Below are 70,836 nucleotides of genomic sequence, written 5' to 3' on the forward strand. Positions count from 1 at the left end.
CTTGTGGCTCCTCTCCTTGGTGAAGCATGAATCGACCGAGCTCCCCCTCGATCGTTTCCCTCTTGGTGATCTTGGTCACCTCGTCTCCTTCGTGCGTGGTCTTTAGCATGTCCCAAATCTCTTTGGCACTCTTCAACCCTTGCACCTTATTATACTCCTCACGACTTAGAGAGGCGAGGAGTATAGTAGTGGCTTGGGAGTTGAAGTGCCGGATTTGGGCTACCTCGTCTGAGTCATAGCCTTCATCCCCCACGGATGGTTCCTACGCACCAAATTCAACAATGTCCCAAATACTAGCGTGGAGTGAGGTTAGATGGTGCCTCATTTTATCACTCCACATACTATAATCTTTACCGTAAAAAACCGGTGGTTTGCCTAGTGGGACGGAAAGTAAAGGAGTGTGTTTGGAAATGCGAGGATAGCGTAAGGGGATCTTACTAAACTTCTTGCGCTCATGGCACTTAGAAGTGACGGACGGCGTGTCGGAGCTGGAGGTGGATGGCGACGAAGAATCGGTCTCGTAGTAGACCACTTTCTTCATTTTCTTCTTCTTATCGCCACTCCGGTGCGACTTGACGCGGGGAGGTGATTCCTCCCTTTTCCTGTTGTCGGACTCTCCCGATGGAGCTTTCCCGTGGCTTGTGGCGGGCTTCTCGCCGGTCACCATCTCCTTCTTGGCGTGAGCTCCCGACATAACTTCGAGCGGTTAGGCTCTAATGAAGTACCGGGCTCCGATACCAATTGAAAGTCGCCTAGAGGGGGGTGAATAGGCAAATCTAAAATTTATAAAGTTTAAGCACAACTACAAGCCGGGGTTAGCGTTAGAAATATAATTGAGTCCGAAAGAGAAGGCGAAAACAAATCACAAGCAAATAAGAGCGGATGACACGGTGATTTGTTTTACCGAGGTTCGGTTCTTGCAAACCTACTCCCCGTTGAGGTGGTCACAAAGACCGGGTCTCTTTCAACACTTTCCCTCTCTCAAACGGTCACCTAGACCGAGTGAGCTTCTCTTCTCAATCAATTGGGACACTAAGTCCCCACAAGGACCACCACACAATTGGTGTCTCTTGCTTTGATTACAAAGAACTTGGGAACAAGAATAGAGGAAGAAAAACAATCCAAGCGCAAGAGCTCAAAAGAACACGGCAAAACTCTCTCTTCTAGTCACTATTGCTTTGAGTGGAATTGGGACTTGGAGAGATTTTGATTCACTCTATTTGTGTCTTGTATTGAATGCACTAGTTCTTGTATTGAATGTGTTGGCTGAAAAACTTGGATTCCTTGAAGTGTTGGTGGTTGGGGGTATTTATAGCCCCAACCACCAAAGTGGTCGTTAGGGAAGGCTGCTGTCGTATGGCGCACCGGACAGTCCGGTGCGCCACCGGACACTGTCCGATGCGCCAGCCACGTCACCCAACCATTAGGGTTCGACCGTTGGAGCTCTGACATGTGGGGCCACCGGACAGTCCGGTGGTGCACCGGACAGGTCCTGTTCACTGTCTGGTGCGCCATCTGGTGCCTGCTCTGACTCTGCGCGCGTAGTCCGCACTGTTCACTATTCACTGTTCACTTTTGCAGTCGACCGTTGGCACTGTAGCTGTTACTCCGCTTGGCACACCGAACGGTCCGGTGAATTATAGCGGAGTGGCAATTCTAGAAACCCGAAGGTGGCAAGTTCGGAGTTGATTTCCCTGGTGCACCGGACACTGTCCGGTGGCACACCGGACAGTCCGGTGCGCCAGACCAGTGTTGCCTTTGGTTGTCTTTTGCTCTTTTTATTTGAACCCTTTCTTGGACTTTTTATTGGTTTGTGTTGAACCTTTGGCACCTGTAGAACCTATAATTTAGAGCAAACTAGTTAGTCCAATTATTTGTGTTGGGCAATTCAACCACCAAAATTATTTAGGAAAAGGTTTGACCCTATTTCCCTTTCAGAATGGGTGTCGGGCGCCTGATCATAGGCGTCTACGTGGATGATCTGATCATCACTAGGGGCGACACAGGAGCCATGAGCAGGTTCAAGGCCGAGATGATGATCACTTTTCGCATGAGCAATCTCAGGCTTCTCTCCTACTACCTCGGCCTAGAGCTGACACAAGGAGCAGCCTGGATCATGCTTTGTCATGCTGCGTACGCCGCCAAGATTCTCGAAAAGGCAGGACTGGCAGGATGCAATGCCAGTGCCATGCCCATGGAGCCGAAGCTGAAGCTACTCAAGGATGGGATGACGCCGAGCGTGGATGCCATAAAATACCGCAGTCTCATTGGAAGCCTCAGGTACCTGTGTAACTCCAGACCGGACTTGGCGTATTCGGTGGGATATCTTAGCCAGTTCATGGAGGCGCCTCGTCAAGAGCACCTTGCTGCAGTCAAGTGTGTTCTTCGGTATGTGGCAGGCACAATGCATTGGGGCCTGCACTACCATCCAGCCAAGAGGAATGGAGGCGCTCCAAAACTATTGGGCTATTCTGATAGTGTCGGCGTTTCGAGACCGGGGGGTCCCTCAGGCCGACGAGTGAGTGCCGCGTGCCCTAGCCCAGATGGGTCGAGCGCGTGGGCGAGCGCGAAGGGGGGAAAAGAGCGAGGCGGCCGGAGACCGGCGTGAGAGAGGTGGGAATCCCGCGGCCTTCGTGTTCGTCCCGCGCCCAGGTCGGGTGCGCTTGCAGTAGGGGGTTACAAGCGTCCACGCGGGTGAGGGAAGCGAGCGGCCCTAAGAGAGCGCCTGTCCCGTCCTCGTCCCGCGCGGCCAACCTTCTCTAAGAAGGCCCTGGTCCTTCCTTTTATAGTCGCAAGGAGAGGATCCAGGTGTACAATGGGGGTGTAGCAGAGTGCTACGTGTCTAGCGAGGGAGAGCTAGTGCCCTGAGTACATGCCAATGTGGCAGCCGGAGAGATCCTGGAACCCAACTAGTGTGATGTCGTGGCCGTCAGAGGAGTGGCGGAGCCTGGCAGAGGGACAGCTGTCGGAGCGGTTGTGTCCTTGCTGACGTCCTCCTGCTTCCGTAAGAGAGCTGAGAGCCGCCGTCATCACAGGGCATGCGGGGCGCCATCATTGCCTATCTGGTGGAGACAGCCAGATGGGACACCGGTCTTGTTCTCTGCGGCCCGAGTCAGCTCGGGGTAGGGTGATGATGGCGATTCCTGTTGACGTGGCTGGCCTGCGCCCTAGGTTGGGCGACGTGGAGGCTCCTCCGAAGCCGAGGTCGAGTCTGTCTTCCATGGCCGAGGCCGAGTCCGAGCCCCTGGGTCGGGCGAGGCGGAGGTCGTCGGCAGAGGCCAGGACGGTGTCCGAGCCCTGGGGTCGGGCGAAGCGGAGTTCGTCGTCTTCTGGGGCTGAGCCCGAGTCCGAGCCCTGGGTCGGGCGGAGCAGAGTTCGCCGTCTTCCGGGTCTTAGCCCGAGTCCGAGCCCTGGGTCGGGCGGAGCGGAGTTCGCCGTCTTCCGGGGCTGAGCCCGAGTCCGAGCCCTGGGTCGGGCGGAGCGGAGTTCACCGTCTTCCGGGGCTGAGCCCGAGCCCTGGGTCGGGCGGAGCGGAGTTCGCCGTCTTCCGGGTCTTAGCCCGAGTCCGAGGCCTGGGTCGGGCGGAGCGGAGTTCGCCGTCTTCCGGGGCTGAGCCCGAGTCCGAGCCCTGGGTCGGGCGGAGCGGAGTTCGCCGTCTTCCGGGGCTGAGCCTGAGTCCGAGCCCTGGGTCGGGCGGAACTTCCTATGGTGCCTTTGGCAGGGCCTTTGCGTTAAATGCTCCTGCGACTTGGTCGGTCGGTGCGGCGATTTAGTCAGGGTTGCTTCTTAGCGAAGGCAAGGCCTCGGGCGAGCCGAAGATGTGTCCGTCGTTGGAGGGGGGCCTCGGGCGAGACGGAAATCCTCCAGGGTCGGCTGCCCTTGTCCGAGGCTAGGCTTGGGCGAGGCGTGATCGAGTCGCTCGAATGGACTGATCCCTGACTTAATCGCACCCTTCAGGCCTTTGCAGCTTTATGCTGATGGGGGTTACCAGCTGAGAATTAGGAGTCTTGAGGGTACCCCTAATTATGGTCCCCGACAGTAGCCCCCGAGCCTCGAAGGGAGTGTTAGCACTCGCTTGGAGGCTTTCGTCGCACTTTTTTGCAAGGGGACCAGCCTTTCTCGGTTGCATTTTGTTCCGGTGGGTGCGCGCGAGCGCACCCGCCGGGTGTAGCCCCCGAGGCCTCGGAGGAGTGGTTTCACTCCTTCGAGGTCTTATTGCCTTGCGTAATGCTTCGGCTGGTCTGGTTGTTCCCTCATGCGAGCTGGCCGTAGCCCGGGTGTACGGTCGGGGCCCAAGTTCTCGGGCTGGTATGTTGACGCTGTCAACGGTTTGGCCGGAGCCGGGTTTGCGAGAGCAGCCCCCGAGCCTTTGCACAGGGCAAGAGGGCGATCAGGGACAGACTCGGCTTTTTTACATACGCCCCTGCGTCGCCTTTCCGCAAGGAGGAGGGGGGAGAGCGCCATGTTACCCTCGATGGGCGCCGAACATGGTGTCTCCGGTGAGCTGCAAGCGGGTAATCCGAGTGGACGTCCGTGCCCCGTTCGTTAGGGGTCGGCTAGGGGCCCAGAGGCACGCCCAAAAGTACCTGCGGGTGATCTGCCGGACCCGGTCCCCTGGCGACGGGGTCCGAGGGCTCGATGCCTCCCTCCGATGGGATTCCGTTACAAGATCGCTCCCGCTGGTCTCAGAAATGTCCTAGGGTACCTCGGGAGCGCAGCCCGAGCCTTGGTTATGTATCGAACGTACCCCTGGTCATCCCTCGCTCGGCGTCTGAGGCGGCTATGAACCCTTCGGGGGCTAGCCTTCGAACCCCTGATCAGTAATGGGCGCGGGGCCCGAGTAGCCTGAGGCGGCCGTGGAACCCTTCGGGGGGCCGGCCTTCGAACCTCTGACCAGTAGTGGGTATAGGGCCCACGCGATCTGAGGCGGCTGTTGAACCCTTCGGGGGGCCAGCCTTCGAACCTCTGATCAGTAGAGAGGCTCGGAGCCTGGTTCCTTCACGGGGAAGGATCCCTTTCGGGGTATCCCCCTTTCCCGGTCCCTGTCGCAAGAGATAGAGAAAGAGGAAAAAAGGGAAAAGGATACGAAACCGAACGACGCGGCGTACCTTTTTTGGCGCGGTTGTTTCGGCGAAGGCGAAGCGTTGCCCGCTGCTCCTGCCAGAAGCGCCGCCTGTCCAGCCGCGGAGTTAATGCGACGGGGCGAGTAGTTGGCGGGGCCAACGTCGGATTTGATCAGCCGAGGCCTCAGGTCGGGCTGGCGCCCTTGGGAGATGGTCGGCCGAGGCCCCAGGGGCAACCGGCCGAGCCGCCTGCTCGGGCCGGATTCCCGGAGAAGTCCCTGGCAGCGATTGCCCGGGCGTGGTGATGACGTCGTCCTTCGGAGCGGAGATCCTCGGACCGCGTCGCCGTCCGAGGCTAGGTCGGGCCTCGCCGAAGGTGTCGTCGATGCCGAGGGTGTTGCTGCCCCCTTCCAGCGTCAAGACCCGAGCCTGCAGGGTCAGAGTGTCTTGTAGCGTGTGCCTTCTGCAGCCGCCGAGGCCAGAATACACGCCCTCGCTGTGTTGTAAAGCTGCGTCTCCTTTCCTCTTGTTTCGAGTATCTGGACTTTTTTGTCGGTAACAGGGAAGTTTGTGTGAGTGGGAGTTGCTTCTTGCGGAAGGTGATGAGTGAGGTATCCGTATCCCGGAGGCGTGGGAGTCCCTCGGCTCGGTCGGCCTTGCCGCTTACGTGTACTTTCACCCGTCCATGAGGCCCTGCCACCGACTCAGTCGAGAAGGCTCGAAGGATCGCTTCGGCAGAAGAACTTCCGAACATGAAGACTTGTTCGATCCGCGGAATCACTTTATCCGAACGCGAGTTACTTATCGCAGAAGGTGATGAGTGAGGTATCCGTATCCCGGAGGCGTAGGAGTCCCTCAGCTCGGTCAGCCTTGGCTGCTTACGTGTACTCCGTCGTTTTCAGGATCCACTTTTCGAAGTAGTCAAAAAGCACGAAAGATATTCTGGCAGAAGAGATCTTTTTTCGAGGAAAATTTCGACGCAGAGGGGGTTCCCCCCCTTTTAGCCCCCGAGGGAGGGTCGGGCTTTGCCGAGGCGAGGCCGACCCTTCCTTGATGACTAAACTTTGTGTGGGTGCGAGGTATATGAACGACTTGAAAACATCTTAAGGGTATAAGCGACGTAGCTGTTGGATGTTCCAAGCGTTGTCGTAGACCTCGCCTTGACTGTTGGTCAGCTTGTATGTTCCGGGCTTCAGAACTTTGGCGATGATGAATGGCCCCTCCCAGGGGGGCGTGAGCTTGTGCCTCCCTTGGGCGTCTTGCCGCAGCCGAAGCACTAGGTCGCCCACCTGGAGGTCTCGGTGTCGGACCCCTCGGGCGTGGTAGCGCCGCAGGGACTGCTGATACCGCGCCGAGTGTAGTAAGGCCTTGTCCCGAGCCTCTTCCAGCTGGTCCAGTGAGTCTTCTCGGCTAGCTTGGTTGCTTTGATCGTCGTAGGCCCTCGTTCTCGGGGAGCCGTATTCCAGGTCAGTGGGCAAGACGGCATCGGCCCCGTAGACCAGGAAGAACGGCGTGAAACCCGTGGCCCGGCTTGGCGTCGTCCTCAGGCTCCAGACCACCGAGGGGAGTTCCTTCATCCATCGCTTGCCGAACTTGTTGAGGTCGTTGTAAATCCGAGGCTTGAGCCCTTGTAGAATCATGCCGTTGGCACGCTCTACTTGCCCATTCGACATGGGATGAGCTACGGCGGCCCAGTCCACCCGGATGTGGTGATCCTCGCAGAAGTTCAAGAATTTTCTGCCGGTGAACTGGGTGCCGTTGTCGGTGATGATGGAGTTCGGGACCCCGAAGCGATGGATGATGTTGGTGAAGAATGTCACCGCCTGCTCGGACCTGATGCTGTTCAGAGGTCGGACCTCGACCCACTTGGAGAATTTGTCGATGGTGACCAGCAGGTGCGTGTAGCCCCGGGCGCCTTCTGCAAGGGGCCGACGAGGTCCAGACCCCACACAGCGAAGGGCCAGGTGATGGGTATTGTCTGCAGAGCCTGAGCGGGCAGGTGGGTCTGCTTCGCATAGAATTGACACCCTTCGCAGGTGCGGACAATTCTAGTGGCGTCAGCCACAGCCGTTGGCCAGTAGAAGCCTTGCCGGAAAGCATTCCCGACGAGGGCTCGAGGCGCTGCGTGATGGCCGCAAGCCCCCGAGTGTATCTCTTGCAGGAGTTCCTGACCTTCGGCGATGGAGATGCATCGCTGGAGGATGCCCGAGGGACTGCGGTGGTAGAGTTCCTTCTCATCGCCCAGCAAGACGAACGACTTGGCGCGTCGCGCTATCCGCCGAGCCTCGGCTCGGTCGAGGGGTAGCTCTCCTTGGCGGAGATATTGCAGGTACGGGGTCTGCCAATTTCGTTCAGGCGTGGCCCCGCTTCGCTCCTCCTCGATGCGCAATGCCTCGCCCTCGGAGACCGAGGGTACCTCGGGTTGATCTGAGGGTGCCTCGGGCCGTGCCGAGGGTACCTCGGGCTGGACCGAGGGCGCCTCGGGCTCGGGAGGGTCATCGATCTTGACGGAGGGCTGATGCAGATCCCGGGAGAAGACGTCCGGGGGAACCGTTGTTCGCCCCGAGGCTATTTTTGCCAGCTCGTCCGCAGTCTCGTTGTAGCGCCGAGCGATGTGGTTAAGCTCGAGCCCGTAGAACTTGTCTTCCAGGCGCCGAACCTCATCGCAGTAGGCCTCCATCTTCGAGTCGCGGCAGTGGGAGTTCTTCATGACTTGGTCGATGACGAGCTGCGAGTCGCCGCGAGCGTCGAGGCGTCGAACCCCTAGCTCGATGGCGATTCGCAATCCGTTGATCAGAGCTTCGTACTCAGCCACATTGTTGGACGCCGGGAAATGGAGGCGTAGCACATAGCGTAGGTGTTTCCCGAGGGGTGAGACGAAGAGTAGGCCCGCGCCGGCTCCCATATTCATCAACGACCCGTCGAAAAACATGGTCCAGAGCTCCGGTTGAATCGGAGCCATCGGTAGCTGGGTGTCGACTCATTCGGCTACGAAGTCCGCCAAGACCTGGGACTTGATGGCCTTCCGAGGCACGAACGAGATGGTCTCGCCCATGATTTCCACTGCCCACTTCGCAATCCTGCCCGAGGCCTCTCGGCACTGGATGATCTCCCCCAGGGGGAAGGATGACACCACAGTTACCGGGTGAGACTCGAAGTAGTGTCGCAACTTCCGCCTCGTCAGGATCACTGCATACAGCAGCTTCTGAACTTGTGGGTAGCGGATCTTGGTTTCGGACAGTACCTCGCTGACGAAGTAAACTGGCCTCTGAACGGGCAATGCATGCCCCTCTTCTTGCCTCTCGACCACAATCGCGGCGCTAACCACCTGAGTGGTCGCGCGACGTAGACCAAGAGGGCTTCTCCATCAGCTGGGGGCACCAAGATAGGCGCCTTGCTGAGGAGCGCCTTTAGGTCCCCGAGAGCTTCTTCGGCCTCAGGGGTCCAAGTGAAGCACTCGGCCTTCCTTAAGAGGCGGAATAGAGGCAGGCCTCTTTCGCCGAGGCGTGAGATGAAGCGGCTCAGGGCCGCGAGACATCCCATGACCCTCTGTACACCTTTTAAGTCCTTGATGGGCCCCATGTTGGTAATGGCTGCGATCTTCTCCGGGTTGGCTTCGATGCCCCGCTCGGAGACGATGAACCCCAAGAGCATGCCCCGGGGTACCCCGAAGACACACTTCTCGGGATTGAGCTTGACGCCTTTTGCCTTGAGACACCGGAATGTCACTTCAAGGTCGGAGAGGAGGTCGGAAGCTTTCCTTGTCTTGACTACGATGTCATCGACGTAGGCCTCGACCGTGCGACCGATGTGTTCGCCGAACACATGGTTCATGCACCGCTGGTACGTCGCACCCGCATTCCTCAAACCGAACGGCATGGTGACATAGCAGTACATGCCAAAGGGCGTGATGAAAGAAGTCGCGAGCTGGTCGGACTCTTTCATCCTGATTTGATGATACCCCGAGTAGGCATTGAGGAAAGACAGGGTTTCGCACCCAGCGGTGGAATCCACGATTTGATCGATGCGAGGCAGAGGGTAGGGAACCTTCGGACATGCTTTGTTGAGACCAGTGTAGTCTACACACATCCGCCATTTCCCCCCTTTCTTTCTCACAAGCACAGGGTTGGCGAGCCATTCGGGATGGAATACCTCTTTGATGAACCCGGCTGCCATTAGCTTGTGGATCTCCTCGCCTATCGCTCTGCGCTTCTCCTCGTCGAATCGGCGCAGAGGCTGCTTGACCGGTCGGGCTCCGGCCCGAATATCCAGCGAGTGCTCGGCGACATCCCTCGGTATGCCGGGCATGTCCGAGGGACTCCACGCGAAGACGTCGGCGTTCGCGCGGAGAAAGTCGACGAGCACTACTTCCTATTTAGGCTCGAGCCCGGAACCGATCCGGATCTGCTTGGAGGCGTCGCCACTGGGGTCGAGGGGGACGGTCTTAGCCGTCTCCACTGGCTCAAAGTTGCCGGCATGACGCTTCACGTCTGGCACCTCTTTGGAGAGGCTCTCCAGGTCGGCGATGAGGGCCTCGGACTCGGCGAGGGCCTCGGCGTACTCCACGCACTCCACGTCGCACTCGAACGCGTGTTTGTACGTGGGGCCGACGGTGATGACCCCGTTGGGGTCCGGCATCTTGAGCTTCAGGTAGGTGTAGTTGGGGACGGCCATGAACTTCGCGTAGCATGGCCTCCCCAGCACCGCGTGGTAGGTTCCTCGGAACCCGACCACCTCGAACGTCAGAGTCTCCCTTCGGAAGTTGGAGGGTGTTCCGAAACAGACAGGGAGGTCGAGTCGTCCGAGGGGCTGGACGCGCTTCCCGGGAATGATCTCGTGGAAGGGCGCAGCGCCTGCTCGGACGGAGGACAGATCGACGCGCAGGAGCCCGAGGGTCTCGGCGTAGATGATGTTGAGGCTGCTGCCCCCGTCCATAAGGACCTTGGTGAGCCTGACGTCACCGATGACAGGGTCGACGACGAGCGGGTATTTCCCCGGGCTCGGCACGTGGTCGGGGTGATCAGCTTGGTCGAAGGTGATGGGCTTGTCGGACCAGCCTAGGTAGGCTGGCGCCACCACCTTCACCGAGCAGACCTCCCGACGCTCTTGCTTGCGATGCCGAGCCGAGGCATTCGCCGCGTGCCCGCCGTAGATCATGAAGCAGTCGCGGACCTCGGGGAACTCTCCTGCTTGGTGATCTTCCTTCTTGTCGTCGTCGCGGGCCTTGCCACCCTCCGCGGGTGGCCCGGCCCTGTGGAAGTGGCGCCGAAGCATGACGCACTCCTCAAGGGTGTGCTTGACGGGCCCCTGATGATAGGGGCATGGCTCCTTGAGCATCTTGTCAAAGAGGTTGGCACCTCCGGGGGGCTTCCGAGGGTTCTTGTACTCGGCGGCGGCGACGAGGTCCGCGTCGGCGGCGTCGCGTTTCGCTTGCGACTTCTTCTTGCCTTTCTTCTTGGCGCCGCACGGAGTAGACGCCTCGGGAGCATCTTCCGACGGGCGGCCCTGGGGCTGCTTGTCCTTTCGGAAGATAGCCTCGACCGCCTCCTGGCCAGAGGCGAACTTGGTGGCGATGTCCATCAGCTCGCTCGCCCTGGTGGGGGTCTTGTGACCCAACTTGCTCACCAGGTCGTGGCAGGTGGTGCCGGTAAGGAACGCGCCGATGACATCTGAGTCGGTGATGTTGGGCAGCTCGGTGCGCTGCTTCGAGAATCGCCGGATGTAGTCTCGAAGAGACTCTCCCGGCTGCTGTCGGCAGCCTCGGAGGTCCTAGGAATTCCCAGGGCGCACATACGTGCCCTGGAAATTTCTGGCGAAGGCTTGGACTAGGTCATCCCAGTTGGAGATCTGCCCCGGAGGCAGGTACTCCAACCAGGCGCGAGCGGTGTCGGAGAGGAACATGGGGAGGTTGCGGATGATGAGGTTGTCGTCGTCTGTTCCACCCAGTTGGCAGGCCAGGCGGTAGTCCGCGAGCCACAATTCCGGCCTCGTTTCCCCCGAGTACTTTGTGATAGTAGTCGGGGGTCGGAACCGGGTCGGGAACGGTGCCCGCCGGATGGCCCGGCTGAAGGCCTGCGGACCGGGTGGTTCGGGCGAGGGACTCCGATCCTCCCCGCTGTCGTAGCGTCCCCCACGCCTGGGGTGATAGCCTCGGCGCACCCTCTCGTCGAGGTGGGCTCGACGGTCGCGGTGATGGCGCTCGTTGCCGAGGTGGCCCGGGGCCGCAGGCGCGGTGTTGCGCGTGTGCCCGGTGTAGACCGAGGCCTCCCGCATGAATCGGGAGGTCGCGGCATGAGGTTCCGAGGGGTATCCTTGCCTTCGGGAGGCAGTGCTCTCGGCCCGTCGGACCGCGGCGCCTTCTAGGAGATTTTTGAGTTCTCCCTGGATTCGCCGACCCTCGGTGGTGGATGGCTCCGGCATCGCGCGGAGGAGCATCGCTGCTGTGGCCAGGTTCTGACCGACCCCACTGGATGCAGGTGGTGGCCTGACCCTGACGACATCGGCGACGCGGTGCTGGAGACCCTGGGGCAGGTGACGTATTTCTCCGGCCGGGGGTTGGCCCGCCCATGCCTGCCCGACGTCCCGGCGGATCGGCTCAAGCGCTCCTGCTCCCTTGTCGATCCTGGCCTGCGCCCCGCGGACTTGCTCAAGCTGTGGGTCGTAACCCCCCGCCGGAACGGGGACCACAGCTAGCTCCCGCGGGATGTCAGCGCGAGGCACCGGCCCAGGGGGAGCACCGTCCTCCGGCATGCCGAGATGGTTGCCTTCGGAGGGACCCCCTAGATCGACGTGGAAACATTCGCGGCTTGGGCCGCAGTCCTCGTCGTCGAGGCTGCGGCTACCGTCGGAACAGTCGGAGAGGCAGTAGTCACATGCGGTCATGAAGCTCCGCATGGCACTGGGGTTGCCAAATCCGGAGAAATCCCAACAGATGTTGGGGTCGTCATCTTCCTCGGACCCAGAGGGCCCGTAGGTCGAGACGTCCGTCAGCCGGTCCCAAGGCGACCGCAAGCGAAACCCCAGAGGGTTTGTACTCGCCTTTACAAGGGCGCCCGCCAAAGCGAGATTGCTAGGCGGGCTGAGGCAGAGTACAAATGACGCAGGATGGGAATCGGTTGGTACCTTTTGGTCGTCGAGCGGCGATGGAGTCACGTCGAGGACTGACTGCATCGTCGCCTCCGGTACGAGGGCGACGTCCTGCAAGCTTTTCGCAAGCGCGCTGGCGTCGTCCACTTGCTCGGGATTGGCGTGTCGCGGGGAGACGGTGCTCGCCTTCGTCTCAAACGCGAGGTCGGCGCCCAACGCGCCCCCCGTTGGGGTGCCAGGGACGTCGACTCGCTCGACAGCCGACGAGGCGCGACCTCCTACTTGGCCTTGGTTGCCCCGCCTCCTCCTCCGTCGGTGGGGGAGAGGACGGGGCGAGCTCGAATGTTGTTCTTCCGCCACGCGGGGAAGACGTCGTCGATTCCGCCGCCGGCGGGCGGGCTGTCGGCCACCATTGTCGTTGTCGCGTGGCGGTGGAAGGAGTATCATGTCGTAGCTGCCGTCGAGGGACATGAACTCAAGACTCCCGAAACGGAGCACCGTCCCGGGTTGGAGAGGTTGTTGGAGACTGCCCATCTGGAGCTTGACGGGAAGCTGTTCGTCAACACGCAGCAGGCCCCTACCTGGCGCGCCAACTGTCGGCGTTTCGAGACTGGGGGGTCCCTCAGGCCGACGAGTGAGTGCCGCGTGCCCCAGCCCAGATGGGTCGAGCGCGTGGGCGAGCGCGAAGGGGGGAAAAGAGCGAGGCGGCCGGAGACCGGCGCGAGAGAGGTGGGAATCCCGCGGCCTTCGTGTTCGTCCCGCGCCCAGGTCGGGTGCGCTTGCAGTAGGGGGTTACAAGCGTCCACGCGGGTGAGGGAAGCGAGCGGCCCCAAGAGAGCGTCTGTCCCGTCCTCGTCCCGCGCGGCCAACCTTCTCTAAGAAGGCCCTGGTCCTTCCTTTTATAGTCGCAAGGAGAGGATCCAGGTGTACAATGGGGGTGTAGCAGAGTGCTACGTGTCTAGCGAGGGAGAGCTAGTGCCCTGAGTACATGCCAATGTGACAGCCGGAGAGATCCTGGAACCCAACTAGTGTGATGTCGTGGCCGTCGGAGGAGTGGCGGAGCCTGGCAGAGGGACAGCTGTCGGAGCGGTTGTGTCCTTGCTGACGTCCTCCTGCTTCCGTAAGAGAGCTGAGAGCCGCCATCGTCACAGGGCATGCGGGGCGCCATCATTGCCTATCTGGTGGAGACAGCCAGATGGGACACCGGTCTTGTTCTCTGTGGCCCGAGTCAGCTCGGGGTAGGGTGATGATGGCGCTTCCTGTTGACGTGGCTGGCCTGCGCCCTAGGTTGGGCGACGTGGAGGCTCCTCCGAAGCCGAGGTCGAGTCTGTCTTCCATGGCCGAGGCCGAGCCCCTGGGTCGGGCGAGGCGGAGGTCGTCGGCAGAGGCCAGGACGGTGTCCAAGCCCTGGGGTCGGGCGAAGCGGAGTTCGTCGTCTTCTGGGGCTGAGCCCGAGTCCGAGCCCTGGGTCGGGCGGAGCGGAGTTCGCCGTCTTCCGGGTCTTAGCCCGAGTCCGAGCCCTGGGTCGGGCGGAGCGGAGTTCGCCGTCTTCCGGGGCTGAGCCCGAGTCCGAGCCCTGGGTCGGGCGGAGCGGAGTTCGCCGTCTTCCGGGGCTGAGCCCGAGCCCGAGCCCTGGGTCGGGCGGAGCGGAGTTCGCCGTCTTCCGGGTCTTAGCCCGAGTCCGAGCCCTAGGTCGGGCGGAGCGGAGTTCGCCGTCTTCCGGGGCTGAGCCCGAGTCCGAGCCCTGGGTCGGGCGGAGCAGAGTTCGCCGTCTTCCGGGGCTGAGCCCGAGTCCGAGCCCTGGGTCGGGCGGAACTTCGTATGGTGCCTTTGGCAGGGCCTTTGCGTTAAATGCTCCTGCGACTTGGTCGGTCGGTGCGGCGATTTACTCAGGGTTGCTTCTTAGCGAAGGCAGGGCCTCGGGCGAGCCGAAGATGTGTCCGCCGTTGGAGGGGGGCCTCGGGCGAGACGGAAATCCTCCGGGGTCGGCTGCCCTTGTCCGAGGCTAGGCTCGGGCGAGGCGTGATCGAGTCGCTCGAATGGACTGATCCCTGACTTAATCGCACCCATCAGGCCTTTGCAGCTTTATGCTGATGGGGGTTACCAGCTGAGAATTAGGAGTCTTGAGGGTACCCCTAATTATGGTCCCCGACAGATAGCGACTTTGCCAGAGATGTCAATGACCGGAAGAGCACTAGCGACCTCATCTTCTTCCTGGCAGGAGGGCTGGTTGCTTGGCAATCGGCAAAACAGAAAGTGGTTGCTTTGTCTTCATGCGAGGCAGAATACATCGCAGTCGCTGCGTCCGCGTGCGAGGTAGTCTAGCTGGCATGACTGTTGGCTGAGCTCATCGATGGAGCAGTCGTTGCACCCAGGCTCAAGGTGGACAACAAGTCTGCCATTGCACTGATGAAGAATCATGTGCATCATGACCGGAGCAAGCACATAGATGTGAAATTCCACTTCATCTGGGAATGCTGCGACAGGAAGCTGATCAACGTCGAGTGCGCCGGGACCGAGTTGCAGCTGGGCGACATTCTTACGAAGGCACTCGGTCAAAGTCAGCTCCAAGAACTCCGTGGTGGGATCGGCATGAAAAATCTTGTGTAAACTGGGCTTAGGAGGATAATGTTATAGTAAGCCCAGATTAGCTTCTTTTTTATTCTTAGGAAGTAGATCAGTGCGCGATCACCGTTCCTGGCTGGCCGCGCACACCGCGACTGCGTGCGCTCTTCACGGCACGGCCCAGGGCACTGGGATGGCAATGGCTGATCACGAGCGTGTCGTGATTATCTGATTCCCTAGTAGCCATATATACATGCATGTATTTCCTTTATATACATAGAGCAATCAACAGAGAAAAGCAGCCATTCGGTGGCACCAAAACATCTTTGTGTCCACTGCGTGTGAGTTATCTCCCTCGGATCGGAGTTCTAACATAATCCTGTCCCCAGTCCCAAGCTTGATTTGCCCTTGTTCTTCGCGTGCCAACCCTTGTCCAGTGACCAAGCGAGTCAATTTTCTCACCTCATCGTGGCCAGGTTATCTTGAGAAGTTCCTCGCCCGTGTAACACCCCAGGTGTTTATATTCCGCTCGACAACGAGTATGGATTTAAGCACGTAATATCGGTGGATAAAACGGACGTTAAATTTTAAACATCTTTCGTCTATCGCGATTTTAATATCGCATTTGTTTCGGCTGTCGCGTGTGCGGCGTCGTTTTTATTTTTATCTGTCCGGGCTCTTCCTAAATTTTCGTGATGTTCGGAACATAGTTGTTCCGAAAATCTGTGTGTTCGGTGATTATTCATCGCTCGCGCGAATACGAATTCGGAAGCCGAACCACTTGGATGATTTTTATCCCGAATAAATTAATTGGAACTCGTAAAAATGGTTTCCAGTCCGAAACAAACTAGACCAACGTAACTAGAACTGAAAGTGAATAATTAGTAAATGATTTGGTTCGCTAGATTCGTAGAATAAAATATGTATCTGTATAACGTGTCGATCCAGTTTACATCGCTAAAAATCGTGATCCAAAATATCAACGATTCTCTGTTAAAAAATAGAAAATAAGAAAAATCATATTTTTGCTTCCTCCGTTCAGTCCTCCCATCCTTATCTTCCATGTGTTGCGAAAGGGCCTCTAGCGTAATGGTTAAGGCTTCCGAGTAGCACCTCCAGGTCCTGGGTTCGATCCCCCTCGGGGGCGAATTTCTGGCTTGGTTAAAAAAAATCCCCTCGTTGTGCCCCACCCGCTCCCGGGTTACGTCCTGCGCGCCACCCTCCGGCTGGGCCGTTGCAGAGTGGGCGGTGACGGCCCGCTAGTGATGGGGGGCCAGGGTTCGGGGATTTTCTCGGCCGGGACCATGTTTCGGTCTCTTCTTAATATAATATCGGAAGGGCGGTCTTTCCCTTCCCGACCGAGTTTTTTTTATCTTCCATGTGTTGTTCTCATCTAGTAGTTATTTGTTACCTGGAATACTTTCTTAGGTGTCTCCTATCCAAAGCCAACAGCTCCCTAGGAGTTCTCCACGTACTCTTTTCCCTGGAAGCTCCCATACGTCTCGTTCCTTATCCCTTGCCATCGTTCTAATCTTGGAATCCAGCTCTCCTACGTTCCTTTTCCTTCAGCGACGTCGACTCCGTGGGATATTTTGCTGCGCGCTCATCTCACTCAGTTCGCTCGACGCCTTGCTTCTTCTACCAGCACGTGACCTCGCCTCCTCACCGTGGCGTCTCCCTTCCCAGCCAGGTCGAATCTCCAGGCCCGTTGTTCCTCTCCCTATCTTGGAGCTCGCCCCTGATCTCTTCCATATGGAGCTTGCCCCTGATCTCTATTTCCTTGACATGGGCTCGACCTCCACTTCGCCGTGAAGGCTCGTCGCTTCACCCACCGGAGTTCGTCGGCCATGGCTTTTGAGCTTGCTAGTAGTCGCCCTTCCGCCGTCCCTGGCTCGGCCCTGCTCGCCGCGTCCAGCGGAGCTCGGTCCTTGGCGCGCGTTGCTCCAGCTCCCGCGCGCGCCCACCTCCCTGCTCATCCGGCGAGTCGTGCCCGGGCCGCGTCGAGCTCCCTGACTCCAGCTCGTCCCTGTGCGCGTCTCTCTGATGCCCAGCGACGGCCACCGCTTTTTCCGTCGAACACCCTCCAGCTCCTCCCTCTGCTAGCACGGCCGACTGCCCCAAGTTCCATGGCGCGCATCTCGCGCCCAAGCTCCTCTTTGCCGAGCAGTTCGCCCGGCCTCTGGCCTTCTTCCTTGCGCACGGCCTGCCCCAGCTCGCGGAGTTCCCTCGCGGCGTTCATCTCCCTGCGCGTCCTCTCTGGCGCTGCGGTGCCCCAGCTTGGCCTTTGCCCATTCCTCAGCCGCGCCCTGCTCCAGTCGCTCACCCATCGGACGCTACACGCTCGCATCTGCTTGTTCCGTGGGTGCGCACTGCCTTCTCTGTCCATGGTGCGCCCTCACCTCTACTTCTCTGCTGGCCGGCGTTTTTCCAGCCGTGGATCTCCTTGTGTGCCGCGTCCGGCTCCCTGACGTGCCGCGGTGCCCGTCGCCCTGCGCACGCTCTGTTTCCTCGCGCAGCTTTGTGCTCGCCTGGCCGCGCCCTACTTCCATGTCCGCCGTCGAAGCTTCCCTGTCGCGCCCCTCAGCTCGCCGCTGCTCAGCTTCTCCGGTGCTTTCTCCGACCGTGGGCGCTATCGCGCCGTTGACCCCGTCGAGACTCGCCAGCCGCGGCGCTGCTCCTAGCTCTCTGCTCGCTAGACCGCGCCCTGGGTCGCCGTTGGGGACTCAACCTCGCCTGGCCGTTGTCTCGGATGCGCAGGAGTAGTGTAGGTACTTGCAGTCGGTGGATCCTCGATATCGAGCTGGGAATAGAGAAGACAGTACTGTTCCGTGCGTCGCTTATCCGATGCTCGACGGAATGCCCAACTGGGAGGTGATAGCTTCGTGTGTCGGTGAGCCGTCGTTTTTCTCGTTCAGTGTTTGTTCGGCCTTGTCCGAACCGCGCTGCCATCTCCCGACCGTTGGCCCTTGCCCCTGCACGGGCTTGTCGCGTTAGTCAACCCCGCCTCGATCCTCGTCGTCGATATTGCGCTTGCTGGTGGCCAAAGCTCGCGCTAACCTACTCGATCACACCTCGTCAGCTCGTTCCATACTCAATCTCGTCGTCGCGTTATGTGTGCATCACTCGCCAGACATGTGTGATCAAAGACGTCAACCGGAAACCGTCGGCGTGCTTGCGACTATCGCGTCGAATTAGTCAGGATAAGTAAATTTGTTATTTGTGTTAGTGGATTGATGGATGGTCTGACTAGGTATAAAATTTATTAGATTGCCTGAGTCGTTTTGGTAATTTGGTCAATGTCGTAGGATGAAAGAGGTCTCATTTGGTCTCAGTGTTTGCGGGACTGTAGATGTTAAAAATAGAAAGTTTTACTAGTATATATGATACACAGGTTAACCGGTGAATTGGTTTAGAAAGTTAATAAAAGTTCTTCTATCAAAATTTATAAGTATTAGGTGTCCAAGAATTGTGTAGTTAAGATTATAAGTCGTTTAGTGTGCTCTCTAAACTAGGTATAATATTCTATGTGTGTTAGTCACTTTCATAATTGAAACTACCTCGACTATTTAGCTCGACTATTTAGCTAGGTTGAAAGAGCATCATTGTCGTAAGTAACAATATATCGATAATTAGTGTCCGCAATGTCTCGTCATTAAGTAGGTTATTTCTCTTTTGCGTAGCATCATAATATCTGGTGTTATTGTTTCTTATATGCATTCATGTGCATAATGCATTTCAATTATGTACGATAATTAATCACGTGATGCGGAAGACGAGCCAAGTCGATCCCAAACGTGGGCTACTCCGCATGGTGATGCTGATGGACGAACCTGCATGATCAAGTGCTAGGACAAGACTGATCGCCAGATGGACGTTATCTAACAACACTAACCTAGTGTTACCTAGGCAAGCCCTGATGCATTTGCCCCTTCCTTGTGTTTTAAATGCTTTTTCACCTTATCTGATGCATTAGGTGATAGGAGTTGTGTGATAAACAATTGATGCATTACCATTCCTTGGAAACTCCTTAATCCCGATTTTATAAAAAGAACTGATAATGCTTAGCCCTACTTAGAAACTGAAAAATCATTTGTTTTCAAAAAGAATGATTGTGGAACATTGGTTATGGGCCTTTCATTTCAAAAATCAAAGCAAACTTATGGTGATGATTCCACTTCGGCGGGAGTGGGTTCATCATTCGGAAAAGAGTACCCCTGTCGGGTACCAAAAATGGGAAAATGGTTTGAATACATCTAGACCAGACGCTGAGCGGACAAGGTCGCCCGTCTGTGTCGATTAAGGATCGTTCGATGTAGGCCTGTTGTGGTGGAGACTTTGCAACTATCCACATGCTCCGGTAAGCCTGAACCCGGCTATTCCATACGTGAAAAGACAACCGCGCACTGGGCGTGGGAGATGGTGGGAGTAGCGTGTACCCTCCTGGCTAGAGGCTGGATGGAGGAGTACTGTGCTCCCGGGTAGCGCGGACCGGTTCACGTTGTGGAGGATCTATGGGAACGGTTGACATATGCAAGGGTTAAGTGCTACATATGTCGTGTGGTTAGGGATCCCCAGCTGGGTATAATCGGTTCGAATCGTCGTTGCTCCTCGGTCATGGAGACTCTACCCTCCGACCACTCATCGTAGTTGACAAGTGAAATATGAATTGGCTAAAAGAAAGCTAGACCAGGACAAGTGGATGCTCTAGATTAGGCAAATTTAGATTCAGGAAAGGTACTTAACTTGTGAAGTAAAATTTTGGCATAAGGATTCACTACTAGTAAGCTCTTCTGCAAAATGAGTCTTTGAAATTTGGTAAGCCTTACCTTGATTCCTAATCAGCCAGCATATCTTTAAGAGTCTTTTCTTTAGTCGGGTAAGTCTTGCTGAGTAATTCCGTACTCATGGTTTTATTCCCTGTTGTTTTTCAGGTTATAGTTTTGTGCTGCTGTTGATGGTGTTAAGTGCCGGTGGGCTCGGCCTTCTTATAAGTCTAAGTAACTCTTCTATATTTCTTATTGAGGATAGTCACTTGAGCTAGCATATATTTCAAAACTATAAATAATTTATAACAGTTCAAAGTTATTTCTTTGAATCACTTTTGTAATCACTCTGATCATGTACATTGTAAAACTTAATGTAACTTATAAAAATTGGTAATAAGATTTCCGCTGCAAAATGTTGGTGTGTGATTTGTGTTTACTTAATCTTGCGATCCTGGTTGTAAGTGGTTTATCCGGGGTCCTTGGGACACTCGGACGGATCCTGTTAAGTTATCTGGTGCACATGCATAGTTGTCTGAGGTCTTTGAGACAAGGACAGGTGCATGTGGGCCCAATAACTTGGGAGGTTCTGCCACAGCTAGTATCGGAGCAGGATTAAGTATAATACGGTCACATACGTATTTTAAAAACAAAGTTTTGGCTTTAGGAAACTTATTTTCAACTAAACACATTGTTTGGTTTTGAAAAACAGCTTTGAAAAACTACAATGCTAGCGACATCCTCTGTTAAGCCCTAAAGTAAGGACTATCAGGTGGCTTATTTAAAACCACTAAGCCACAACTGGGGGTATTGCATACATGTGTATTGTTATTTTTTTGGCCATTCAGTTTTGAATGGATCGACGCTCAAGGTAAGGTGAGATGTGAGAGCATGACCGAACAAACATCGGTCTAGGGAAGTGCTTAATTGAAGCGCTTGAATATATACATGTTCTACATATGTATATATGAAGGCTGCGATGTGGAGTAATTACTTTTCCGGGAATTCAGTACCCCATGGATGTGTATGGGTATACGGACATGGGAATACTGAGAAGTGTAATGTACTTGTAACGACGCACCTACGCTCAGGTAAGAAGGTGAGTTACCATAATGAGTTGCCCTATGGTTAAAGTGTGGCAACAGCGCCTATGCGTGGCTCGACGCTTAATGATGAGCTGGCCTCCATATAGCAATATATGGAGTATACACTATGATAAAACTGTCATATGTGAATTGCATCATTGGGAAATTGGGCTGTGATGGATTTTTCTGCAGGTACACTAACCTCGAAAACGTATGTGTAGCTGACGACTAGCAAAATACCGTGAGAGTCGTAAGTATGCCACCGATATAGAACGTTATTGCCACAGTAAGTTGGCAAACTCGTGAGGACGTATAAGACGAGCATGCATCCTGATTGTTGCATCTTGTTTGTCACCTATACATCCAAAATGCTTTTCTTATCTTTATTCCAGTAACCAGTGATTGTAGATAATGTAGTGTAATGTTGAATTATGAACTTAGATGAAATAGTTGTCCTCCATTCTTTAGGTAATATGTTTAGGTGTTATATGTGCTTGCTCTGGTACTCGATGTGCCGATAGAAGGTTGGTGATTTGTTTGCTTAAACCCAAAACTAGGCCATGTTCTCAATTAGTGAACCATGACCCAAATTTGAATTTTTCATTATCACTCCATGCCCCTGTTCGATTGGCGCAAGCTGATGTCTCCATTCCAGTTTACCTGTTCTTGAAGATCGCAATGTTGTTTTATCAACCCAACCTAGGAAAGTTATGCCTGATGGTTTTCCTTAGTTTGATGCCTTTGGTTTCCTCATACCTATCAAAGGCATACCAACTTAATCTTATGATTATTTTTCCTCCGTATCTAATCACATACTAATCCTTGACCTTGTGATCCCTGCGATGGACATAGAAATATGCTTGGGCTGAAGTAACAGTCTCCCATCGTACTCCTTCCATCAAATTTAGTTTATGGCCATGCCTTGTTTATTTCATCGGGCCATGATCTATTTGGTTCTCTACTTGTAATCGTTTTGACAGGTAGAGTCTCTTTGTATATTGTCACCCTTGTCCAATCCCTTGGTGTCGTGCGAGATTTCTTATTGGTTATGTCTGGTAATGGTGTTATGACTAAAATCGGTGGCACCGCGCTGAAACTGAGGGCCTCTTGTGGGTGCACACACATGGTTGTGCTACCTGGCACGCACTAGTATCACAGTTAGTAGTCATAATCCATTATAAGACTATATCGATGTGTTGTCTCTGCACAAATTGTTCTTACCACGTGAGATTCATTATTGGTGCCAGTTCGATAATGGTGTCTCGATTAATGACTTATGGTACCGCCGCGAAACTGAGAGCCCCTTGTGAATGTACACACAAGGTTATGCTGCTTGGCGCATGCTGGTATCAAGGTCTCTAGTCATGATCCTTTATGGAATTACACTGATATGTTATCTTTCGTGGACCTTCCCTTGAAACAATTTCTATGTTGTTTGTCAAGTGATCAAGCAACATCTATCATCTCTGTTGGATCAAACGGGCATACCACTTCCATGTGTCGTCTCTTATCTCTTGACTTTGGTGGTGGCTACTCATACAAGTTCCCTTTGCATCCTTTGTTGTAAAGGTGAAGTCTTGGAGCTTTTTAGTGTTGGAAAACAACTGATTAGCTCTCAAAATGGAGATTTACTTTCCCTGCTGCTGAGATGCAAGAGTTTGTTCATTCGCTCTCTTATTTAAACCATGTATTCCCTAACCAAGTTTGTTCATCGCGCATGAAGAAACGGATGAACATGACCAAATGGATTTCTACCCAAATGCATGACCTTTTGCTAGCAAATGTAAACTCTCAACCCTTGGCTTACCGATGGTACTGAGAGGACATGCCCAATGTCAAAAGTAGTTCAACAAGTTGGTTTTACTAACTTGTAAGTGCCCAATGGACGAAGATTGAGTTTAGAGGTCGTTTTATCGAGTTGTCTGAACTCACTTTGGTTCAACCCATCCTAAGAAAGTACTTATAAGAATCGAGATTAAGTCGGCCAATAACCACCTAATTATCGCTCTAGTCACGCCTCGATCGCATCACGTGTGCTTTTCCAGCATGTGTAATCAAGTCGAGCCGTGCTAAGTATTTGATGAAATGGGTTGGTCGTAAAGTCAACATCAACAGATCTCTTCATTGATATTTTCTCGAGTCTCTATCATTTTTCATGGACTTGGATTCTCTGGCTAACATGAGTTAACTGTGATGTTATTCGACATTCACACCCGTCTCGTGTGCTATGAACTTACCGTGACCACTTGTTGGTAAACCCCTTTCTGTGTATTTTACCCAAGAGGTTGCAACTGATTCTGCTTGGGTAAAGTCGCATATCTACCGCTCGCCCAACAGACTCAGATAGTACAGTGTCATCAGAAAAAAACAAACTGCCCACATAGAACCTTATGTGTTCTGCTGGCAGACATCGTCTCTATGGGTGGACATATCTAAATTAGCCTAAGGCGATACATGATATGTCCACTGGAGAAACCACATCCTGAGGCACTCGCCTTCGCTACGGACCGTCTTAGGATTATCGCTGATATGAACTTGGTTACACACTTCTCTACCCTTAGAAGTCTTTCGCTCCGAATCTCGGGACGAGATTCTTTTAAGGGGGGAGGGCTGTAACACCCCAGGTGTTTATATTCCGCTCGACAACGAGTATGGATTTAAGCACGTAATATCGGTGGATAAAACAGACGTTAAATTTTAAACATCTTTCGTCTATCGCGATTTTAATATCGCATTTGTTTCGGCTGTCGCGTGTGCGACGTCGTTTTTATTTTTATCTGTCCAGGCTCTTCCTAAATTTTCGTGATGTTCGGAACATAGTTGTTCCGAAAATCTGTGTGTTCGGTGATTATTCATCGCTCGCGCGAATACGAATTCGGAAGCCGAACCACTTGGATGATTTTTATCCCGAATAAATTAATTGGAACTCGTAAAAATGGTTTCCAGTCCGAAACAAACTAGACCAACGTAACTAGAACTGAAAGTGAATAATTAGTAAATGATTTGGTTCGCTAGATTCGTAGAATAAAATATGTATCTGTATAACGTGTCGATCCAGTTTACATCGCTAAAAATCGTGATCCAAAATATCAACGATTCTCTGTTAAAAAAATAGAAAATAAGAAAAATCATATTTTTGCTTCCTCCGTTCAGTCCTCCCATCCTTATCTTCCATGTGTTGTTCTCATCTAGTAGTTATTTGTTCCCTGGAATACTTTCTTAGGTGTCTCCTATCCAAAGCCAACAGCTCCCTAGGAGTTCTCCACGTACTCTTTTCCCTGGAAGCTCCCATACGTCTCGTTCCTTATCCCTTGCCATCGTTCTAATCTTGGAATCCAGCTCTCCTACGTTCCTTTTCCTTCAGCGACGTCGACTCCGTGGGATATTTTGCTGCGCGCTCATCTCACTCAGTTCGCTCGACGCCTTGCTTCTTCTACCAGCACGTGACCTCGCCTCCTCACCGTGGCGTCTCCCTTCCCAGCCAGGTCGAATCTCCAGGCCCGTTGTTCCTCTCCCTATCTTGGAGCTCGCCCCTGATCTCTTCCATATGGAGCTTGCCCCTGATCTCTATTTCCTTGACATGGGCTCGACCTCCACTTCGCCGTGAAGGCTCGTCGCTTCACCCACCGGAGTTCGTCGGCCATGGCTTTTGAGCTTGCTAGTAGTCGCCCTTCCGCCGTCCCTGGCTCGGCCCTGCTCGCCGCGTCCAGCGGAGCTCGGTCCTTGGCGCGCGTTGCTCCAGCTCCCGCGCGCGCCCACCTCCCTGCTCGTCCGGCGAGTCGTGCCCGGGCCGCGTCGAGCTCCCTGACTCCAGCTCGTCCCTGTGCGCGTCTCTCTGATGCCCAGCGACGGCCACCGCTTTTTCCGTCGAACACCCTCCAGCTCCTCCCTCTGCTAGCACGGCCGACTGCCCCAAGTTCCATGGCGCGCATCTCGCGCCCAAGCTCCTCTTTGCCGAGCAGTTCGCCCGGCCTCTGGCCTTCTTCCTTGCGCACGGCCTGCCCCAGCTCGCGGAGTTCCCTCGCGGCGTTCATCTCCCTGCGCGTCCTCTCTGGCGCTGCGGTGCCCCAGCTTGGCCTTTGCCCATTCCTCAGCCGCGCCCTGCTCCAGTCGCTCACCCATCGGACGCTACACGCTCGCATCTGCTTGTTCCGTGGGTGCGCACTGCCTTCTCTGTCCATGGTGCGCCCTCACCTCTACTTCTCTGCTGGCCGGCGTTTTTCCAGCCGTGGATCTCCTTGTGTGCCGCGTCCGGCTCCCTGACGTGCCGCGGTGCCCGTCGCCCTGCGCACGCTCTGTTTCCTCGCGCAGCTTTGTGCTCGCCTGGCCGCGCCCTACTTCCATGTCCGCCGTCGAAGCTTCCCTGTCGCGCCCCTCAGCTCGCCGCTGCTCAGCTTCTCCGGTGCTTTCTCCGACCGTGGGCGCTATCGCGCCGTTGACCCCGTCGAGACTCGCCAGCCGCGGCGCTGCTCCTAGCTCTCTGCTCGCTAGACCGCGCCCTGGGTCGCCGTTGGGGACTCAACCTCGCCTGGCCGTTGTCTCGGATGCGCAGGAGTAGTGTAGGTACTTGCAGTCGGTGGATCCTCGATATCGAGCTGGGAATAGAGAAGACAGTACTATTCCGTGCGTCGCTTATCCGATGCTCGACGGAATGCCCAACTGGGAGGTGATAGCTTCGTGTGTCGGTGAGCCGTCGTTTTTCTCGTTCAGTGTTTGTTCGGCCTTGTCCGAACCGCGCTGCCATCTCCCGACCGTTGGCCCTTGCCCCTGCACGGGCTTGTCGCGCTAGTCAACCCCGCCTCGATCCTCGTCGTCGATATTGCGCTTGCTGGTGGCCAAAGCTCGCGCTAACCTACTCGATCACACCTCGTCAGCTCGTTCCATACTCAATCTCGTCGTCGCGTTATGTGTGCATCACTCGCCAGACATGTGTGATCAAAGACGTCAACCGGAAACCGTCGGCGTGCTTGCGACTATCGCGTCGAATTAGTCAGGATAAGTAAATTTGTTATTTGTGTTAGTGGATTGATGGATGGTCTGACTAGGTATAAAATTTATTAGATTGCCTGAGTCGTTTTGGTAATTTGGTCAATGTCGTAGGATGAAAGAGGTCTCATTTGGTCTCAGTGTTTGCGGGACTGTAGATGTTAAAAATAGAAAGTTTTACTAGTATATATGATACACAGGTTAACCGGTAAATTGGTTTAGAAAGTTAATAAAAGTTCTTCTATCAAAATTTATAAGTATTAGGTGTCCAAGAATTTTGTAGTTAAGATTATAAGTCGTTTAGTGTGCTCTCTAAACTAGGTATAATATTCTATGTGTGTTAGTCACTTTCATAATTGAAACTACCTCGACTATTTAGCTCGACTATTTAGCTAGGTTGAAAGAGCATCATTGTCGTAAGTAACAATATATCGATAATTAGTGTCCGCAATGTCTCGTCATTAAGTAGGTTATTTCTCTTTTGCGTAGCATCATAATATCTGGTGTTATTGTTTCTTATATGCATTCATGTGCATAATGCATTTCAATTATGTACGATAATTAATCACGTGATGCGGAAGACGAGCCAAGTCGATCCCAAACGTGGGCTACTCCGCATGGTGATGCTGATGGACGAACCTGCATGATCAAGTGCTAGGACAAGACTGATCGCCAGATGGACGTTATCTAACAACACTAACCTAGTGTTACCCAGGCAAGCCCTGATGCATTTGCCCCTTCCTTGTGTTTTAAATGCTTTTTCACCTTATCTGATGCATTAGGTGATAGGAGTTGTGTGATAAACAATTGATGCATTACCATTCCTTGGAAACTCCTTAATCCCGATTTTATAAAAAGAACTGATAATGCTTAGCCCTGCTTAGAAACTGAAAAATCATTTGTTTTCAAAAAGAATGATTGTGGAACATTGGTTATGGGCCTTTCATTTCAAAAATCAAAGCAAACTTATGGTGATGATTCCACTTCGGCGGGAGTGGGTTCATCATTCGGAAAAGAGTACCCCTGTCGGGTACCAAAAATGGGAAAATGGTTTGAATACATCTAGACCAGACGCTGAGCGGACAAGGTCGCCCGTCTGTGTCGATTAAGGACCGTTCGATGTAGGCCTGTTGTGGTGGAGACTTTGCAACTATCCACATGCTCCGGTAAGCCTGAACCCGGCTATTCCATACGTGAAAAGACAACCGCGCACTGGGCGTGGGAGATGGTGGGAGTAGCGTGTACCCTCCTGGCTAGAGGCTGGATGGAGGAGTACTGTGCTCCCGGGTAGCGCGGACCGGTTCACGTTGTGGAGGATCTATGGGAACGGTTGACATATGCAAGGGTTAAGTGCTACATATGTCGTGTGGTTAGGGATCCCCAGCTGGGTATAATCGGTTCGAATCGTCGTTGCTCCTCGGTCATGGAGACTCTACCCTCCGACCACTCATCGTAGTTGACAAGTGAAATATGAATTGGCTAAAAGAAAGCTAGACCAGGACAAGTGGATGCTCTAGATTAGGCAAATTTAGATTCAGGAAAGGTACTTAACTTGTGAAGTAAAATTTTGGCATAAGGATTCACTACTAGTAAGCTCTTCTGCAAAATGAGTCTTTGAAATTTGGTAAGCCTTACCTTGATTCCTAATCAGCCAGCATATCCTTAAGAGTCTTTTCTTTAGTCGGGTAAGTCTTGCTGAGTAATTCCGTACTCATGGTTTTATTCCCTGTTGTTTTTCAGGTTATAGTTTTGTGCTGCTGTTGATGGTGTTAAGTGCCGGTGGGCTCGGCCTTCTTATAAGTCTAAGTAACTCTTCTATATTTCTTATTGAGGATAGTCACTTGAGCTAGCATATATTTCAAAACTATAAATAATTTATAACAGTTCAAAGTTATTTCTTTGAATCACTTTTGTAATCACTCTGATCATGTACATTGTAAAACTTAATGTAACTTATAAAAATTGGTAATAAGATTTCCGCTGCAAAATGTTGGTGTGTGATTTGTGTTTACTTAATCTTGCGATCCTGGTTGTAAGTGGTTTATCCGGAGTCCTTGGGACACTCGGACGGATCCTGTTAAGTTATCTGGTGCACATGCATAGTTGTCTGAGGTCTTTGAGACAAGGACAGGTGCATGTGGGCCCAATAACTTGGGAGGTTCTGCCACAGCTAGTATCGGAGCAGGATTAAGTATAATACGGTCACATACGTATTTTAAAAACAAAGTTTTGGCTTTAGGAAACTTATTTTCAACTAAACACATTGTTTGGTTTTGAAAAACAGCTTTGAAAAACTACAATGCTAGCGACATCCTCTGTTAAGCCCTAAAGTAAGGACTATCAGGTGGCTTATTTAAAACCACTAAGCCACAACTGTGGGTATTGCATACATGTGTATTGTTATTTTTTTGGCCATTCAGTTTTGAATGGATCGACGCTCAAGGTAAGGTGAGATGTGAGAGCATGACCGAACAAACATCGGTCTAGGGAAGTGCTTAATTGAAGCGCTTGAATATATACATGTTCTACATATGTATATATGAAGGCTGCGATGTGGAGTAATTACTTTTCCGGGAATTCAGTACCCCATGGATGTGTATGGGTATACGGACATGGGAATACTGAGAAGTGTAATGTACTTGTAACGACGCACCTACGCTCAGGTAAGAAGGTGAGTTACCATAATGAGTTGCCCTATGGTTAAAGTGTGGCAACAGCGCCTATGCGTGGCTCGACGCTTAATGATGAGCTGGCCTCCATATAGCAATATATGGAGTATACACTATGATAAAACTGTCATATGTGAATTGCATCATTGGGAAATTGGGCTGTGATGGATTTTTCTGCAGGTACACTAACCTCGAAAACATATGTGTAGCTGACGACTAGCAAAATACCGTGAGAGTCGTAAGTATGCCACCGATATAGAACGTTATTGCCACAGTAAGTTGGCAAACTCGTGAGGACGTATAAGACGAGCATGCATCCTGATTGTTGCATCTTGTTTGTCACCTATACATCCAAAATGCTTTTCTTATCTTTATTCCAGTAACCAGTGATTGTAGATAATGTAGTGTAATGTTGAATTATGAACTTAGATGAAATAGTTGTCCTCCATTCTTTAGGTAATATGTTTAGGTGTTATATGTGCTTGCTCTAGTACTCGATGTGCCGATAGAAGGTTGGTGATTTGTTTGCTTAAACCCAAAACTAGGCCATGTTCTCAATTAGTGAACCATGACCCAAATTTGAATTTTTCATTATCACTCCATGCCCCTGTTCGATTGGCGCAAGCTGATGTCTCCATTCCAGTTTGCCTGTTCTTGAAGATCGCAATGTTGTTTTATCAACCCAACCTAGGAAAGTTATGCCTGATGGTTTCCTTAGTTTGATGCCTTTGGTTTCCTCATACCTATCAAAGGCATACCAACTTAATCTTATGATTATTTTCCCTCCGTATCTAATCACATACTAATCCTTGACCTTGTGATCCCTGCGATGGACATAGAAATATGCTTGGGCTGAAGTAACAGTCTCCCATCGTACTCCTTCCATCAAATTTAGTTTATGGCCATGCCTTGTTTATTTCATCGGGCCATGATCTATTTGGTTCTCTACTTGTAATCGTTTTGACAGGTAGAGTCTCTTTGTATATTGTCACCCTTGTCCAATCCCTTGGTGTCGTGCGAGATTTCTTATTGGTTATGTCTGGTAATGGTGTTATGACTAAAATCGGTGGCACCGCGCTGAAACCGAGGGCCTCTTGTGGGTGCACACACATGGTTGTGCTACCTGGCACGCACTAGTATCACAGTTAGTAGTCATAATCCATTATAAGACTATATCGATGTGTTGTCTCTGCACAAATTGTTCTTACCACGTGAGATTCATTATTGGTGCCAGTTCGATAATGGTGTCTCGATTAATGACTTATGGTACCGCCGCGAAACTGAGAGCCCCTTGTGAATGTACACACAAGGTTATGCTGCTTGGCGCATGCTGGTATCAAGGTCTCTAGTCATGATCCTTTATGGAATTACACTGATATGTTATCTTTCGTGGACCTTCCCTTGAAACAATTTCTATGTTGTTTGTCAAGTGATCAAGCAACATCTATCATCTCTGTTGGATCAAACGGGCATACCACTTCCATGTGTCGTCTCTTATCTCTTGACTTTGGTGGTGGCTACTCATACAAGTTCCCTTTGCATCCTTTGTTGTAAAGGTGAAGTCTTGGAGCTTTTTAGTGTTGGAAAACAACTGATTAGCTCTCAAAATGGAGATTTACTTTCCCTGCTGCTGAGATGCAAGAGTTTGTTCATTCGCTCTCTTATTTAAACCATGTATTCCCTAACCAAGTTTGTTCATCGCGCATGAAGAAACGGATGAACATGACCAAATGGATTTCTACCCAAATGCATGACCTTTTGCTAGCAAATGTAAACTCTCAACCCTTGGCTTACCGATGGTACTGAGAGGACATGCCCAATGTCAAAAGTAGTTCAACAAGTTGGTTTTACTAACTTGTAAGTGCCCAATGGACGAAGATTGAGTTTAGAGGTCGTTTTATCGAGTTGTCTGAACTCACTTTGGTTCAACCCATCCTAAGAAAGTACTTATAAGAATCGAGATTAAGTCGGCCAATAACCACCTAATTATCGCTCTAGTCACGCCTCGATCGCATCACGTGTGCTTTTCCAGCATGTGTAATCAAGTCGAGCCGTGCTAAGTATTTGATGAAATGGGTTGGTCGTAAAGTCAACATCAACAGATCTCTTCATTGATATTTTCTCGAGTCTCTATCATTTTTCATGGACTTGGATTCTCTGGCTAACATGAGTTAACTGTGATGTTATTCGACATTCACACCCGTCTCGTGTGCTATGAACTTACCGTGACCACTTGTTGGTAAACCCCTTTCTGTGTATTTTACCCAAGAGGTTGCAACTGATTCTGCTTGGGTAAAGTCGCATATCTACCGCTCGCCCAACAGACTCAGATAGTACAGTGTCATCAGAAAAAAACAAACTGCCCACATAGAACCTTATGTGTTCTGCTGGCAGACATCGTCTCTATGGGTGGACATATCTAAATTAGCCTAAGGCGATACATGATATGTCCACTGGAGAAACCACATCCTGAGGCACTCGCCTTCGCTACGGACCGTCTTAGGATTATCGCTGATATGAACTTGGTTACACACTTCTCTACCCTTAGAAGTCTTTCGCTCCGAATCTCGGGACGAGATTCTTTTAAGGGGGGAGGGCTGTAACACCCCAGGTGTTTATATTCCGCTCGACAACGAGTATGGATTTAAACACGTAATATCGGTGGATAAAACGGACGTTAAATTTTAAACATCTTTCGTCTATCGCGATTTTAATATCGCATTTGTTTCGGCTGTCGCGTGTGCGACGTCGTTTTTATTTTTATCTGTCCAGGCTCTTCCTAAATTTTCGTGATGTTCGGAACATAGTTGTTCCGAAAATCTGTGTGTTCGGTGATTATTCATCGCTCGCGCGAATACGAATTCGGAAGCCGAACCACTTGGATGATTTTTATCCCGAATAAATTAATTGGAACTCGTAAAAATGGTTTCCAGTCCGAAACAAACTAGACCAACGTAACTAGAACTGAAAGTGAATAATTAGTAAATGATTTGGTTCGCTAGATTCGTAGAATAAAATATGTATCTGTATAACATGTCGATCCAGTTTACATCGCTAAAAATCGTGATCCAAAATATCAACGATTCTCTGTTAAAAAAATAGAAAATAAGAAAAATCATATTTTTGCTTCCTCCGTTCAGTCCTCCCATCCTTATCTTCCATGTGTTGTTCTCATCTAGTAGTTATTTGTTCCCTGGAATACTTTCTTAGGTGTCTCCTATCCAAAGCCAACAGCTCCCTAGGAGTTCTCCACGTACTCTTTTCCCTGGAAGCTCCCATACGTCTCGTTCCTTATCCCTTGCCATCGTTCTAATCTTGGAATCCAGCTCTCCTACGTTCCTTTTCCTTCAGCGACGTCGACTCCGTGGGATATTTTGCTGCGCGCTCATCTCACTCAGTTCGCTCGACGCCTTGCTTCTTCTACCAGCACGTGACCTCGCCTCCTCACCGTGGCGTCTCCCTTCCCAGCCAGGTCGAATCTCCAGGCCCGTTGTTCCTCTCAATATCTTGGAGCTCGCCCCTGATCTCTTCCATATGGAGCTTGCCCCTGATCTCTATTTCCTTGACATGGGCTCGACCTCCACTTCGCCGTGAAGGCTCGTCGCTTCACCCACCGGAGTTCGTCGGCCATGGCTTTTGAGCTTGCTAGTAGTCGCCGTTCCGCCGTCCCTGGCTCGGCCCTGCTCGCCGCGTCCAGCGGAGCTCGGTCCTTGGCGCGCGTTGCTCCAGCTCCCGCGCGCGCCCACCTCCCTGCTCGTCCGGCGAGTCGTGCCCGGGCCGCGTCGAGCTCCCTGACTCCAGCTCGTCCCTGTGCGCGTCTCTCTGATGCCCAGCGACGGCCACCGCTTTTTCCGTCGAACACCCTCCAGCTCCTCCCTCTGCTAGCACGGCCGACTGCCCCAAGTTCCATGGCGCGCATCTCGCGCCCAAGCTCCTCTTTGCCGAGCAGTTCGCCCGGCCTCTGGCCTTCTTCCTTGCGCACGGCCTGCCCCAGCTCGCGGAGTTCCCTCGCGGCGTTCATCTCCCTGCGCGTCCTCTCTGGCGCTGCGGTGCCCCAGCTTGGCCTTTGCCCATTCCTCAGCCGCGCCCTGCTCCAGTCGCTCACCCATCGGACGCTACACGCTCGCATCTGCTTGTTCCGTGGGTGCGCACTGCCTTCTCTGTCCATGGTGCGCCCTCACCTCTACTTCTCTGCTGGCCGGCGTTTTTCCAGCCGTGGATCTCCTTGTGTGCCGCGTCCGGCTCCCTGACGTGCCGCGGTGCCCGTCGCCCTGCGCACGCTCTGTTTCCTCGCGCAGCTTTGTGCTCGCCTGGCCGCGCCCTACTTCCATGTCCGCCGTCGAAGCTTCCCTGTCGCGCCCCTCAGCTCGCCGCTGCTCAGCTTCTCCGGTGCTTTCTCCGACCGTGGGCGCTATCGCGCCGTTGACCCCGTCGAGACTCGCCAGCCGCGGCGCTGCTCCTAGCTCTCTGCTCGCTAGACCGCGCCCTGGGTCGCCGTTGGGGACTCAACCTCGCCTGGCCGTTGTCTCGGATGCGCAGGAGTAGTGTAGGTACTTGCAGTCGGTGGATCCTCGATATCGAGCTGGGAATAGAGAAGACAGTACTGTTCCGTGCGTCGCTTATCCGATGCTCGACGGAATGCCCAACTGGGAGGTGATAGCTTCGTGTGTCGGTGAGCCGTCGTTTTTCTCGTTCAGTGTTTGTGCGGCCTTGTCCGAACCGCTCTGCCATCTCCCGACCGTTGGCCCTTGCCCCCTGCACGGGCTTGTCGCGCTAGTCAACCCCGCCTCGATCCTCGTCTCGATATTGCGCTTGCTGGTGGCCAAAGCTCGCGCTAACCTACTCGATCACACCTTGTCAGCTCGTTCCATACTCAATCTCGTCGTCGCGTTATGTGTGCATCACTCGCCAGACATGTGCGATCAAAGACGTCAACCGGAAACCGTCGGCGTGCTTGCGACTATCGCGTCGAATTAGTCAGGATAAGTAAATTTGTTATTTGTGTTAGTGGATTGATGGATGGTCTGACTAGGTATAAAATTTATTAGATTGCCTGAGTCGTTTTAGTAATTTGGTCAATGTCGTAGGATGAAAGAGGTCTCATTTGGTCTCAGTGTTTGCGGGACTGTAGATGTTAAAAATAGAAAGTTTTACTAGTATATATGATACACAGGTTAACCGGTGAATTGGTTTAGAAAGTTAATAAAAGTTCTTCTATCAAAATTTATAAGTATTAGGTGTCCAAGAATTGTGTAGTTAAGATTATAAGTCGTTTAGTGTGCTCTCTAAACTAGGTATAATATTCTATGTGTGTTAGTCACTTTCATAATTGAAACTACCTCGACTATTTAGCTCGACTATTTAGCTAGGTTGAAAGAGGATCATTGTCGTAAGTAACAATATATCGATAATTAGTGTCCGCAATGTCTCGTCATTAAGTAGGTTATTTCTCTTTTGCGTAGCATCATAATATCTGGTGTTATTGTTTCTTATATGCATTCATGTGCATAATGCATTTCAATTATGTACGATAATTAATCACGTGATGCGGAAGACGAGCCAAGTCGATCCCAAACGTGGGCTACTCCGCATGGTGATGCTGATGGACGAACCTGCATGATCAAGTGCTAGGACAAGACTGATCGCCAGATGGACATTATCTAACAACACTAACCTAGTGTTACCCAGGCAAGCCCTGATGCATTTGCCCCTTCCTTGTGTTTTAAATGCTTTTTCACCTTATCTGATGCATTAGGTGATAGGAGTTGTGTGATAAACAATTGATGCATTACCATTCCTTGGAAACTCCTTAATCCCGATTTTATAAAAAGAACTGATAATGCTTAGCCCTGCTTAGAAACTGAAAAATCATTTGTTTTCAAAAAGAATGATTGTGGAACATTGGTTATGGGCCTTTCATTTCAAAAATCAAAGCAAACTTATGGTGATGATTCCACTTCGGCGGGAGTGGGTTCATCATTCGGAAAAGAGTACCCCTGTCGGGTACCAAAAATGGGAAAATGGTTTGAATACATCTAGACCAGACGCTGAGCGGACAAGGTCGCCCGTCTGTGTCGATTAAGGACCGTTCGATGTAGGCCTGTTGTGGTGGAGACTTTGCAACTATCCACATGCTCCGGTAAGCCTGAACCCGGCTATTCCATACGTGAAAAGACAACCGCGCACTGGGCGTGGGAGATGGTGGGAGTAGCGTGTACCCTCCTGGCTAGAGGCTGGATGGAGGAGTACTATGCTCCCGGGTAGCGCGGACCGGTTCACGTTGTGGAGGATCTATGGGAACGGTTGACATATGCAAGGGTTAAGTGCTACATATGTCGTGTGGTTAGGGATCCCCAGCTGGGTATAATCGGTTCGAATCGTCGTTGCTCCTCGGTCATGGAGACTCTACCCTCCGACCACTCATCGTAGTTGACAAGTGAAATATGAATTGGCTAAAAGAAAGCTAGACCAGGACAAGTGGATGCTCTAGATTAGGCAAATTTAGATTCAGGAAAGGTACTTAACTTGTGAAGTAAAATTTTGGCATAAGGATTCACTACTAGTAAGCTCTTCTGCAAAATGAGTCTTTGAAATTTGGTAAGCCTTACCTTGATTCCTAATCAGCCAGCATATCCTTAAGAGTCTTTTCTTTAGTCGGGTAAGTCTTGCTGAGTAATTCCGTACTCATGGTTTTATTCCCTGTTGTTTTTCAGGTTATAGTTTTGTGCTGCTGTTGATGGTGTTAAGTGCCGGTGGGCTCGGCCTTCTTATAAGTCTAAGTAACTCTTCTATATTTCTTATTGAGGATAGTCACTTGAGCTAGCATATATTTCAAAACTATAAATAATTTATAACAGTTCAAAGTTATTTCTTTGAATCACTTTTGTAATCACTCTGATCATGTACATTGTAAAACTTAATGTAACTTATAAAAATTGGTAATAAGATTTCCGCTGCAAAATGTTGGTGTGTGATTTGTGTTTACTTAATCTTGCGATCCTGGTTGTAAGTGGTTTATCCGGAGTCCTTGGGACACTCGGACGGATCCTGTTAAGTTATCTGGTGCACATGCATAGTTGTCTGAGGTCTTTGAGACAAGGACAGGTGCATGTGGGCCCAATAACTTGGGAGGTTCTGCCACAGCTAGTATCGGAGCAGGATTAAGTATAATACGGTCACATACGTATTTTAAAAACAAAGTTTTGGCTTTAGGAAACTTATTTTCAACTAAACACATTGTTTGGTTTTGAAAAACAGCTTTGAAAAACTACAATGCTAGCGACATCCTCTGTTAAGCCCTAAAGTAAGGACTATCAGGTGGCTTATTTAAAACCACTAAGCCACAACTGTGGGTATTGCATACATGTGTATTGTTATTTTTTTGGCCATTCAGTTTTGAATGGATCGACGCTCAAGGTAAGGTGAGATGTGAGAGCATGACCGAACAAACATCGGTCTAGGGAAGTGCTTAATTGAAGCGCTTGAATATATACATGTTCTACATATGTATATATGAAGGCTGCGATGTGGAGTAATTACTTTTCCGGGAATTCAGTACCCCATGGATGTGTATGGGTATACGGACATGGGAATACTGAGAAGTGTAATGTACTTGTAACGACGCACCTACGCTCAGGTAAGAAGGTGAGTTACCATAATGAGTTGCCCTATGGTTAAAGTGTGGCAACAGCGCCTATGCGTGGCTCGACGCTTAATGATGAGCTGGCCTCCATATAGCAATATATGGAGTATACACTATGATAAAACTGTCATATGTGAATTGCATCATTGGGAAATTGGGCTGTGATGGATTTTTCTGCAGGTACACTAACCTCGAAAACGTATGTGTAGCTGACGACTAGCAAAATACCGTGAGAGTCGTAAGTATGCCACCGATATAGAACGTTATTGCCACAGTAAGTTGGCAAACTCGTGAGGACGTATAAGACGAGCATGCATCCTGATTGTTGCATCTTGTTTGTCACCTATACATCCAAAATGCTTTTCTTATCTTTATTCCAGTAACCAGTGATTGTAGATAATGTAGTGTAATGTTGAATTATGAACTTAGATGAAATAGTTGTCCTCCATTCTTTAGGTAATATGTTTAGGTGTTATATGTGCTTGCTCTGGTACTCGATGTGCCGATAGAAGGTTGGTGATTTGTTTGCTTAAACCCAAAACTAGGCCATGTTCTCAATTAGTGAACCATGACCCAAATTTGAATTTTTCATTATCACTCCATGCCCCTGTTCGATTGGCGCAAGCTGATGTCTCCATTCCAGTTTGCCTGTTCTTGAAGATCGCAATGTTGTTTTATCAACCCAACCTAGGAAAGTTATGCCTGATGGTTTCCTTAGTTTGATGCCTTTGGTTTCCTCATACCTATCAAAGGCATACCAACTTAATCTTATGATTATTTTCCCTCCGTATCTAATCACATACTAATCCTTGACCTTGTGATCCCTGCGATGGACATAGAAATATGCTTGGGCTGAAGTAACAGTCTCCCATCGTACTCCTTCCATCAAATTTAGTTTATGGCCATGCCTTGTTTATTTCATCGGGCCATGATCTATTTGGTTCTCTACTTGTAATCGTTTTGACAGGTAGAGTCTCTTTGTATATTGTCACCCTTGTCCAATCCCTTGGTGTCGTGCGAGATTTCTTATTGGTTATGTCTGGTAATGGTGTTATGACTAAAATCGGTGGCACCGCGCTGAAACCGAGGGCCTCTTGTGGGTGCACACACATGGTTGTGCTACCTGGCACGCACTAGTATCACAGTTAGTAGTCATAATCCATTATAAGACTATATCGATGTGTTGTCTCTGCACAAATTGTTCTTACCACGTGAGATTCATTATTGGTGCCAGTTCGATAATGGTGTCTCGATTAATGACTTATGGTACCGCCGCGAAACTGAGAGCCCCTTGTGAATGTACACACAAGGTTATGCTGCTTGGCGCATGCTGGTATCAAGGTCTCTAGTCATGATCCTTTATGGAATTACACTGATATGTTATCTTTCGTGGACCTTCCCTTGAAACAATTTCTATGTTGTTTGTCAAGTGATCAAGCAACATCTATCATCTCTGTTGGATCAAACGGGCATACCACTTCCATGTGTCGTCTCTTATCTCTTGACTTTGGTGGTGGCTACTCATACAAGTTCCCTTTGCATCCTTTGTTGTAAAGGTGAAGTCTTGGAGCTTTTTAGTGTTGGAAAACAACTGATTAGCTCTCAAAATGGAGATTTACTTTCCCTGCTGCTGAGATGCAAGAGTTTGTTCATTCGCTCTCTTATTTAAACCATGTATTCCCTAACCAAGTTTGTTCATCGCGCATGAAGAAACGGATGAACATGACCAAATGGATTTCTACCCAAATGCATGACCTTTTGCTAGCAAATGTAAACTCTCAACCCTTGGCTTACCGATGGTACTGAGAGGACATGCCCAATGTCAAAAGTAGTTCAACAAGTTGGTTTTACTAACTTGTAAGTGCCCAATGGACGAAGATTGAGTTTAGAGGTCGTTTTATCGAGTTGTCTGAACTCACTTTGGTTCAACCCATCCTAAGAAAGTACTTATAAGAATCGAGATTAAGTCGGCCAATAACCACCTAATTATCGCTCTAGTCACGCCTCGATCGCATCACGTGTGCTTTTCCAGCATGTGTAATCAAGTCGAGCCGTGCTAAGTATTTGATGAAATGGGTTGGTCGTAAAGTCAACATCAACAGATCTCTTCATTGATATTTTCTCGAGTCTCTATCATTTTTCATGGACTTGGATTCTCTGGCTAACATGAGTTAACTGTGATGTTATTCGACATTCACACCCGTCTCGTGTGCTATGAACTTACCGTGACCACTTGTTGGTAAACCCCTTTCTGTGTATTTTACCCAAGAGGTTGCAACTGATTCTGCTTGGGTAAAGTCGCATATCTACCGCTCGCCCAACAGACTCAGATAGTACAGTGTCATCAGAAAAAAACAAACTGCCCACATAGAACCTTATGTGTTCTGCTGGCAGACATCGTCTCTATGGGTGGACATATCTAAATTAGCCTAAGGCGATACATGATATGTCCACTGGAGAAACCACATCCTGAGGCACTCGCCTTCGCTACGGACCGTCTTAGGATTATCGCTGATATGAACTTGGTTACACACTTCTCTACCCTTAGAAGTCTTTCGCTCCGAATCTCGGGACGAGATTCTTTTAAGGGGGGAGGGCTGTAACACCCCAGGTGTTTATATTCCGCTCGACAACGAGTATGGATTTAAGCACGTAATATCGGTGGATAAAACAGACGTTAAATTTTAAACATCTTTCGTCTATCGCGATTTTAATATCGCATTTGTTTCGGCTGTCGCGTGTGCGACGTCGTTTTTATTTTTATCTGTCCAGGCTCTTCCTAAATTTTCGTGATGTTCGGAACATAGTTGTTCCGAAAATCTGTGTGTTCGGTGATTATTCATCGCTCGCGCGAATACGAATTCGGAAGCCGAACCACTTGGATGATTTTTATCCCGAATAAATTAATTGGAACTCGTAAAAATGGTTTCCAGTCCGAAACAAACTAGACCAACGTAACTAGAACTGAAAGTGAATAATTAGTAAATGATTTGGTTCGCTAGATTCGTAGAATAAAATATGTATCTGTATAACGTGTCGATCCAGTTTACATCGCTAAAAATCGTGATCCAAAATATCAACGATTCTCTGTTAAAAAAATAGAAAATAAGAAAAATCATATTTTTGCTTCCTCCGTTCAGTCCTCCCATCCTTATCTTCCATGTGTTGTTCTCATCTAGTAGTTATTTGTTCCCTGGAATACTTTCTTAGGTGTCTCCTATCCAAAGCCAACAGCTCCCTAGGAGTTCTCCACGTACTCTTTTCCCTGGAAGCTCCCATACGTCTCGTTCCTTATCCCTTGCCATCGTTCTAATCTTGGAATCCAGCTCTCCTACGTTCCTTTTCCTTCAGCGACGTCGACTCCGTGGGATATTTTGCTGCGCGCTCATCTCACTCAGTTCGCTCGACGCCTTGCTTCTTCTACCAGCACGTGACCTCGCCTCCTCACCGTGGCGTCTCCCTTCCCAGCCAGGTCGAATCTCCAGGCCCGTTGTTCCTCTCCCTATCTTGGAGCTCGCCCCTGATCTCTTCCATATGGAGCTTGCCCCTGATCTCTATTTCCTTGACATGGGCTCGACCTCCACTTCGCCGTGAAGGCTCGTCGCTTCACCCACCGGAGTTCGTCGGCCATGGCTTTTGAGCTTGCTAGTAGTCGCCCTTCCGCCGTCCCTGGCTCGGCCCTGCTCGCCGCGTCCAGCGGAGCTCGGTCCTTGGCGCGCGTTGCTCCAGCTCCCGCGCGCGCCCACCTCCCTGCTCGTCCGGCGAGTCGTGCCCGGGCCGCGTCGAGCTCCCTGACTCCAGCTCGTCCCTGTGCGCGTCTCTCTGATGCCCAGCGACGGCCACCGCTTTTTCCGTCGAACACCCTCCAGCTCCTCCCTCTGCTAGCACGGCCGACTGCCCCAAGTTCCATGGCGCGCATCTCGCGCCCAAGCTCCTCTTTGCCGAGCAGTTCGCCCGGCCTCTGGCCTTCTTCCTTGCGCACGGCCTGCCCCAGCTCGCGGAGTTCCCTCGCGGCGTTCATCTCCCTGCGCGTCCTCTCTGGCGCTGCGGTGCCCCAGCTTGGCCTTTGCCCATTCCTCAGCCGCGCCCTGCTCCAGTCGCTCACCCATCGGACGCTACACGCTCGCATCTGCTTGTTCCGTGGGTGCGCACTGCCTTCTCTGTCCATGGTGCGCCCTCACCTCTACTTCTCTGCTGGCCGGCGTTTTTCCAGCCGTGGATCTCCTTGTGTGCCGCGTCCGGCTCCCTGACGTGCCGCGGTGCCCGTCGCCCTGCGCACGCTCTGTTTCCTCGCGCAGCTTTGTGCTCGCCTGGCCGCGCCCTACTTCCATGTCCGCCGTCGAAGCTTCCCTGTCGCGCCCCTCAGCTCGCCGCTGCTCAGCTTCTCCGGTGCTTTCTCCGACCGTGGGCGCTATCGCGCCGTTGACCCCGTCGAGACTCGCCAGCCGCGGCGCTGCTCCTAGCTCTCTGCTCGCTAGACCGCGCCCTGGGTCGCCGTTGGGGACTCAACCTCGCCTGGCCGTTGTCTCGGATGCGCAGGAGTAGTGTAGGTACTTGCAGTCGGTGGATCCTCGATATCGAGCTGGGAATAGAGAAGACAGTACTGTTCCGTGCGTCGCTTATCCGATGCTCGACGGAATGCCCAACTGGGAGGTGATAGCTTCGTGTGTCGGTGAGCCGTCGTTTTTCTCGTTCAGTGTTTGTGCGGCCTTGTCCGAACCGCTCTGCCATCTCCCGACCGTTGGCCCTTGCCCCCTGCACGGGCTTGTCGCGCTAGTCAACCCCGCCTCGATCCTTGTCTCGATATTGCGCTTGCTGGTGGCCAAAGCTCGCGCTAACCTACTCGATCACACCTCGTCAGCTCGTTCCATACTCAATCTCGTCGTCGCGTTATGTGTGCATCACTCGCCAGACATGTGCGATCAAAGACGTCAACCGGAAACCGTCGGCGTGCTTGCGACTATCGCGTCGAATTAGTCAGGATAAGTAAATTTGTTATTTGTGTTAGTGGATTGATGGATGGTCTGACTAGGTATAAAATTTATTAGATTGCCTGAGTCGTTTTAGTAATTTGGTCAATGTCGTAGGATGAAAGAGGTCTCATTTGGTCTCAGTGTTTGCGGGACTGTAGATGTTAAAAATAGAAAGTTTTACTAGTATATATGATACACAGGTTAACCGGTGAATTGGTTTAGAAAGTTAATAAAAGTTCTTCTATCAAAATTTATAAGTGTTAGGTGTCCAAGAATTGTGTAGTTAAGATTATAAGTCGTTTAGTGTGCTCTCTAAACTAGGTATAATATTCTACTAGGTGTGTGCCCGTGCGTTGCAACGGAAGTACGCTGTGATGAACATCGACACATATATGATTGAATCTTATATTTCCTTGAGGTCTGGAGAAAGTTTGCTCGGAAGCCAAACATGTTAGGATTCTGGGCATGTGTTACCCTTGTGCCCCATCAGCACACTGTTCCGCGCTTGTATGAGTCTTGTTAATTTGCATACCTCGCGCATAGTCTTTCACCGCATCGAGCTGCTACCGAAGTGGTAGAGATCAAAATTTCAAAGTTGTTTGTGTTGTTCGTCGAGTGAACAAACCGTTGTTCTTGTTGTGACCTCTGTTGCCTGTGCCTAGAACGCTTCCCATTTTACCGCTGACGTCTCCTTCCATGTTGTAGTTTAGAGTGATCTCTGTTTAGTTGCCTTCAGCACAAAACATCATATCATTTTTATTGTTTTTAGATTGTTGAATTATTGTATATATTCCATTTAAATAAGGTTTAACTATGTGATATATAGATACGGTACTATTGATGAATTAGACATCAATGAGAGAGATCAAAGTCGACTTAGCAGAGGAGGCAAAGGAGTACCTTCGAACAACCCTCGTTGCTGTTTTTTTGTCTCCTTTCCGTCCTGCCACGGCCATGTATTTATAATAATATTATATATTTATATCGTCAATATAATATTAGTGTTACGGTGATATTTTGTCACATGGATTTTGTATATTATAGTGATGCTTGTCGTTTCGTATATATGTTTCATACTATTTTTTTACTTCCGTAGCAACACACAGACACATATCTAGTGAACATAGAAAACTAAAAAAGACGGAGCAACACAATATCCCACTCCCTCGCAAGTACAAACAGACCAATTTCCCACAGAAAAAGCAATTTAGAATATTCCCCGGTAGTTGAACTTGGTCATGTCAGCCTTGGAAACAACAGTTGTCCTGTAAATGAGGTCACGATCACAAAGCAACAACATCATCGGCTCATCCTATGTAATGGAAGTGGATAAACCAGCAACATATACCTCGTAGTTCTTCTTGGTTAGCCTCTCTAGGAATGGAGACTTTCCTAGCTGCTCTTTGCTGCTTCCCGTGATGTAGAAGATGTCTTTCTGCCCTGAATTCATTCATGAAATGTACTCCTCAAGGGAGGCAGGTTTGTCGTCCGACTTGGTACTAAGGCAAGCAACAAATATAAGATACAGTTCGCTTTTGCCCAAAACACAGAATTAAAGACAGTGTTTGGAAAAGAGTAAGGACAATTTTAGACAAACCTCTCAAATCTAAGCTTCACAAGGTGGTTCCTATTAGTCGCGTGTTTGATGATACGTACTCAGCTTGATTGATTTGCAAAACTTATTCCAGAACTTGGCGTACTGGCCCTTCTTCTCCTCCATCTCACTTTTCTCTTCATCTGATTAGAGAAGATCTTTTCAGTATTGTGATAGTAATCATAGAGTATGTGACTTGCATTCCTTGCAGAAAACCCCATTACTTGTCTTATCCTTGTTGCTAAGGTACAGTGTGTCCGAGTCAACAATACCCTACAAATAAAGTCAGTATTTAGTCTGCTACGTCAACGGATTAAATTGAATAGTATGTGTTTCTTCAAACAATAATACAGTACCTTCAAAAAGCTAAGGTAATTGGGAAGAAGGTCATCGAATTCATCAGAGATGAAAACGCTCCTAACATACAACTTGAGATTTGACTTGTTACTGTTGTAGTATCTCTCATAGAGATCATGTGGAGCCTTCGGGGGAATAAAGAGCAAAGCTTTGAACTCGACAATCTGCTACATCGACAGAATGAATTGAATAGTATGTGTTGCTTCAAATAGTAAAGTAGTACCTTCAAAAGGCTGAGGTAATCGACATCGTGCCGGGTGGCAGCAGAGGGCGCGACATGGGCCACCCGACTCAACCCGTATAAACTAAAATATGGAGATATAGGAATATGCCCGTGCGTTGCTACGGAATCAATATGATAAAATACATTTATATGCAAAAAAAACAAATAGCAGTAGAGATGCTGCTGCGATAGTGAAAATGTCAGCAGGAGTAATATATGAACAAATCTGCCAACATATGCAGTGTAGTTGTAACTGAAAATGCAGTGAGTGAAATGAGAAACAAAGAAAACCACCATGGACAGATTGGAGAACCTCTAATGGTATATCAAGATAAAGCAGAGATTGACAAATAAAAAATGAACCGAATGTGTGTGGACACTAAAGAACAATTACATATGAGGACACTAAAGAACAATTACATATGCATCCGAGTAACCAAGTCTTACCCTTCTTTGTCAACAGATCCATAAACAGGCTCAAATCTTGGATCCCTTCCAACCTATGGGAAAGAACGATATCAGAAATTGATATGAATTTAGAAGACAAAGTACATAATACAACCTCTAAAGACAGATTGATAATTACACATTTGCATGAAAGAAAATAAGATGTAGATAAAAGCACTAATTGGAAGTAAAGGAAGTCAATATATAAACTACATTCTTTCATGATGAATGTTTTCAGTTAATGAATATCGATTCAACATATATCTTTTATGTAATAAATTGAACACAACTAACCTTCTTGGGAACCTGTATCACCTCCCTCAATTTTGGTGGCCGCACTTTTGTGCTTATCTCCATAGGCCTGTTGAAAACACACGCGAACCCATTAGGAACAATAGCCACTGGGAACAGCAGAACCCACGAAGGGGCAACAGCAGCTGGGGCCTGGGCATCTCTGAACCTCCTCTTGCTAGCCCTGCGAGTCTTCTTCTCCAGCTAATCACCAGCTGCACAAACACAGAAAGGCATGCACGCTTGCCCGCCTATTAGAGCCGGAGCCAACTGCGACGAGCTAGCGGTGAGGCACCTGACGCCGGATGTGTTCGCACCTAGTAGGAGCCGAGGGCGATGTAGGAGCGGAAGACGATGGTGTCGTGCTTAGCGGCGGCGGTGGCGTCAAGGCCCGGGACGTCGATGTTGTTAATGGCTGCCTGGTAGGCGCCCAGGTAGAAGAGGTTCCGCAGATTGAAGAGTAGGTCGGGGGAGGCCATCGCTGTGTAGTTGAATGGACCCTTCAGTACAATGTCGTACTCCTTTATCAAGTCTAATGTTTAAGTGAACATTCCATTAGTTAGCATGATCTTGTATAATCATATATCGCATACTATAAAATTAGGAGGAGAGCAAACCTTGGAAAGTATTGCTGGGTTCACGACCCATCACTTGGCATTCTTTGAGAAACCAATACAAACCTACAGAGGCATGTGCAAGCTCTTCCTCTGCCACTCTTGCCACATTGTCTGCAGATCGATGGTCCCCAAAACCAGATAACCTTTGGACTAATATTGGTCCAGCAGCAAGGCCTCTGGCTTCCTATCAAGGTTCTCATAATCAAGATATTAGTCAATTTTAATAATGTAGAGTTCTTCAGCAAGCATTGTGACCTAAAACATAAACTACAACTATCTGAGAAGTAACAATATCCTCACCTGAACAAATGACTACATAAGATATTTAACCCATAGGGAACTCTAGGACTGCCCTCTTTTTTCACCGTTGTGTACCAGGAAAAATCGGAGAAAATCAGAGGACCATACCACCATCACACCTAGGGAACATACAATCTAATACAAGAGCAATGGGGACGAAACGGAGTCGAGCGAGTGAGCACCGAAGGGGAGCGGGGACTCACATACCCATCGTTTTGCTGCTCAGCCCCGGATTAAGTCCAGGCCGAAACAGACAATCTGATTTTTATTTAGAAGAACAACCTAGACTGAGTTGATAAGATTTATCTTATCCATCTCAACCATCTTATCCGGATTAAGTCCAAGGCTAATCTTGCTATACTAAATTGCTATCCTAAATTCACTCAACAGTCATTATAAACAGAATTATAAACAGAAGAGGCACGCCCAAACTGAATTCTTTTGAGTGATTTGCTTGCTGTATAACAGTCCAGTTTATTTTGAGAGATTTTAGCATGCTTCTCACCCATCACCCATCAAAATTCAGCATGCTTCTCAAGTAGCATAATCTTAGCACTTCAGCATTTGGAGACGATATAATGTGTCCTCACCCATCAAAAAACAGTAAAAACATGTTTAAAACGTGCACTGCAGGTCTTTTTTGGGCAAAATGTTTCCCTCAAAATAAATGCACAAATATAAAAGCAGTGACAATCCGGGAGGGAAACACAACTTCTTCACCAGCCCTGTTTGGCGACAGAGATCTAGTGCACGTCAGTTCCCATCCCGAACAGGCAAATCACAGCAGGGGTGTCTATCATCGAGATTTGAAGCCAGAAAATCTTTTGTTCGATGAGAATAGTAACCTAAAGGTGTCAGATTTTGGTCTAAGTGCACTTGTTGAATGCCATAGACAAGACGGCCTGCTCCACACGAATATAAAAGAATGCACCCATTGAAATAACTAAAACTAAAGCCTAGACTTGAATATAAAAGACAACATACCGTGTTATACCTGTCTGAAAAAGGACCCTGTCTAGAAAACATGGAAATATAACCAGCAAGAAAGTGCATGGCATGTTTTCCTAGGGTCTCTCTGTTGGCGCATCTGCATTGCCCACACAATAGGAGAATGTACATTACCATTTAACTTCAAGACAATAAAATAGAAGCATTACTGTTAAACCAACATAAGCAAAATCCGGAAAGTGCATGAATTATCTTCAGATGTGAACATATAACATAAAATATATTCCGTATCAGTAAATTTAACTGCATTTAAAGAATTAGTAAGCGTAAATATGAAATATAGCACAATACGAGGGGCAAAGATTAAGTATCATCATTTTGGTATGAACATTAGATCATAAACCTCCTAGCCTCTTGAGCCCGGATGTAATCAATGTCAGGTTCTGGGTGCTCCTCTGGTTCATATTCTCCCTCCTGCTTCACCTCGCGGTTACCTAAGCAGAAGAAAGTGAGATAGTCCTTGGGGTTTGCTTCAATCCCGTTGGCTTCGAGAGCTTGTGCGATGTCAGTGTACATATGGTTGCCAGCTGTTGACCTGACTGAAGAGCCCTCCTCTTTTATTTGTATGGCGAAGTTCTAACACCAGGTACATGACTGTTCATTAGACAAAAAAAATCAGGTTTCATACGGTTTAACGTAGTATGCCTTATTTCAGGCAGTCTACCATCTAGAACATTGGATACAAAGATAAAGGAGACAACCATAAGGCATGTACACACCCCAGAGAAGGCCCCAGAGGCCATGAGCCCCAGCTGTGTATCATAGGGTTCCATCCTTTCTACTCTTTGCTGTCAATTGGAATGAAGAAAATGCAAAGGCATATTGTGCCTTCCTTTCTATATTGTGCTTTAAGTTCAATGCATTGTGGTTCTAGATGACAAGGAAACAAAATTATTCAAAACTTACACTTAGCATTCTAGAATTTAGTTCATGCAGTTTAGCATCTCTCGACCTTCAGCATCTGCTTTATCCTTACCTAAGAACTTATCCACCAAAATGTTGTATGTTCATTGCTAATTTTGTTTGGTGCTGGAAACATTAGGCCCTTTTCTAATCTCAAGTCAAACTAACAAGCAAGAAAAAAAAGGAGATTCAGTGGTCTGCTACTGTGTTTAATTATTAAGACACGATTTCATCAAAACAGAACGAATCAGCAGACATTTTCCAAGGTAATAAATCGCCTATACCACTGCCACAAAAATGAACAGCGGTAAACGGCAGAGGAACACAAGACTGCAAAGTGCGAGTGAGCTTTGCAAGCATTTGCTCAGAATCCTCGGTGTCCTCTATAACCTCTCTATCTGATAAGCTATCGTCACATGCATTTACTCTGAATCCTCGGTGTCCTCTACAACCTCTCCGACTGATAATATATCATCACGTGGATGAGCTATTTCCACAGTAACACTGACTTGATCTCCCACTTTCCCACGTGAAATTGTTGTTGTAACTTGCATCCCAACCTGGAAGCGACATTGGAAGATTAATACTCATGAGAGGAAAATGAAAATCAAACGGGTACAGGCTATAGTATTCATTCTGATAATCTGATTCATGATACAGCCAGCAGAACTAAAATAAACAGTGGCAGTAGTGGTTCAATTATGTACAATAAGCTCAGTAAACTAACTGACTACCACTAAGGGTATAGCATGTCTGTTTTCCTCTATTCTACAGCATGTGTTTTTGGTCGCTGCATTCAAAAGGTAGAACCAAAACTTTCTTATGTAAAAGGGGGAGGAATCAATTTGGTTTGCTCGCACTACAAATTTTGCTAGAAACCAGTCAGTAACACAGTTCTTGCAATTAAAGGATAGACCACAAATCGACCAGAAGTGACATACATCATCTGGGATCAGCCAAACAGGTAAATCCAGAGCAATTTTGGGCAACTGTTACTTGGAGCTATACTGCTCTAAATACTATATTGGTGAAACAAAAATAGTGTGATATGATAATCTAAAATAAGTAAAAACTTATCATAAGGAGAAAGTCAGTTCACCTCCACCAAAAGCAGAGCTCCCATACGATCCTTGACAAACTTCAGAATCAGTGCTCTGTACTTTCTCCCCTTTGGTTGTCGCCTCAAGTATTCCAACAGCCAGTACCGCAAGCTATTGCTATGAAGCCTCCTAGCTACTTTAACATGCATGTTCGCAATAAATGTCATTCCTTCTAGATCGCCAGCTGAATATGGTGGAGAGTCACCTCTAAGAAAAGCTTTAACCTACAATTAGTTCCCATAATATTTGAAATTAAGTCAATTGTTGATATACTCTTTGGATCAAAGGTACATAGATTAAATAATGAATTTGATGACACTATCAGAAAGCTAGCAACATCAAAATAAAATGCACAAATTCTTATTTTTCCCATATGCTATAAAACTTTTCCTTATTCATAAGCATATTTACCTGATAATGAGCTAGCAGGTCAACATACCTTCAGGGCAGCAACCTTCTCGGCGTGATCCTACACGTTAATTGAGAAAGAGTGAGTAGCAGGGCACGCGCTGGAACCGTAACTCCGCACGGAGCAATCGCAGGTGGGCACCCCAAACGATGCCATTCCCCTGGAAGCCTAAACCCTACACGGCAACGGGAGGCAGAGTGTTCGGGGGTGAGTACCTGCGGGCTGGGCGTCCTGCTGAACCTGTACCTCCTCCCAGCCAGTGGCAGACTTGGAACCCTGCAGTATAAGAGAGAAAATGCATCATACTCGAACACTAAAGGCTGTCAAGCGTCTAGCGCAGCAATCGCTGAGAGGTACGAGAACTGCAGGCTCAGCGCAATTCGTCGAAATGTCACAAATCGTACCAGCGTGTTCACAAAAAACATACCAGACATGACACTAAGATCTCGAGCTTCGACAGTGACATAATCTGGAATTCTGGATTAGGCAGCACCATTGGAAGTCACTTTTCTAGGCCAAGCATTAGACCCTGCTCAAGCTTCTCGAGACTTTTGGGAAGAGGATTGCTAGAAGGTGAACCAAAGACTTCAGTACCATGGGCTAATATAAAATATGGATCATCAACGTTGTTCACAACTTGCAAACCAAGTTCTATAGTATGACAAAATGAAAAACCGATTACACTAAATCCATTCTGATGCTAAGCAGAAGTGACAGGAAACAAACCTCGAGAGAAACTACCAACATACATGCCAGAATGGTCGGGTACGACTTCTTCCCATCACGAAGAACACCAAACTTGTCCAGCAACCAATCCTGCGAGAGTGTGAGACATGCCACCGTTGGCCTAGCAAAGATTTCGATAGAAGAGTGTTAAGACGGGCACAATGCACACGACGACAGAAGCGACACATACAAAGCAACAGTGGAAGAGTTCATAGGAAGAAAGAAACGAACCCTGGGCTATCGTCTTGGATGGAGCTGAGTAGATCAGCGTGCTCCCTCATGGAGCCCTAGCAGAGCCCGTGCGCCCTCTCCACCGCCTCCTCGCTGGCGCCAGCAGCAGCCCCCGCCATCGTCTGCGTGAAGGACCCGATGGCGGCTCGGTGGCAGAGGTGGAGGCTGGGGGAGGGCATCGCACGGTGGGGTATCGAGGCTGGGGAGGACGAAATCTAAAGCCGAGGTCGTGCTCCGTCAGAGGCCCGCGAAGGGAGATCGTCGTTGTTGCTAGAAGAGGAGACCGCGGCGAGGGGAGATCGCGGCAGGGAGGGGAGGGGGAGAGGCGGGCCCATGTGCGAGCGGGGGGCGGGATGGCGGGGTGGATCTCGTGGGCGTCCACAGTTCCGCGGCGGGTCGACGGGGCGGCGCGATGAGATCGCGGCGGGGAGAGGCGAGCCTACGTGCGAGCGGGGGGGGGTGACGGCGGGGTGGATCTGGTGGGCGGGCGAGATTTCCGCTGCGGGACGATGCGGCGGCGCTGTTGGGGACTTGTTCTCAAATGCTAAGAATTAAGAACAAGGCAACACAAGAAATGTTAGGTGTTAAGGTCCTTCGTCCTCCATAACAATATATCCCTTCGGGATATAGAGCATCTCGGACGAAGGTTACGAAGGACATACCTTCGTAAGCATAATAACGAAGAATGAAGCATTTGCATAAATCATAGAATATGAAATAAACATCTAAATATTGTCAAAGAATTATCTCTACTTGTATTAATGAATACAAATGACTTTGAATTACAAATGTACCTTCGATCCTGCGGAAGGCAAAGGTACAAGCGTGATGCGAAAGCAAATGACAGGTCCACCTGAACAGTACAGAGGTACTGTTCATCTATTTATAGGCACAGGTCGCAGCCTGTGACAAATTACAATTATGCCCCTTGCGAAAGTTTATAGCATTAACTCAGACTCATATGTATAAAAAGGTCATTCTATCTCTATGTCGGTTTAAAAACGCCGAAGCTCCATGAAAAGGGACCTTCGGCCATCTCTTGGAGACGACTTCAGCCGAAGCTGCTTCTTCGTGTGAGACCTTCGGCGTACCGAAGCACGACCCCAACAGTAGCCCCTTTCGCGGTGCTAGATCGTTCTTCGTAACGAGCTTGACCCGTGAAAAAAGCCTCTTCAGCTTCGGGAAGCCGAAGGTCCAAAAAACACCTTCCCTGAGCTCGTTGCGGAGAAACGATCCGACTTCCGAGCGCGTGTCGGTCCCACCTTGCAGAGTTACTGTTTGATCCTTGCGGTCCACTGCGCAGCGGGTACAAGTTACGGCGCGCCTGGTGTAACAATTCCGCCGCTTCGCCTTCTTTCCTGCAGTACTATATAAACAAGCAGGTAGGTGTGAAGTTACCACAGCATTCATTGCTATTTGCACTGTTTTGCTGCCGAAATTTTCCATCATAGCCGAAGCTTAAATCCCAAAATCGAACGAAGGTCCGTCTCGACACTTGCTTCGTCAGAAAGAAGAGCTTCGGAGAGAAGAAAAAAGTAAAAAGTTTCTGACTTGCCAAACTTAAAATCAAATGGCGAGAATTCGATCTACTGCCAAAGTTGTACGTGAGGGAGACGAAGCCGAAGGTTCAAACACTGTGCCCATCTCCGAAGCGATGCAGCGCTCCGGTCTAGTGGCTGCGGAAGAGAGGCCTGGTACCGAAGTAAACCCGACAACAGCCGAAGAAGAAAACATTGATGGGACTGACTCCGGAGATGACTACCACATGTCTACACCCAGCAAGCCCAGTCACCTGGATTTTGGAAAATCAACAGTTTCAAAGGCTGACCTTGCGAAGATGATAAAGGCAGGTTTTTTCAAAGAAGATCAGAAAAAGCTACTTCGCTTCGGAGGAGAGGAGACTACCCCGAAGCCAGAGAAGGATGAGATTGTAATTTTCAAAAGCTTTTTAAAAGCTGGGCTGAGATTTCCTCTTCATGGAATTATTGGAGATGTGTTGCAAAAGTTTGGCATTTATTTTCACCAATTGACTCCTAACGCCATTGTTAGGCTTAATGTTTATATTTGGGCTCTCCGAAGCCAAGCTGTGGAACCGTTTGCCGACAGCTTCTGCCGAGCGCACGAATTACATTACCAAACGAAGGCCAGAGCAGACGGACTACATGATAACTTCGGCTGTTACAATTTTGCCTACCGGAAGACAACAAAGTGTCCTGTTATCAGCTACCGGAGCAAATGGCCAGCAGGCTGGAAGTCTGAGTGGTTCTACGTAAAAGTTGACGAAGACAGAGAAAAATTGGTACAAAGTCCTCTGGAATTAATCTTCGGAGAGACAAGGCCACACTGCCACATCGGCGATTTAAAGGGTCCTACCTGGGCCGCTCTGGGTGAATTCGAAATTATTTCAGAACATATTGGCACCAGGGATCTGGTTCAGGAATTTTTGGCATTCAGAGTTTTCCCTACTTTAAAAGAGTGGGAGATGCCGAAGCTGGAGGGAGAGAAGAAGGATGGGGAGCTTGTTCGTCTGCCTTATCACTTTAAATTCAAGAAGTACTTTAAGAAACCCTGCAAAGAGTGGTTGGACACAGTTGAGACAATGTGCAATGAAATCTTGGGGAACTACTCCAAAAAGGAGGATCAATTAATGACAGCAGCCTTCGGCACCCGACCGAAGCGAAGGCTAAACCGAGTATTCGATGCCCTGGGCTTCGAGTATCCAGACTATGAGCAGTTGAATAAGGGTGCCGAAGGCCACAAAAGAAAAAGAGTGGCTGAAATTCTGACGAAGGATGAAGAGCAACCAGCAGCAGAGAAGAAAATTCCGAAGAAAAGGAAAATATCAACTCCGAAACGGAAAATATCCGAAGAAGAGAGAACCCCCACACCGCCTTCTACTAGCGACATAGAAGAAATTTTAAAGGTAATGACTGAACCCATGCCTACGAAGCTAAGTCCACTAGAGCTCCAACTGACGAAGCTTTTTCGAAAGGTGGACGAGCCGGATCAGACGAAGACAAGCAAACCCAAGCGGCAAAGAATCATTGCGGTAACTGAAGTTATCGATAAGACGCCGCCAAGGGCGTCAATCCAAAAAACGGCAGCTGCCGAAGGTGCAGCAATTGTCGAAGGCGTAGCTTCGGGGGTCGCGGCTACCGAAGCCGCTACAGCCGAAGATACAAACTTAAAAACCACGATTACGAATATCAACAAGATTTTGGAAGACATGGCCGCGGAAGAAACTGGTGCTACTTCTGAAAAAACCATGGCCACAGTGCCTGAAAAAGGAAAAGAAATAGCCGAAGACCCTTCGGATGACGAAGCATACACTTTCCAGAACTTAGTTGGGCAAAAACTGACGAAGGAGGAAATAGAAGAACTTAAAGAATACGCCAAGTCTTGCGGGTACAAGTCAGGTGCCCTCCTATTTGGGGGTGTAGATGATGAACAACTGGGCTGCATCCGGGACTCAGCTGGGGCTAAGGTCATCGGTACTTTATCAAAGAGTATCGGTTTTCCGAAGCTGGAGTCAGACATCAGCCGCTACCGACGACAACATGTCGTTGGTAGTTTATTTTATTCTAACTTCAAGGTGAATGACTTGTTTCTTAACCTTTATTGCTTCTAATAAAAACATGACTGACGAAGGTTGTGTTTGTGTAGAGTATGCTATTGAGCAAGGCTTTGCAAATGCAGCAGGATCTTGAAGATAAAAAGCATGAAGTTATAATTGAAAATTTGGAAAACAAAATAAAGGAACAATCAGATGCTTTTGAGAAAAAGAGCTTCGAACTCCAGGCAGCCGAAGGTTTACTGGCGGAAGCTGAAGCAAAAATATTAGAACTGAACACGAAGCTTCTCCGCCAGTCTGAGCAGTTCGAACAAGAAAAACAAGATCTCAATGCAAAACTTGAAGCCGAAGCTCAGCAAAATTCGGATTTGAGAAAATTATTGACAAATCTTCAAGAAAAATGCCTAGAATTTAGCAGCAAGTGCATTCAGCGACTAAGAAAGATTTTTCATTCGGTTGGAGCTAGCAGCGAAAAATTTACCCCCTCAGCTGAAGACCTACCACAAACCTTCGAACACATTGAGGGGGAAATTGACGAGCTCGACGAAGTCATAGCTGGGCATGGTGATTTCTGTGCCTGGGTAGCTTCTCGAGGGACTGCTGCAGCCTTCATGAAGGCTGGCTGTGAACATGGAAAAGTTGTTAACAGACCCACCTTCGCCTTATCTCCATCAATCCTGGATGATATGCCTGACCTTGCCCGAAGTATCTCCAACAGATTTATAAAAATGATATGGACAAAAGGCGGGCGGGAGAAGGCTGGAGATGAAGCACGAAGCCATCTTGAACCAGTAAGAGATAATACTTCGTACTTACCTTTTTCTTTGCACTTGATTTTTACTCACGGTTCCTTGATTTATGTAGGATGACGAAGGTGAAGATGATGCCTAAATTATGTCGTCGAAGCTGAAACTTAATGAAGATCAGTAGAAGTGTACTGTAGGAAAACTCAGGATATTTTTGTAACAATCCTTGTAAATACAACTAGACTATCTTCAAGGAACTTTGTACATACCTTGCAATGTATTCTTACCCTCTGCTTGAAGCGCTTTGATGTGGACGAAACCAGTATTTTGAGCCGAAGGCGAAAAACACCTTCCCTTCTTTTCGTACACAACGAAGCTTTAAAAGGTCGCTTCCTCTTTTTGCCGAAGCTTTGCTTTTTTGTACATGAAAACTACTTCTCCTTTCTGCCGAAGCTTTTCTTTACAAAACATAAAAAACTACTTCTCTTTTCTGCCGAAGCTTTCCTTTACATGACAAAACATAAAAGACTACTACTCTTTTGCACAACGATTCGTAAAAATCCAGTTCTCCCTTATACTGAACTTTTCCTTGTGCCAAAGCAACGGAACTTTTCACTTTTGCAGACAACATAGCGTAACAAGTCATAAAAGGTACTTCTCCGAAGCTTTTTTGCCGAAGCAGCCACTTGGGAACACAAATGCTATGAATGAATGCTTATGCATGCGAATGTTATGATGTAATGTAATGCACGAATGAATGTCCGAAGCATATGTCCGAAGCCATATTGTCAGCCATTACTTGAAAACAAGAACACATTAGCTCTGCATTCCCTTAGGAACGACTTTGGAGCTTCTTCGCCTCTTACTTAGGCAATATCAGCGTTGACTTTTCGCTGTAAGCTCTGCATCCCCTTAGGGACGTCTTTGGAGCTTCTTCGTCTTTTACTTAGACGGTATAAACTCTGCATTCCCTTAGGAACGTCTTTGGAGTTTCTTCGCCTTTTACTTAGGCGGTATAAGCTCTGCATTCCCTTGGGAACGTCTTTGGAGCTTCTTCTCTTTTTTCTTTTTCAGTTTCTGCACTCGATGGTGCGTTCTCAGCTGTTACATTTACATTTTTTGGGGGATTTCGCTCTTATAAGACTAAAAAAAGGAAATTACACATGATGGCCCCATTAAAAACCTTTCTCCCCCTTCGGAAAGGAAAAGGGTGCCATGAAAATGAAAAGAAAAAGCATAAAAAATTACATCATATTATACATAGTATCGCCGAAGCTCATCCGCATTCCAAGACCTTGGAATTTCGTTGCCATCCATGTCCTTCAATCTGTATGATCCAGGCCTTGACGAAGATACTACTAAGAATGGTCCTTCCCATTTCAACTGTAGCTTACCCACTGTATCTGGGTTAGCCACTCTCCGAAGCACCAAGTGTCCCGGCTCAATATTTTTTAGCCGGACTTTTCTATCTCGCCATTTGACTGTTTCAGCCTGATATTTATTAATATTCTCCACGGCCTGAAGCCTGATCCCCTCTAAAGCATCTTTTTCCACAAGAGAAGCATCTTCGGGGCCTGATTCTGCCGAAGCTACTACTCTTACTGATCCAGCTTTTGCTTCCTCCGGAGTTATTGCTTCGTCACCGAATAATAATTTGAATGGGGTAAAGCCTGTAGACCTTGATGTTGTTGTATTGTGGCTCCACACCACTTTGATTAACTGATCTGGCCACTTTCCCCTGGGTTGATTGAAGATTAACTTCATTATTCCTGTCATTATAATGCCGTTGGCCCTTTCAACGAGCCCATTTGACTCCGGATGCCTGACTGACGCAAAATGGATCTTCGTTCCGATTTGATTACAGAAGTTTCTGAAAGCTTCGGAGTCAAACTGCGTTCCATTATCTACAGTAATTGCCTTCGGTACCCCGAAGCGACAGACAATATTCTGCCAGAAAAACTTTTGGACAGTGGCTGAAGTTATTGTGGCCAATGGCTTCGCCTCAATCCACTTGGAAAAATACTCCACAGCCACTATAACATATTTTAGATTCCCTTGAGCCGGTGGTAATGGGCCCAACAAGTCAAGGCCCCACCTTTGCAATGGCCAGATGGGTTGTATCAGCTGTGTTAAAGACGAAGGTTGTTTTTGATCTCTTGCACATTTCTGACAACCTTCGCACTTTTGCACTAACTCCGCTGCATCCGAAGCTGCCTTCGGCCAATAAAATCCTTGGCGGAAGACTTTCCCAAGTAATGGCCTAGATCCAATGTGGGATCCACACAGGCCTGCATGTATCTCTTTCATCAACTCTATACCTTCGGCTCTAGATAAGCACTTGAGCAGCGGAGCACAAACTCCATGTTTGTATAATTCCCCTTCTATCATGACATACGGACGAGCTCTTGCCTCTATTCTTTGATTGTAAGCTTCGTCATCTGAAAGGGACTTACCCTGAAGGTAAGAGATTATTTCAGTTCTCCAATCTTCGCTGTAAACAGGAGATATGTTGAGGACTGCTCTTTCAAGGAGCTCCACTGAAGGTGCCTTTATTGTTTCGAAAAACACATCCGAGGGTAACGGCAGCCCCTGTGCCGCAGACTTAGCTAGCAAATCAGCATGCTCATTTTGTCCTCGAGGAATATTCTTGACCGAGAATCCTTCGAAGGATGCCTCGATCCTTCGGACCGTATCTAGATACTTTTCAAGCTTCGGATCTTTAGCTTTGCAACTTTTGTCAACATGACCCGAAACCACCTGGGAATCAGTTTTAAGAATTGCCCTTCTGATTCCCATTGCCTTTAATTTCCGAAGGCCCAAAAGCAGGGCTTCGTACTCAGCAATATTGTTCGTGCAGCTGAAATCAAGTCTTGCTGCGTAACAAGTTTTGACATTGGATGGTGAAACCAACACAGCAGCTGCACCTGCTCCGAAGATTCCCCAAGAGCCATCACAAAACACTGTCCACACTTCGGCATCTTTATTTGCTTCTTCATCCTGAGCCCCTGGTGTCCAGTCGGCAATGAAATCTGCCAATGCTTGAGACTGGATCGAAGATCTATGCACATAATCAATGTAAAATTCGTTGAGCTCTGCAGCCCATTTCCCAATCCGTCCAGTAGCTTCTCTATTTCTCATTATATCCTTCAACGGCTGCGAAGAAGGAACAATGATATTGTATGCCTGAAAATAATGCCGAAGCTTCCTGGATGCCATTAAAACGGCATATAATACCTTCTCCAGCTCTGTATAATTTTTCTTTGAGACACTAAGGACCTCAGATACAAAGTACACTGGAACTTGCTTCTTAAGCTGGCCATAAAGCTTCTCCTGGACAAGCGCCGCACTTACTGCTGAGTGCGAAGCTGCCACATATAACAACAGAGGAGCCCCTGGCGTTGGCGGAGTTAATGTTGTGAGATCTATCAAGTATTGCTTCAACTCTTCGAAGGCTTTTTGTTGACTTGGGCCCCATTGAAAGACTTCGGCTGACTTCAGCACCTCGAAGAATGGTAAGTTTCTTTCTGCTGATCTGGATATAAATCTGTTGAGAGATGCCAGCCTTCCTGTCAATCTTTGGGCCCCTTTTCTTGTAGTTGGTGGCTCCATTCGAAGTATAGCTTCGATTTTATTTGGATTAGCTTCGATTCCCTTTGTTGAAACTAAGCATCCAAGAAATTTACCCTTCTTTACTCCGAAGACACATTTCTCTGGATTCAGCTTCAGACCGGCTTGTCTGAAGCTGGCGAAGGTCTCCTGCAGATCAGCAATATGGTCCTCTTGCTTCGTGCTTTTGACGATAATGTCATCAACATAAGTCAACACATTTCTACCTATTTGAGACTGGAGAACCTTCGCAGTCATTCTGCTGAAACTTCCTCCAGCGTTTTTGAGCCCCTCAGGCATCCGAAGATAGCAATACGTGCCACTTGGAGTTATGAAGCTAGTTTTCGGCTCATCTTCCTTTTTCATCCAGATTTGATGATATCCTGAGTAACAGTCCAAGAGACTCATGAGCTCTGAAGAAGCTGCTGCATCGACTAGAGAGTCTATCCTTGGCAACGGGAATTCGTCCTTCGGACAAGCTTTGTTGAGATCTGTGAAATCGATACACATTCTCCACTTGCCATTGGCCTTCTTCACCATAACAGTGTTAGCTAGCCACTCTGGGTACTTCACTTCTCTGATAACTCCTGCACTGAGGAGTCTTTTTACTTCGTTGCGGGCCCCTTCGGCCTTGTCATCAGACATTTTCCGAAGCCTCTGCTTTCGGGGTCTAAAGGATGGGTCAACATTGAGCGAATGTTCAATAACATCCCGGTTTACTCCACAGAGATCATTAGCCGACCATGCAAAAACATCTTTGTTGTTGAATAAAAACCTTATCAAGGTTTTCTCCTGGTCTTCAGATAACTGCGAGCCCAACAGCACCTTCTGATCTGCTATGTCTTCGCACAACAGCATGGGCTTCGGCTGATCAGCCGAAGCTGCTTTTTCCCTCCTGAACTTGTACTGTTCACAAGCTTCAACTCCATCTATATTATGGATTGCCTTGGAATCAGTCCAGCTTCCTTCGGCCCTTCTGGCAGCTTCCTGACTCCCATGAATAGCAATAGGCCCTTGGTCCGAAGGTATCTTCATGCAGAGATAAGCTGGGTGAAGAATTGCTTCAAAAGCATTTAGGGTACCACGACCAATGATGGCGTTGTAGGGGTATTCCATGTCAACAATATCAAACACAATTTGCTCAGTCCTTGTGTTATTAACAAATCCGAAGGTTACCGGCATGGTAATCTTCCCGAGTGCCACAATCTGTCGCCCTCCGAAGCCACAAAGAGGGTGCGTAGCATCATGAATCTTGTCTTCAGGCTCTTGCATCTGTCTGAAGGCTTTGGCAAATATGATGTCAGCTGCACTGCCTGTGTCGACCAAAACATTGTGGACCAGAAATCCTTTGATAACACAAGAGATAACCATGGCATCATTGTGTGGGTAATCTTTAAGCTGAAGGTCCTCTTGGGAGAAGGTAATTGGAATGTGAGACCATTTTGACTTAATGAAGGGTCCCTGCACGCCAACATGCTGCACCCTTCTCTGAGCCTCCTTCTTCTGCCTTTTGTTAGCTGGCTCTGAGCAAGAACCGCCTGTTATCGGGAGCACCAGCTTCGAAGCCGAAGCAGCTCCAGCTTGAGTGTTGAACGAAGCCATCAGCTCAGAAAGGTGGAAGTGAGTTGACCGGAGGTGGGCGCCAATGTTGGGGACTTGTTCTCAAATGCTAAGAATTAAGAACAAGGCAACACAAGAAATGTTAGGTGTTAAGGTCCTTCGTCCTCCATAACAATATATCCCTTCGGGATATAGAGCATCTCGGACGAAGGTTACGAAGGACATACCTTCGTAAGCATAATAACGAAGAATGAAGCATTTGCATAAATCATAGAATATGAAATAAACATCTAAATATTGTCAAAGAATTATCTCTACTTGTATTAATGAATACAAATGACTTTGAATTACAAATGTACCTTCGATCCTGCGGAAGGCAAAGGTACAAGCGTGATGCGAAAGCAAATGACAGGTCCACCTGAACAGTACAGAGGTACTGTTCATCTATTTATAGGCACAGGTCGCAGCCTGTGACAAATTACAATTATGCCCCTTGCGAAAGTTTATAGCATTAACTCAGACTCATATGTATAAAAAGGTCATTCTATCTCTATGTCGGTTTAAAAACGCCGAAGCTCCATGAAAAGGGACCTTCGGCCATCTCTTGGAGACGACTTCAGCCGAAGCTGCTTCTTCGTGTGAGACCTTCGGCGTACCGAAGCACGACCCCAACAGGCGCGATGTGCGGGAGCGCTGTGGAGCAGAGGGTGGGGGATCCGCGACGCGAACGGCAGAACCGTTCACTGTGGACGCCTACAATAGCCTCTTAAGGAGTAGTAAAGATGTGTGTTAGTCACTTTCATAATTGGAACTACCTCGACTATTTAGCTAGGTTGAAAGAGCATCATTGTCGTAAGTAACAATATATCGATAATTAGTGTCCGCAATGTCTCGTCATTAAGTAGGTTATTTCTCTTTTGCGTAGCATCATAATATCTGGTGTTATTGTTCCTTATATGCATTCATGTGCATAATGCATTTCAATTAGGTACGATAATTAATCACGTGATGCGGAAGACGAGCCAAGTCGATCCCAAGCGTGGGCTACTCCGCATGGTGATGCTGATGGACGAGCCTGCATGATCAAGTGCTAGGACAAGGCTGATCGCCAGATGGACGTTATCTAACAACACTAACCTAGTTTTACACAGGCAAGCCCCGGTGCATTTGCCCCTTCCTTGTGTTTTAAATGCTTTTTCACCTTATCTGATGCATTAGGTGATAGGAGTTGTGTGATAAACAATTGATGCATTACCATTCCTTGGAAACTCCTTAATCCCGATTTTATAAAAAGAACTGATAATGCTTAGCCCTGCTTAGAAACTGAAAAATCATTTGTTTTCAAAAAGAATGATTGTGGAACATTGGTTATGGGCCTTTCGTTTCAAAAATCAAAGCAAACTTATGGTGATGATTTCACTTCGGCCGGAGTGGGTTCATCATTCGGAAAAGAGTACCCCTGTCGGGTACCAAAAATGGGAAAATGGTTTGAATACATCTAGACCAGACGCTGAGCGGACAAGGTCGTCCGTCTGTGTCGATTAAGGACCGTTCGATGTAGGCCTGTTGTGGTGGAGACTTTGCAACTATCCACATGCTCCGGTAAGCCTGAACCCGGCTATTCCATACGTGAAAAGACAACCGCGGGCGTGGGAGATGGTGGGAGTAGCGTGTACCCTCCTGGCTAGAGGCTGGATGGAGGAGTACTGTGCTCCCGGGTAGCGCGGATCGGTTCACGTTGTGGAGGATCTATGGGAACGGTTGTGTTGGGGACTTGTTCTCAAATGCTAAGAATTAAGAACAAGGCAACACAAGAAATGTTAGGTGTTAAGGTCCTTCGTCCTCCATAACAATATATCCCTTCGGGATATAGAGCATCTCGGACGAAGGTTACGAAGGACATACCTTCGTAAGCATAATAACGAAGAATGAAGCATTTGCATAAATCATAGAATATGAAATAAACATCTAAATATTGTCAAAGAATTATCTCTACTTGTATTAATGAATACAAATGACTTTGAATTACAAATGTACCTTCGATCCTGCGGAAGGCAAAGGTACAAGCGTGATGCGAAAGCAAATGACAGGTCCACCTGAACAGTACAGAGGTACTGTTCATCTATTTATAGGCACAGGTCGCAGCCTGTGACAAATTACAATTATGCCCCTTGCGAAAGTTTATAGCATTAACTCAGACTCATATGTATAAAAAGGTCATTCTATCTCTATGTCGGTTTAAAAACGCCGAAGCTCCATGAAAAGGGACCTTCGGCCATCTCTTGGAGACGACTTCAGCCGAAGCTGCTTCTTCGTGTGAGACCTTCGGCGTACCGAAGCACGACCCCAACAGTAGCCCCTTTCGCGGTGCTAGATCGTTCTTCGTAACGAGCTTGACCCGTGAAAAAAGCCTCTTCAGCTTCGGGAAGCCGAAGGTCCAAAAAACACCTTCCCTGAGCTCGTTGCGGAGAAACGATCCGACTTCCGAGCGCGTGTCGGTCCCACCTTGCAGAGTTACTGTTTGATCCTTGCGGTCCACTGCGCAGCGGGTACAAGTTACGGCGCGCCTGGTGTAACAATTCCGCCGCTTCGCCTTCTTTCCTGCAGTACTATATAAACAAGCAGGTAGGTGTGAAGTTACCACAGCATTCATTGCTATTTGCACTGTTTTGCTGCCGAAATTTTCCATCATAGCCGAAGCTTAAATCCCAAAATCGAACGAAGGTCCGTCTCGACACTTGCTTCGTCAGAAAGAAGAGCTTCGGAGAGAAGAAAAAAGTAAAAAGTTTCTGACTTGCCAAACTTAAAATCAAATGGCGAGAATTCGATCTACTGCCAAAGTTGTACGTGAGGGAGACGAAGCCGAAGGTTCAAACACTGTGCCCATCTCCGAAGCGATGCAGCGCTCCGGTCTAGTGGCTGCGGAAGAGAGGCCTGGTACCGAAGTAAACCCGACAACAGCCGAAGAAGAAAACATTGATGGGACTGACTCCGGAGATGACTACCACATGTCTACACCCAGCAAGCCCAGTCACCTGGATTTTGGAAAATCAACAGTTTCAAAGGCTGACCTTGCGAAGATGATAAAGGCAGGTTTTTTCAAAGAAGATCAGAAAAAGCTACTTCGCTTCGGAGGAGAGGAGACTACCCCGAAGCCAGAGAAGGATGAGATTGTAATTTTCAAAAGCTTTTTAAAAGCTGGGCTGAGATTTCCTCTTCATGGAATTATTGGAGATGTGTTGCAAAAGTTTGGCATTTATTTTCACCAATTGACTCCTAACGCCATTGTTAGGCTTAATGTTTATATTTGGGCTCTCCGAAGCCAAGCTGTGGAACCGTTTGCCGACAGCTTCTGCCGAGCGCACGAATTACATTACCAAACGAAGGCCAGAGCAGACGGACTACATGATAACTTCGGCTGTTACAATTTTGCCTACCGGAAGACAACAAAGTGTCCTGTTATCAGCTACCGGAGCAAATGGCCAGCAGGCTGGAAGTCTGAGTGGTTCTACGTAAAAGTTGACGAAGACAGAGAAAAATTGGTACAAAGTCCTCTGGAATTAATCTTCGGAGAGACAAGGCCACACTGCCACATCGGCGATTTAAAGGGTCCTACCTGGGCCGCTCTGGGTGAATTCGAAATTATTTCAGAACATATTGGCACCAGGGATCTGGTTCAGGAATTTTTGGCATTCAGAGTTTTCCCTACTTTAAAAGAGTGGGAGATGCCGAAGCTGGAGGGAGAGAAGAAGGATGGGGAGCTTGTTCGTCTGCCTTATCACTTTAAATTCAAGAAGTACTTTAAGAAACCCTGCAAAGAGTGGTTGGACACAGTTGAGACAATGTGCAATGAAATCTTGGGGAACTACTCCAAAAAGGAGGATCAATTAATGACAGCAGCCTTCGGCACCCGACCGAAGCGAAGGCTAAACCGAGTATTCGATGCCCTGGGCTTCGAGTATCCAGACTATGAGCAGTTGAATAAGGGTGCCGAAGGCCACAAAAGAAAAAGAGTGGCTGAAATTCTGACGAAGGATGAAGAGCAACCAGCAGCAGAGAAGAAAATTCCGAAGAAAAGGAAAATATCAACTCCGAAACGGAAAATATCCGAAGAAGAGAGAACCCCCACACCGCCTTCTACTAGCGACATAGAAGAAATTTTAAAGGTAATGACTGAACCCATGCCTACGAAGCTAAGTCCACTAGAGCTCCAACTGACGAAGCTTTTTCGAAAGGTGGACGAGCCGGATCAGACGAAGACAAGCAAACCCAAGCGGCAAAGAATCATTGCGGTAACTGAAGTTATCGATAAGACGCCGCCAAGGGCGTCAATCCAAAAAACGGCAGCTGCCGAAGGTGCAGCAATTGTCGAAGGCGTAGCTTCGGGGGTCGCGGCTACCGAAGCCGCTACAGCCGAAGATACAAACTTAAAAACCACGATTACGAATATCAACAAGATTTTGGAAGACATGGCCGCGGAAGAAACTGGTGCTACTTCTGAAAAAACCATGGCCACAGTGCCTGAAAAAGGAAAAGAAATAGCCGAAGACCCTTCGGATGACGAAGCATACACTTTCCAGAACTTAGTTGGGCAAAAACTGACGAAGGAGGAAATAGAAGAACTTAAAGAATACGCCAAGTCTTGCGGGTACAAGTCAGGTGCCCTCCTATTTGGGGGTGTAGATGATGAACAACTGGGCTGCATCCGGGACTCAGCTGGGGCTAAGGTCATCGGTACTTTATCAAAGAGTATCGGTTTTCCGAAGCTGGAGTCAGACATCAGCCGCTACCGACGACAACATGTCGTTGGTAGTTTATTTTATTCTAACTTCAAGGTGAATGACTTGTTTCTTAACCTTTATTGCTTCTAATAAAAACATGACTGACGAAGGTTGTGTTTGTGTAGAGTATGCTATTGAGCAAGGCTTTGCAAATGCAGCAGGATCTTGAAGATAAAAAGCATGAAGTTATAATTGAAAATTTGGAAAACAAAATAAAGGAACAATCAGATGCTTTTGAGAAAAAGAGCTTCGAACTCCAGGCAGCCGAAGGTTTACTGGCGGAAGCTGAAGCAAAAATATTAGAACTGAACACGAAGCTTCTCCGCCAGTCTGAGCAGTTCGAACAAGAAAAACAAGATCTCAATGCAAAACTTGAAGCCGAAGCTCAGCAAAATTCGGATTTGAGAAAATTATTGACAAATCTTCAAGAAAAATGCCTAGAATTTAGCAGCAAGTGCATTCAGCGACTAAGAAAGATTTTTCATTCGGTTGGAGCTAGCAGCGAAAAATTTACCCCCTCAGCTGAAGACCTACCACAAACCTTCGAACACATTGAGGGGGAAATTGACGAGCTCGACGAAGTCATAGCTGGGCATGGTGATTTCTGTGCCTGGGTAGCTTCTCGAGGGACTGCTGCAGCCTTCATGAAGGCTGGCTGTGAACATGGAAAAGTTGTTAACAGACCCACCTTCGCCTTATCTCCATCAATCCTGGATGATATGCCTGACCTTGCCCGAAGTATCTCCAACAGATTTATAAAAATGATATGGACAAAAGGCGGGCGGGAGAAGGCTGGAGATGAAGCACGAAGCCATCTTGAACCAGTAAGAGATAATACTTCGTACTTACCTTTTTCTTTGCACTTGATTTTTACTCACGGTTCCTTGATTTATGTAGGATGACGAAGGTGAAGATGATGCCTAAATTATGTCGTCGAAGCTGAAACTTAATGAAGATCAGTAGAAGTGTACTGTAGGAAAACTCAGGATATTTTTGTAACAATCCTTGTAAATACAACTAGACTATCTTCAAGGAACTTTGTACATACCTTGCAATGTATTCTTACCCTCTGCTTGAAGCGCTTTGATGTGGACGAAACCAGTATTTTGAGCCGAAGGCGAAAAACACCTTCCCTTCTTTTCGTACACAACGAAGCTTTAAAAGGTCGCTTCCTCTTTTTGCCGAAGCTTTGCTTTTTTGTACATGAAAACTACTTCTCCTTTCTGCCGAAGCTTTTCTTTACAAAACATAAAAAACTACTTCTCTTTTCTGCCGAAGCTTTCCTTTACATGACAAAACATAAAAGACTACTACTCTTTTGCACAACGATTCGTAAAAATCCAGTTCTCCCTTATACTGAACTTTTCCTTGTGCCAAAGCAACGGAACTTTTCACTTTTGCAGACAACATAGCGTAACAAGTCATAAAAGGTACTTCTCCGAAGCTTTTTTGCCGAAGCAGCCACTTGGGAACACAAATGCTATGAATGAATGCTTATGCATGCGAATGTTATGATGTAATGTAATGCACGAATGAATGTCCGAAGCATATGTCCGAAGCCATATTGTCAGCCATTACTTGAAAACAAGAACACATTAGCTCTGCATTCCCTTAGGAACGACTTTGGAGCTTCTTCGCCTCTTACTTAGGCAATATCAGCGTTGACTTTTCGCTGTAAGCTCTGCATCCCCTTAGGGACGTCTTTGGAGCTTCTTCGTCTTTTACTTAGACGGTATAAACTCTGCATTCCCTTAGGAACGTCTTTGGAGTTTCTTCGCCTTTTACTTAGGCGGTATAAGCTCTGCATTCCCTTGGGAACGTCTTTGGAGCTTCTTCTCTTTTTTCTTTTTCAGTTTCTGCACTCGATGGTGCGTTCTCAGCTGTTACATTTACATTTTTTGGGGGATTTCGCTCTTATAAGACTAAAAAAAGGAAATTACACATGATGGCCCCATTAAAAACCTTTCTCCCCCTTCGGAAAGGAAAAGGGTGCCATGAAAATGAAAAGAAAAAGCATAAAAAATTACATCATATTATACATAGTATCGCCGAAGCTCATCCGCATTCCAAGACCTTGGAATTTCGTTGCCATCCATGTCCTTCAATCTGTATGATCCAGGCCTTGACGAAGATACTACTAAGAATGGTCCTTCCCATTTCAACTGTAGCTTACCCACTGTATCTGGGTTAGCCACTCTCCGAAGCACCAAGTGTCCCGGCTCAATATTTTTTAGCCGGACTTTTCTATCTCGCCATTTGACTGTTTCAGCCTGATATTTATTAATATTCTCCACGGCCTGAAGCCTGATCCCCTCTAAAGCATCTTTTTCCACAAGAGAAGCATCTTCGGGGCCTGATTCTGCCGAAGCTACTACTCTTACTGATCCAGCTTTTGCTTCCTCCGGAGTTATTGCTTCGTCACCGAATAATAATTTGAATGGGGTAAAGCCTGTAGACCTTGATGTTGTTGTATTGTGGCTCCACACCACTTTGATTAACTGATCTGGCCACTTTCCCCTGGGTTGATTGAAGATTAACTTCATTATTCCTGTCATTATAATGCCGTTGGCCCTTTCAACGAGCCCATTTGACTCCGGATGCCTGACTGACGCAAAATGGATCTTCGTTCCGATTTGATTACAGAAGTTTCTGAAAGCTTCGGAGTCAAACTGCGTTCCATTATCTACAGTAATTGCCTTCGGTACCCCGAAGCGACAGACAATATTCTGCCAGAAAAACTTTTGGACAGTGGCTGAAGTTATTGTGGCCAATGGCTTCGCCTCAATCCACTTGGAAAAATACTCCACAGCCACTATAACATATTTTAGATTCCCTTGAGCCGGTGGTAATGGGCCCAACAAGTCAAGGCCCCACCTTTGCAATGGCCAGATGGGTTGTATCAGCTGTGTTAAAGACGAAGGTTGTTTTTGATCTCTTGCACATTTCTGACAACCTTCGCACTTTTGCACTAACTCCGCTGCATCCGAAGCTGCCTTCGGCCAATAAAATCCTTGGCGGAAGACTTTCCCAAGTAATGGCCTAGATCCAATGTGGGATCCACACAGGCCTGCATGTATCTCTTTCATCAACTCTATACCTTCGGCTCTAGATAAGCACTTGAGCAGCGGAGCACAAACTCCATGTTTGTATAATTCCCCTTCTATCATGACATACGGACGAGCTCTTGCCTCTATTCTTTGATTGTAAGCTTCGTCATCTGAAAGGGACTTACCCTGAAGGTAAGAGATTATTTCAGTTCTCCAATCTTCGCTGTAAACAGGAGATATGTTGAGGACTGCTCTTTCAAGGAGCTCCACTGAAGGTGCCTTTATTGTTTCGAAAAACACATCCGAGGGTAACGGCAGCCCCTGTGCCGCAGACTTAGCTAGCAAATCAGCATGCTCATTTTGTCCTCGAGGAATATTCTTGACCGAGAATCCTTCGAAGGATGCCTCGATCCTTCGGACCGTATCTAGATACTTTTCAAGCTTCGGATCTTTAGCTTTGCAACTTTTGTCAACATGACCCGAAACCACCTGGGAATCAGTTTTAAGAATTGCCCTTCTGATTCCCATTGCCTTTAATTTCCGAAGGCCCAAAAGCAGGGCTTCGTACTCAGCAATATTGTTCGTGCAGCTGAAATCAAGTCTTGCTGCGTAACAAGTTTTGACATTGGATGGTGAAACCAACACAGCAGCTGCACCTGCTCCGAAGATTCCCCAAGAGCCATCACAAAACACTGTCCACACTTCGGCATCTTTATTTGCTTCTTCATCCTGAGCCCCTGGTGTCCAGTCGGCAATGAAATCTGCCAATGCTTGAGACTGGATCGAAGATCTATGCACATAATCAATGTAAAATTCGTTGAGCTCTGCAGCCCATTTCCCAATCCGTCCAGTAGCTTCTCTATTTCTCATTATATCCTTCAACGGCTGCGAAGAAGGAACAATGATATTGTATGCCTGAAAATAATGCCGAAGCTTCCTGGATGCCATTAAAACGGCATATAATACCTTCTCCAGCTCTGTATAATTTTTCTTTGAGACACTAAGGACCTCAGATACAAAGTACACTGGAACTTGCTTCTTAAGCTGGCCATAAAGCTTCTCCTGGACAAGCGCCGCACTTACTGCTGAGTGCGAAGCTGCCACATATAACAACAGAGGAGCCCCTGGCGTTGGCGGAGTTAATGTTGTGAGATCTATCAAGTATTGCTTCAACTCTTCGAAGGCTTTTTGTTGACTTGGGCCCCATTGAAAGACTTCGGCTGACTTCAGCACCTCGAAGAATGGTAAGTTTCTTTCTGCTGATCTGGATATAAATCTGTTGAGAGATGCCAGCCTTCCTGTCAATCTTTGGGCCCCTTTTCTTGTAGTTGGTGGCTCCATTCGAAGTATAGCTTCGATTTTATTTGGATTAGCTTCGATTCCCTTTGTTGAAACTAAGCATCCAAGAAATTTACCCTTCTTTACTCCGAAGACACATTTCTCTGGATTCAGCTTCAGACCGGCTTGTCTGAAGCTGGCGAAGGTCTCCTGCAGATCAGCAATATGGTCCTCTTGCTTCGTGCTTTTGACGATAATGTCATCAACATAAGTCAACACATTTCTACCTATTTGAGACTGGAGAACCTTCGCAGTCATTCTGCTGAAACTTCCTCCAGCGTTTTTGAGCCCCTCAGGCATCCGAAGATAGCAATACGTGCCACTTGGAGTTATGAAGCTAGTTTTCGGCTCATCTTCCTTTTTCATCCAGATTTGATGATATCCTGAGTAACAGTCCAAGAGACTCATGAGCTCTGAAGAAGCTGCTGCATCGACTAGAGAGTCTATCCTTGGCAACGGGAATTCGTCCTTCGGACAAGCTTTGTTGAGATCTGTGAAATCGATACACATTCTCCACTTGCCATTGGCCTTCTTCACCATAACAGTGTTAGCTAGCCACTCTGGGTACTTCACTTCTCTGATAACTCCTGCACTGAGGAGTCTTTTTACTTCGTTGCGGGCCCCTTCGGCCTTGTCATCAGACATTTTCCGAAGCCTCTGCTTTCGGGGTCTAAAGGATGGGTCAACATTGAGCGAATGTTCAATAACATCCCGGTTTACTCCACAGAGATCATTAGCCGACCATGCAAAAACATCTTTGTTGTTGAATAAAAACCTTATCAAGGTTTTCTCCTGGTCTTCAGATAACTGCGAGCCCAACAGCACCTTCTGATCTGCTATGTCTTCGCACAACAGCATGGGCTTCGGCTGATCAGCCGAAGCTGCTTTTTCCCTCCTGAACTTGTACTGTTCACAAGCTTCAACTCCATCTATATTATGGATTGCCTTGGAATCAGTCCAGCTTCCTTCGGCCCTTCTGGCAGCTTCCTGACTCCCATGAATAGCAATAGGCCCTTGGTCCGAAGGTATCTTCATGCAGAGATAAGCTGGGTGAAGAATTGCTTCAAAAGCATTTAGGGTACCACGACCAATGATGGCGTTGTAGGGGTATTCCATGTCAACAATATCAAACACAATTTGCTCAGTCCTTGTGTTATTAACAAATCCGAAGGTTACCGGCATGGTAATCTTCCCGAGTGCCACAATCTGTCGCCCTCCGAAGCCACAAAGAGGGTGCGTAGCATCATGAATCTTGTCTTCAGGCTCTTGCATCTGTCTGAAGGCTTTGGCAAATATGATGTCAGCTGCACTGCCTGTGTCGACCAAAACATTGTGGACCAGAAATCCTTTGATAACACAAGAGATAACCATGGCATCATTGTGTGGGTAATCTTTAAGCTGAAGGTCCTCTTGGGAGAAGGTAATTGGAATGTGAGACCATTTTGACTTAATGAAGGGTCCCTGCACGCCAACATGCTGCACCCTTCTCTGAGCCTCCTTCTTCTGCCTTTTGTTAGCTGGCTCTGAGCAAGAACCGCCTGTTATCGGGAGCACCAGCTTCGAAGCCGAAGCAGCTCCAGCTTGAGTGTTGAACGAAGCCATCAGCTCAGAAAGGTGGAAGTGAGTTGACCGGAGGTGGGCGCCAATGTTGGGGACTTGTTCTCAAATGCTAAGAATTAAGAACAAGGCAACACAAGAAATGTTAGGTGTTAAGGTCCTTCGTCCTCCATAACAATATATCCCTTCGGGATATAGAGCATCTCGGACGAAGGTTACGAAGGACATACCTTCGTAAGCATAATAACGAAGAATGAAGCATTTGCATAAATCATAGAATATGAAATAAACATCTAAATATTGTCAAAGAATTATCTCTACTTGTATTAATGAATACAAATGACTTTGAATTACAAATGTACCTTCGATCCTGCGGAAGGCAAAGGTACAAGCGTGATGCGAAAGCAAATGACAGGTCCACCTGAACAGTACAGAGGTACTGTTCATCTATTTATAGGCACAGGTCGCAGCCTGTGACAAATTACAATTATGCCCCTTGCGAAAGTTTATAGCATTAACTCAGACTCATATGTATAAAAAGGTCATTCTATCTCTATGTCGGTTTAAAAACGCCGAAGCTCCATGAAAAGGGACCTTCGGCCATCTCTTGGAGACGACTTCAGCCGAAGCTGCTTCTTCGTGTGAGACCTTCGGCGTACCGAAGCACGACCCCAACAGGTTGACATATGCAAGGGTTAAGTGCTACATATGTCGTGTGGTTAGGGATCCCCAGCTGGGTATAATCGGTTCGAATCGTCGTTGCTCCTCGGTCATGGAGACTCTACCCTCCGACCACTCATCGTAGTTGACAAGTGAAATATGAATTGGCTAAAAGAAAGTGTTGGGCATGTGCTTCGTCGCCGAAGGTCTTCTAGGAAGAAGCGGCCTTCGGCTGAAGCTGTTTGTATAAGATGGCCGAAGGTCCCTCTTCATGAAGCTTCGGTATTACAAACCGACTTAAAGATAGAATGACCTTTTAGTCCATAAAGGTCTGAGTCAATGTTGTAAACTTTCATAAGGGGCATACTTGTAATCCCTCACAGGCTGCGCCCTGTGCCTATAAATAGTGAACAGTATTCCCTTACTGTTCACGGATTCTGGTAACTGCAACCGCATATTCTGGAATTCATCCTTTTGTCAAGGCAGATGTATTATTGTATTCAATAATTGGATATATTAAGAAAATATAATATAATTCGTCCATGACTTATTTATCTCTTTTGTACCTTTTATTTTATGTCATCTTGCAATATCTATTGAAATCTTAGTACGAAGATCTAAACTTCGTAATTTTACTCTCATCAACCTTCGTCCAAGACCCATTATCCTCAAGGGAATAATGTTTTATGGACGAAGGACGTTGACATTTAACATTTTATGTTGCCTTGTTCTTAATTCATAGCACTTGAGAACGAGTCTCCAACAGAAAGCTAGACCAGGACAAATGGATGCTCTAGATTAGGCAAATCTAGATTCAGGAAAGGTACTTAACTTGTGAAGTAAAATTTTGGCATAAGGATTCACTACTAGTAAGCTCTTCTGCAAAATGAGTCTTTGAAATTTGGTAAGCCTTACCTTGATTCCTAATCAGC

The 70,836-nt window shown here is 48.4% G+C and overlaps 4 protein-coding genes and 1 pseudogene across 4 annotated transcripts; all 5 read right to left on the minus strand.

The window, feature by feature from the left end:
• Positions 1–15,958: 15,958 nt before the first annotated feature.
• Positions 15,959–17,214, minus strand: LOC109943518 (uncharacterized; annotated as a pseudogene).
• A 6,370-nt stretch (positions 17,215–23,584) lies between these two features.
• LOC109943519 (uncharacterized) lies at positions 23,585–27,568 on the minus strand. The gene has a single exon (XM_035964291.1). It carries the CDS (start codon positions 24,741–24,743, stop codon positions 24,078–24,080), a length of 666 nt encoding a protein of 221 aa, XP_035820184.1. The 5' UTR covers positions 24,744–27,568; the 3' UTR covers positions 23,585–24,077.
• A 3,656-nt stretch (positions 27,569–31,224) lies between these two features.
• Positions 31,225–35,210, minus strand: LOC118476146 (uncharacterized). The gene has a single exon (XM_035964292.1). The coding sequence runs from the start codon at positions 32,383–32,385 to the stop codon at positions 31,717–31,719; it is 669 nt and encodes a 222-aa protein (XP_035820185.1). The 5' UTR covers positions 32,386–35,210; the 3' UTR covers positions 31,225–31,716.
• Positions 35,211–39,135: 3,925 nt separating this feature from the next.
• On the minus strand, positions 39,136–40,702 carry LOC100384067 (uncharacterized). The gene has a single exon (NM_001176669.2). The coding sequence runs from the start codon at positions 40,025–40,027 to the stop codon at positions 39,362–39,364; it is 666 nt and encodes a 221-aa protein (NP_001170140.1). The 5' UTR covers positions 40,028–40,702; the 3' UTR covers positions 39,136–39,361.
• Positions 40,703–46,826: 6,124 nt separating this feature from the next.
• On the minus strand, positions 46,827–48,110 carry LOC103643593 (ribonuclease II, chloroplastic/mitochondrial). The gene is made up of 3 exons (XM_020547262.2): positions 48,084–48,110; positions 47,672–47,896; positions 46,827–47,132 (listed from the first exon to the last, which is right to left on the minus strand). The coding sequence occupies exons 2-3, from the start codon at positions 47,837–47,839 to the stop codon at positions 46,995–46,997; spliced, it is 306 nt and encodes a 101-aa protein (XP_020402851.1). The 5' UTR covers positions 47,840–47,896; positions 48,084–48,110; the 3' UTR covers positions 46,827–46,994.
• Between the last annotated feature and the right edge of the window lie 22,726 nt (positions 48,111–70,836).

Source organism: Zea mays, chromosome 1 (genome assembly GCF_902167145.1).
Source record: "Zea mays cultivar B73 chromosome 1, Zm-B73-REFERENCE-NAM-5.0, whole genome shotgun sequence".
In the NCBI taxonomy this organism is placed as follows: Eukaryota; Viridiplantae; Streptophyta; class Magnoliopsida; order Poales; family Poaceae; genus Zea; species Zea mays.

What these genes read in the sequence shown, in the direction of transcription:
- LOC109943519 (XM_035964291.1), bottom strand. Translation starts at nt 24,743, where the DNA reads ATGGACAGAGAAGGCAGTGCGCACCCACGGAACAAGCAGATGCGAGCG.
- LOC103643593 (XM_020547262.2), bottom strand. Translation starts at nt 47,839, where the DNA reads ATGACATTTATTGCGAACATGCATGTTAAAGTAGCTAGGAGGCTTCAT. An exon ending in GAGCTCTGCTTTTGGTGGAG is followed by an intron (nt 47,133 to 47,671) that starts GTGAACTGACTT and finishes TGTCGCTTCCAG; the next exon opens with GTTGGGATGCAAGTTACAAC.
- LOC118476146 (XM_035964292.1), bottom strand. Translation starts at nt 32,385, where the DNA reads ATGGACAGAGAAGGCAGTGCGCACCCACGGAACAAGCAGATGCGAGCG.
- LOC100384067 (NM_001176669.2), bottom strand. Translation starts at nt 40,027, where the DNA reads ATGGACAGAGAAGGCAGTGCGCACCCACGGAACAAGCAGATGCGAGCG.